This window comes from Alexandromys fortis, unplaced genomic scaffold, assembly GCF_014885135.2.
Source record: "Alexandromys fortis isolate MF-2015 unplaced genomic scaffold, M_Fortis_MF-2015_v1.1 scaffold_21, whole genome shotgun sequence".
NCBI classification, from domain to species: Eukaryota; Metazoa; Chordata; class Mammalia; order Rodentia; family Cricetidae; genus Alexandromys; species Alexandromys fortis.
The window spans coordinates 13,774,897-13,844,490 of NW_026067905.1; the positions used below are offsets into that span (position 1 = coordinate 13,774,897).

The 69,594-nt window shown below is 50.9% G+C and overlaps 3 protein-coding genes across 6 annotated transcripts in view; 1 reads left to right on the forward strand and 2 right to left on the reverse strand.

Annotated features, from left to right (window-relative positions):
• Positions 1-10,183: 10,183 nt before the first annotated feature.
• Positions 10,184-41,169, forward strand: Kiaa1614 (KIAA1614 ortholog). 4 transcript variants are annotated; one of them, XM_050135154.1, is made up of 11 exons: positions 10,190-10,507; positions 10,639-10,751; positions 12,431-13,365; positions 14,066-14,129; positions 22,286-22,429; positions 28,162-29,684; positions 30,843-31,008; positions 32,777-33,029; positions 35,663-35,790; positions 36,457-36,641; positions 39,975-41,169. In XM_050135154.1, the coding sequence occupies exons 3-11, from the start codon at positions 12,465-12,467 to the stop codon at positions 40,166-40,168; spliced, it is 3,558 nt and encodes a 1,185-aa protein (XP_049991111.1). In that variant the 5' UTR covers positions 10,190-10,507; positions 10,639-10,751; positions 12,431-12,464; the 3' UTR covers positions 40,169-41,169. The 4 variants fall into 4 exon arrangements, 3 of the variants coding, with proteins under 3 accessions (XP_049991112.1, XP_049991110.1, XP_049991111.1); XM_050135153.1 differs by lacking the exon at positions 10,639-10,751 and having other exon boundaries at positions 10,188-10,507; XR_007590548.1 differs by lacking the exons at positions 10,639-10,751; positions 36,457-36,641; positions 39,975-41,169 and adding an exon at positions 33,770-34,040 and having other exon boundaries at positions 10,184-10,507; positions 34,785-35,795.
• Positions 41,170-47,805: 6,636 nt separating this feature from the next.
• Positions 47,806-69,594, reverse strand: part of Stx6 (syntaxin 6) — a 45,079-nt gene continuing 23,290 nt past the window's right edge. Inside the window, exons 4-8 of the mRNA XM_050135161.1 lie at positions 68,906-68,968; positions 66,487-66,612; positions 64,904-65,010; positions 60,264-60,358; positions 47,806-53,681 (exon numbers count right to left, since the gene is read on the reverse strand). Of these exons, the coding sequence (XP_049991118.1) occupies positions 53,605-53,681; positions 60,264-60,358; positions 64,904-65,010; positions 66,487-66,612; positions 68,906-68,968 (468 nt within the window). The 3' untranslated portion in view covers positions 47,806-53,604. The remainder of the gene's footprint in view (positions 53,682-60,263; positions 60,359-64,903; positions 65,011-66,486; positions 66,613-68,905; positions 68,969-69,594) is intronic.
• LOC126497247 (60S ribosomal protein L36a-like) lies at positions 61,200-64,889 on the reverse strand. The gene has a single exon (XM_050135164.1). It carries the CDS (start codon positions 63,343-63,345, stop codon positions 62,947-62,949), a length of 399 nt encoding a protein of 132 aa, XP_049991121.1. The 5' UTR covers positions 63,346-64,889; the 3' UTR covers positions 61,200-62,946.

Genomic DNA, 69,594 nt, shown 5'->3' on the forward strand with positions numbered 1-69,594 from the left:
CCCAGGACTGCCCTTTGAACCAAACTGTTTACTGTCCTCAGGAGTTCAGCTGTGCCTGCTTTAACAAAGGACATCACAGATGGACTTGGTAATTGTTGGTGCTCCCCGATAGAAATAGGGGTTTGGACAGACTCACCTGACTACGCAGCCACTCCAAACCTGTTACAATTCTGCCTAATTGCACTTGACTTCAGAGGCAGCTAGTAGTCTATACGTGAACAGACCTAGCAAGGGAGGCTCCATTTGGGTGCAGACTTTCCAACATGGCTGCCTTAAGGCCACTCATCCTCTTGCCCGGAACCCCTCGCCCATTGTTCTGTATCTAATTATACTAACAGACTCATTGGTTCTGCAGCGTGCCCTTTGGTTGCACGTACCTTGGTTTGTCTTGGGAGCCTTAGGAAGAGAGGTAAACGCTGTTTATGTCTCCCCCAGGGAAGGAATTTTAGCAACAGTTATGAAATGAACATGTCAGGAATTTCTAAGTCACTCACTAATTAGAGGTTCATTAAGTGTCACAATTTGTTCAAAAATTAATCCCAAGTGTTCAGCATCAGAAATACTGAGAATTTATAAACAAATGGAAAACTCAAAACAGGGCAGTATTATTGGAGAAGTTTCACCAAACATAATTTGCGTTATTATGGTAAAATCATTTCTATGGCAGTTCTTCTGAAGTTTATGGAATCATAAAACAGCAGCCAGACATGGCGGGTGCATTCCTGTCATCCCAGCTCCTCCCGAAGCAGGAGGATGGCGAGTTCAAGTCTAGTCTGGGCAATTTAGCAAAACGCTGTCTTAAAGTAAGATTTTAAACTTTAAAAAGGGCTGAGGATGTAGCTCGGTGGTAGTGTTTGCCTGATATGCACAGTGCCCCGGCCTTGCTACCCAGCTCACGTAAGCCAGCAAAAGCTGTCTGTAAAACAGCACTGAAAAGATGAAAAAGACAGAGCACTCAAAAACCTTTTCAGATCTCCAAAGTCTTTCATTATCCTCCCTGTATTTCAGTTGATAGTTGACCCCTCCACCCAAAATTATGCACTTAGCTGTCAGGCGGGAGCTCAGCTGGTCAGCCGGTAGAGAGCCTGCCTCGTATGCACAGGGCCCTGGGTTCAGTCCCCAGCTCTGTGCGAAGCCAGGCATACTGCATGGTGGCACACACCTATAACCTGAGCGCTTGGATCAGGAGGTCAGTGTCTTCCTTCGCTAATTGAACAGGCTGAACAGCGACTCAGAGGGCAGCCTGGGATGGAGGAGACCCTGCCTTGTTAAAAGCATTTACCTGCTCTGTCCTGGATAACCTTGAGAGCGACCCTTTTCATCTGTAACCGGTTAGCCAAAGCTGGCAGGCAGGAGCATCAAAGGGGCAGATGGAAATACACCCAGGATCCTTGTTTTTCTGAAATCTTCACAGAAAGTCACTTTTCTTAAAAATACATATTAGCAATAGCAGAATTGACGAGAGGACACTGAAGAATCGGCCAAAGGCGACCTCACACACAGGTTTCCTTCCACTCACACTGCTGGACCTCAGCTGTGCTCAGGCCGGGTGAAGCACCTCCCCTGGTGGCTGCCCCCTTCTTTTCTCCTAGGAAGCAGTTGGTGACCTCATCCCCCTTGCCTCAGTACTCAGTGCTGTTGCATCCTCATCGCGCGAGAGCCTTAGCAGTCCGGCTTGGCTGAGTGCAGATGCAGATGAGACCAATGCCAACGTGGACAACAACATCACAAGATGTGGCGGCCTAGTGGTAGCTCCAAACAGATCAACTGCCGCCCAGGTAAGGACCTCTGCTCCCATGTACCAGGAGCTCCTAGCTTACCCTGACAAACCAATGGGGCAGCAAATGTAACAAGTCAATAATCAAACAATCAATAAACGCCTAAAAAAGAAAGATGGGGGGGGGTGGTCAGTAGAGAATTACCCACCCCAGGATTTGGTGGTTTACTTGCCTGTAATCCCAGAACTCAAGGTGAAGACACAGGAAAATCAGAGTTCAAAGCCAGCTTCTGCTAGCCTGAGCTACAAGCAACAGAGTCTCAAAAAATATAAACAAGATAAAAATAAAATTATAATAATTATCAATCAGGCTTTTTCACACCTGCTCTCCTGGGGACCAAAAAGTCATCCCTGCACTGTCCCCAAGGCTGCTTAAAATGGGGTTGAGCATTGGTCAAGAGTCAACTTGCTAGTGACTGTGGCAGGGACTGCGAACAGACAGAGAACATTGGCCACCTCTGAGCTTCTCCTGAAGACACCACTTCCATAGAGCGGACATGCCTGGCCTCACAGCTTCACAGCACAGCTGGTGACATCATGCTGAACCCAGTGCTAAGCAACAGGGCTGGAATGACAAGGGTTTAGATGTTTTTCACCCTGGGGCTCTGCAGTGTGAGGCTGGGCCAGATCCTGAGGAATGTCCCAGGGGCAGGCAGAGAAGGCAGGCGGGGGCATCCCTAAGCAAGGTGGAGAGAGAAAGCTTGTATGTATTCAGGGAAAACTGTGAAAAATACAGATACACAGATATGTCAAAACATAAAGTAATACCCCATTCACCTTTACAAAGTATCCCTTTGCAATTTGTGTGTGTGTGTGTGTGCGCGCGTGCGCGCGCACCACTGAAGATTAAAGAGGGAACCAACCCAGAGCGCTCTTCTGAGCTATCCCCAGCCGCACCTTTGCCTTTAGAACTCTCTAGTCCTGCCCAGCTGCCAGTCCCCTTCTCTTCCCATGCTGAGAATGACACTTTGATCCGTATTAATAATCGTCTCATTTTCCACAATAGTCGTACCCCATGCACATGTGTCTTTAAGGAGTGTATAGTTCAGTTTTGTGTGTGAGGAGTCTGCAAGTGCAGAGGCCGGAGGTTGTTTCTGAGCTCCTGAAAAGTTTCTGCACCTCAATAAACCTCCCTGCCAATGCAATAATCTAAATCAGACCAAATCAAACCGAATTAGAAAAGGCCCAGGTTTAATGGATACAAACACTCTCGATGGCTTTCCAGCCCCCCAGAAAGGAGAAAGGAAGACCAGAAAACCACGTGTTTGTTCTCGGGGGGGGGGGGGGGGGGGGGGCAAGTTTAAATACCTGTGGGAATGGCCTTGAGCATCTCTGGGGAGGGGTCATCGATTGGCGGGCTTTCTTGGGGGCGGAGTCTGGACTGAGACAACTCCTAGGGGAAGGGGTTTGTGGTGGAGCTTCCATCGGAACATTCCAGACGCTTTGGATATAAGGATGCCAGGGGCTGGGGTAAGGCCTTCACCCAAACACCTTCCTCAATCACCTTCCATGTTAATGTGTTATTTTGTTGTTGTTGTTATTTGTTTGTTTTTGAGACAGGCACGCTCTGAACTGGAGCTCCCCTATTGGCTACACTGATTGTCCATCAAGCTCCTGTATCCTTTTGTCTCCAGACTGGATTACAGGCTTGCAGTGCCTCTTCAGCTTCCTGTATGGGTTCTGGGGATCCAAACCCAGGCCCTCTTGCTTACACAGCAAGCACTTGAGCCGCTTCTTTAACGTTTTATTTTTTTTCAGCTGACTTTGTTCTACAAAGTGATAGCGAGACTCTCTGTCTGTTTGCACTGTGACCATCTCTTGTTCGTTTCCATTGCTGTACTGTACAATATTTCATTTAAACTTAGGACAAAATTATCCTTTCTGTCAGCAGTGGACACTTGAGTTGTTTTCAGCTATCTTGTACTATAGACACTGTCGCTATCAACTCTCTTACAAGTGGCTTCTGTTGTAAAGATTATTTCTAGATAAATTATTTTAGTTCATTTGCTTTTGAGGTAGGATCCCACTTATATAACCCAAGCTGGCCTTGAACTTGAGATCCCCCTGTCTCAGCCTCCAGACACTGGTGCTACAACTATGCACAAACAAATCTGTCTCTAAATGGATTAGTGGGTTGTGGTTTTTTTTTGCCTAAGATATTTTTTTCTTTCAATTTTGTATATTTGACTAGTGTTGGTATTTAAGGAAACTGCATTTTAACATTTATTTTGTGTCCATGTTGCTTCCGTTTTTCATGGGAAACAGTCATGTCAAGAAGGCAGGATATTTGGGAGGAGGTAGGGGACTAGCAAACGGGGGTGGTGAAAAACGGGGACGGATACGAAACCCAAAACTTCACAGCAGCTTTCAAAAGTAAAATATATGATCGTATCAACAACAACCTGTAAGTGTAATGATTTTGACTGCACCTTCTAAGTGATCCCGCATCTTAAAGGACCACAATAAACGACTATGGCCGTTCCAAGTGTCCTCACTCAGTCTCTACCCTTGATGGGGCCACCGTGGAAAGCACCATTTAGTAACATGTTGGCTGTTTCATGGAGGATTTGAGAAAGATATTTTTATCCTGTTTAGGCAGACTCTACTCAGCATAGTGTTGAATCCTGTCAAATACCTTTTTTTTTAGCTTTCCCTGAAATAGGCCTAGCTTCTTACTGAGCTGCTGGTGTGAGAAGGATGCCGGCACAGCTTTTCACGTCTCTGCTGTGCCTTAAGCCAATTAGCGAGAGCAGAGAGCAGTTTCTGTCTCTTCTCAAGGTCAAAGGTACTGCTTCCAAGCTTCCTCACCCTCCAAGGTTTTTCTTCTCCCAGAGTCCTTTGTTCAGAACCAAGAAAGTGTGAGGCCGCAAGACAGCGACTGTTGAGTGACAGGACCCTGTTCTTGTGCTAATGACAGCTCTCCCTGAGCAGGTGAGGAGGAGCGCTGGAGAGCTTGCCTGATCTCAGTCACCACCCTGTGATTAGGGCTCTGAAATCAAAAGCTGCATTCGGACTTCAACTCGGAAGCAGCTGCCTGGTAGAGTCAGCCCCCGTTCAGCCAGGGTGGGAGCTGCCAAACCAGTGAGATCTGAGTTGAAGTCCCTGCCAAAGGTCCCTGTCCCATTGAGCTCCTCACCTGCCAATCTTGGGGAGCAGGAGAGGCTGACTCTGGGCTAGCAAGAACCACACTCTGCTTTCCTTGCTGCGGACACTGTGGCATGGGAGAGCAGTGTGTATGTGTGCACATGTGTGAGTGTGTGTCCAGGGAGGTAGAGAAGAAACTACGGTGGCTGCTATCTGGGGGTACCCAATGGCCACATGGCTGACTACACCCCTCTCAACTTTCTCTTCTAGCTTGTCTTTGTACGTCTCTCTCATTATTGCCTCTTCTCCCTCTCCATTATCTTATCTGATATGTATTTTACCTCCAAATTACCAGGCTATCCCAGATTGGAGTGTAAGAAAACACCACTGTCTATGATCAGTGGCCTTCTGGGGAAGATGGGCTGTGTGAAAAGACCTAGGCGAGCATAAGGTCAGGAGCACGTCAGTTAGAAGCCTGAAGGCTGGTCCTGGCCTTGCCCCTGAACACCTTTCACAAAGAGTCTAGGGCATGATGGGCTGTTTGGAGTGGATGCTCAAAGCCCTTGAAAGGAACCTAAGTCTACTTGGCAAGCAGCAGTCCTTAGGCAGCCTTTTTCCTTAGCCATTGACTTTGTGTAGCCAGGGACACAGGGAGGAGCAGACACCATGCTGCAATAGGGATTTTTCTAATGGGAAAATGTTCAGTCAGTGTTTCGACAGAACCGGGCAGGACAGGACAAGGATAGGATGCTACGGATGAGTGTGGTGGAGCACACCTGTGGTGGAGCACACCTGTGGCGGAGCACACCTGTGGTGGAGCACACCTGTGGCGGAGCACACCTGTGGTGGAGCACACTTGTGGCCTGAGCACACCTGTGATGCTAGCAAGGTAGGCTGGGAGATTAGGAGCTCGAGGTCATCTTTAATATACAGATGAACTAAAGGCCAACCTGGACTACAAGAGACCCTTTCTCATAAAAACAGAAAAAGAAAGAGATACAGTAGATTGAGTGGCTTGGGGGACAGACACTTTTCTCCTAGTCCTGATGTCTGTGAGCGAGGCAGGCGGTCTGGGTGGGGTCTGGTGAGGACCCTGCTCCTGGTTTATTTCTATTCTCATTTGTCAGGAAAGGGGTTGGCAGAGAGAAAGAAAGTTCACCAGCATCTCTTCCTGTAAAGTCCCTCCTCCCATTGCGGGGACCCATCCTTGTGACTTAACTACCTCCCAAGCACCTCATCTTCCAACAGCCATAATAGGGATTAAGGCTTTAATACATGAATGGAGGTGTCCTCAGTGGCAGGATCCTCGGGTGACTGGACTGAAGCCTGGGCAAAGAGCAAGGAGACAGAATCAGCCTCCACAGCCGGGGACACATAAGCAGCTCAGCACTGTGGGCTGTGAGGGCAACTGCTGAGGTTTGCGAGAGCTGAGGCTGGAGGGACCTGTGGGCTTCAGATTGCCTGACAAGCCCATCAGGATGTAGATTCCGGGGTCCTCTCCATCCCGAAAGAATGAATGCCCATGGAGGAGACCACGGGAGTACTCTTTTGCCAGTGACCAGGGAGTCTGCACGTGCCTTGGTCCGTCTTGTCCCTAGGGTCCCAGGTACCAGAGGGGCACAGAGCACCGAGTATGGTCCCCACTGAAGAGATGTTCGAATGTCCTGCCTATAAGACCTGCTGCTGGGGCCAGCTGCCTCCTTCCTTCACCACATGCCTGCCCTATTACAAGACAGGAGAGCTGGGGAAAGACAGGTTTCCAGCTGGGCGAGCTCCCTTAGTCTGTGCAGCAGGGCACGGACAAATCTCCCTTACCTTGTTTCTGCTTGGCTGGACTCTAGCCTTGTGAGCTGGAAGGACATTCTTTCTCCTTTCTCTGTCCTAAGTGAAACCCAATTCACACCTGGGCTCCTCAGCCCTGCTCAGAGCACCGTGGAGAAGCTGGGGAGGAGGGGAGGCCAGCCTGTCCTTCACCGAAGGTGAATCAGAGGCTTTTAGGAGAGTGGTCCCTGTAGCTGCTCAAATGGATGAGGCGCTGTTTGTTTGGCCGGGCACTCTCACACCTCGTCTATGCTGTGTATATGCCCACCAGCTATCCTCTGCTTGTTCTGAGCCCCCATTCTCAGCTACACGACACCTCACCTCAGTCAGCTGTTCCTGAGAGCGGTCTACATCACCCTGCATTAGACCGACCTGAAACTAGAACACAAAAGTCGACATGCCTGCCCCTTCCTGCTTCAATTTTGCTGCAAACTCCTCAAGGTCATAATCTACGGTGCTTCCTTCTGTTCCCCAGTCCCTGACACACCACAGGAACTCAACAGATATCTGTGGAAACCAGCAGAACCTGGCCTAAGAGAAAGGCATCCTCTGAAATATGGATGGCATGATGAAGCCTTGCTGGTTTGTTTGGGACAGGTCTTGCTATGCAGCCCTAGTGGGACTGGTACTTCCATATAGCCCAGGCTAGTCTCAAATCTGTGGCATTCCCTTTGCTTCAGATTCCTGAGCAGTGGGATTATAACCTACCACACCCACGTGACAAGATGATTTAACATAGAATGTAAAGAATTTGCTCTTTGCTATATTTAGGATTGGAGGCTTCCCCTCTTCCCTAGACAGATTAATGTGTAAACCGAAGGTGACTGTTTACGTCCTAGAGGGCTGGAGGGAAGGCAGGGCTCCTTTAAACATTAAACCTTCCTTGAAACTTTCAGAAATCTGCCTTACAGATCATTAACTTCTGCCGCAGGAAGGGACCAGGAGCCCTGGGGAATTACCTGTGGGGGTCTGAGTTCAGAGGAGCAAGGCACACTGCCTTGGAGCCAGCTGTGTGGCCCAGAGCAAGTTACTGTCTGGACCTCAGATTTCCACATTGCCAAAGTGAAGGCACACTATATCATTCAAGTTTTGTAAAGCTTTAAGAGCCTATGAAGTCCCTTAGTTTTGTAGGTCCCAGTGGCAGGCAGCAACTGTACTGGATGCTGTCTGACAAACACATAAGAGGCTAACCTGTTTTACCTTGGACAGCAGGAATAAGGTATGGCAGGTAGAGGGCCACCCCCTCCTTGGCAGCACATTTTCTGTATTGAAAAATGTACCCCCCAGATTATTAGCATCATTATTATTCAGTTTTATGTGTATGGGCTCTGTGACGGCTATCCTTAGTTGTCAACTTGACTGTATCTGGAATGAACTACAATCCAGAAATGGGGGCCATACTTGTGGTCTGGATCTTGAGGCAGTAAGAACACCTTTAATCTGAGCCACAGCTTTTGCTGGAAGCTTGTGTAGGGACGAGGGAAAAAGGAAGGGGTTGCCCATTCTTCGCCTGCATGCCCTTGCCTTGGCAGCACATCCATTCCTTCGCCGGCGTTGGAGCCCACTTCCTCGGGATGCCAGCGTACACAGAAGACCAGCTGAGACACCCAGCCTCATGGGACAGAGCAACTACTGGATCCTTGGGCTTGTGGTCTTCCTACCTCTGTTTTCTTAAGTGTTAGGATTACAAGTGTGTACAACCCAGTTCATGTAGTGCCAGCATCAAACCCAAACCCAGGGCTTCCTGCTTGCTATTTCCCGGCTGAGCTACATCCCAACCTGATTCGAAGTGTTTGGTTTGTTTACTTTGTTGACAGGGTCTCACTGTGTAGCACTGGCTGGTCTGGAACTCACAGAGATCCACCTGCCTCTGCCTCCCGAGTGTGAGGTGTGTGCCACCACCGCCCAACTCTATTTGAGATTTTAAAGACTAAACATCTCATATGATGCTACAGACACGAACAACCGCACTGAACAGCGTGATGATCGAGGTCCTTAAGTCCTTGGAGACCTGCACTTTCTAGCTTGGTCCTGACTGTTCACTGTATCTGCACAAAGGGACAATAGTGCTGGACTCCTGAAGTCACAGAATGCCTGCCCAGGTAGACAGACCCCCCCCACACACACACACCATGATTTGAGTCAGCACCATATCGTGATGTGATCAGCATTTAAACCAAAGCAGAACTGCCTCGTTTAAGAAACTACTTATTCTGGAAACATGGCAGGAAGGTGCCTCTGACTCTGCTCACCAGAGCTGCATGAGTTGGACTCGCTCACTTATACCACTTATACGGGGTTTGCCCTGGATAACATCTCTGGTTCCTAAATTGGTCCTGCTGTCAGTTCCTGATGGTCTGCTCCGATCAGGACCCATTACCTGCCCAGAGTCTCCCTCCCACAGACCAGGGAAGGCAGACATCCTTTTGGTTTCTGAGTACCCAGACTGAACCCAGGACCTTTGTCACACTAGGCAAATTCTCTACCCCTGCACTACATCCTCAGCCCATTTCTTCACTTTGCATTTCGAGAAAGGGTCTCACTAGATTGACTAGGTTGGCTTTGAACTAGCAGATCCTCCTGCTTCAGTCTCGGGATCAGCTGCGATTACAGACCCACAGCAGCGCACGGGGCAGAACTGGCTTTTCGCTTATGTGCCCTGCTCAGACCTTTAGTTTTGCGCAGTAGCTGCACTGCCTTCTAGCCGCTGACCCGCACAAAAGATTAAATACTCTAGTTGAGGTAAAACGTGCTGGCGAAAGGGACGATGAATGAGCGTGTTCTCTTTTCAGAGGTTTTTGATATATCCTGGTTCCTCTTATTGTGCCCCCCCCTCAAAAAAATGGGTTTGGACATTAGAGAGACGTGGTCACCTCCCTCTTGTTCCATGAAGAACACTCCATGGATCTGGGGTACAGTTGCCAGCCCTCTGCCGCTCCTTCAGCAGGGGCCTGAACCCAGCTCTGTTTGAGAATCTTCAGTGCCCGGAGAACCGGTCCCTTCCCAATGCGGCTGGCAAGGCAGACCCCACTTCTGGCTGCCAGGGTGAGCAGTCCACTCCGGCTTGCTCTGGCATCTCCGCAGAGAGGCCGCCAATAACTTTGACCTCGGAGGGCGCCCAAGGGCGCTGGGGTCGGTTCTTCGGGGACGTCCGCCGACTCCACCCGAAACGTTCTCAACCGCCAGCGTTCCTCAGCTTCCCTTCCAGCGGAGCTGGTGTAGTGGGTTGAAGCGTGGCACCTCCGGCGCCCTGGCTGCGCCCCACCATTACCTCGGCTCCTCTCCGCTTTCGCGCCCGCGTGCCCAGGGAGGGTTTGCTCGGCGCCCGGGACACGGCCCGGTGGCAGCCGGTGCGCCCCACACTCGGGGCGCATCCTCCTCCGTCTGTGAGGGGAGCCGAGCCGCGGCTGCTCCGGGATCCCAGCGTGCGCCCCGTAGGAGCGGCCACAACCCCGGGAGGAGAGGGAGGCTGGGGGTGGGAACAGGCCGAGGTCGCGGCTCCTCCAGCCCCTTCCGCCGCCCCTCCTCTAGCCTTCCTCGCCCTCTCTTCCCGGTCCGGCCCCTCAGGCCGCCCGCCCGCTGGGCCTTTCACCTTCTGGCGAAGCCAGGGAGTAGCGGTCGCGGCGAGGTCTGGGGCGCAGCGCGCTCCCGCCAGCCCGGCCTCGCCTGGCAGGCCCCGGGGCCGGACTCCCCGCCTGCCCGGATTTAGGGCGAGTCCTTCCCGGGACTCTGCAGCGGCCCGGGACGGGGAGCGCGGGCTGGGGCCTCGCCTCTCCGAGGGATGCAGGGGATGGAGGCGGCAGTGAAGCCTGCGCGCCGAGCTCAGTGAGTACGGAGAGGAGCCGGGCGGGGTGGCGGGGCGCAGAGGGGACCTGGGCCGCCGAGACCCGACCTCACACCGCCGTAGAGCCGGAAGGGTTGAGGAGGCCCGCTCTTCACGTCCATTTTCGTTCCAGTTTTCCTGACTTAGAGCGTCGGTGCTGCGTCAGTGCTAGGAGCGGAGGGCTCCATGACCGTCTTCCGGAAAGACCGTCCAGAGGCCTTCACCGGGAGCGTCTTGTTCTTTAAGGTCTGCAGACAATAATTTCTGGAGTGCAGTTCTAGAGTTTACCGGCCCTGAAGATCTTTGGGTTTTACTAAAAGGGCTCATGTTACAATCCCAACCCTGGCCTCTGGATTGGACCTCAGAGAATAGGTAGCTGGGCTGCAAAGATAAACCTAGTGTAGTCTAGATCTCTGGTTCTCAACCTTCCTAATGTTAACACCCTTTAATACAGTTCCTCATGTTGTGCTGACCCCCAACCATAAAATTATTTTCGTTGCTACTTCACAACTGTAGTTTTGCAACTGTTGTGAATCGTAATGTAAATATCTGTGTTTTCCAATGATTTAGGTGACCCTGTGGAAGGGTCTTTCAACCCCCAAAGGGGTCTAGACCCACAGATTGACCCGCTGCTGTAGATGATCCGGTAGAGGAGATGACTTCTGTCCTAAAGACAGTCCTTAAACTTCACAGATTTACCTCCGTGAAACTTGATTTATATCCCCGAAAAGCATATAAGCTGATTTATAACAAATGACTGTAGAGGAAGTTAACCCTTTAAGAACTTCTTATGGTGGATCTGTACTGTGTGAAGGGAGTGATTAGCTCCTCATCTGCTATAATGCATGGATTCTTATCCACGGACTTTCCTTCATATGGGACACATCTAGACGGTAGGATGATCCCTCAGAGCGGCCTGACAGAGTAACCATTAAGACCCAGGAGCTTGGACAGTGAGTAAGACAGTTGCTTCTTTCCTTTTGGAAGGCTGTTGGAATCAGCCCAGCCACCTCCGGGCTGTGTCACACTGGTGAGGCTTGTGACCTCTGCGGACTCAGATCTTACCTAAGAACAAGGGGCTGCCGTTAAATGCTAACTGTCCTGGCAGAGCCCTGGGCTTGGAGTGAAAAGCTTTTGGATACAAGTTGGACTTCCCCCATGGCATCCATGGGGTGTAATTTCTCCATACTTCAGTTTCCCCACCTGTGAAAAAAAGAAGATACCAATAGCATTCTAACACAGACATGTCGGAATTATTTTAGAGAATGTTGAAATGTTTGAAAAGTCTTAGTTTGTGACTGTCCCTGTCTCCTCTTGAGTACGGCTTGACCCTAGTCAATGACTTTTGCATTGGGGTTGGCATGAGGCTGGCAGGCACCCCTTCTACTGGAGGCCCAGGTCCTTCACCCAGAAGGAGGAGCATGTTGGCCATTAGCCAGCATTCTCCGAGGCCATCCTTTAGCCCAGGGTTGGGAAATCACACTGCTTTTTCACAGTACTCTACATTTGTCATAGGATTTGTTGTTTGAAGCCTTGCTTTGCTTGCCTGTAAAATGGGGTTAGAAAAGCTAGGAACACAGCACACATAAGGCCCCAGACCCTCGGAGGGACTGTTGACAGTTAGTGGTTGCTAGGGAAACTGTCATTTTCTTCAATAGTGTAAATACTGGTAAGTTGTCCATGCTCCAGGAAACACCCCCGTTCCCCTCCTCACCCATGAAAGAACATTACTCATAAGTTCAGCAGTCATGTGTTCGTACTGTTCTTTGACTTGTCCTTTCCGGTGTGTGTCCACGTTATGTAGTGAACACCCCTCTACTCTGTCTTGATATCTAAGCAGGGGTCCATATCAGAGCACTCTGGGGGACCAAGCAGGTTCCTGGGCCATCCAGGTACAGGGTTTCAGCTTCTCCTTTATCCTGCAGAGCATTCAAGTCAGGGAGCAGAACAACCAAAACCATGCAAGTGACTCCAGCTGTGGCCAGAAATGGTCCAGAGCCGCTGGACAGAGAACCTTTCCCAGGACCCACGTTCTGCCTCCAGGGAGACCGGACGCCTAGCCTGGTAGCTCCCAAGCCTCCCAGGACATGGAAGCTGCAGCTCCAAGGTCCTTCTGTGCTCGAGTCCAAGGTGAAGGCCTTGAAGGAGAAAATGACAGCAAGGAAACAGAGGGCAAATCCCTGCCCCACTTCCTATGAGCGTCCATCGCCCCCCAAATCCAAGTGCTGCCAAGTCAAGCCCGAAGCTGTTTGGAGCCTACTTGAGGGCTCTCCTCTACCAGATACCCTGGTGGTTCCCCATGCTCAGAACCAGACTGATGGGCAGCTAGACAGCAGTGTTAATGAGAAGAAGCCTGCCAGGAATGGTGGATCCAGGCCATCTACCCCTGGCCTCGGGAGCTGCAATGGACAAAGCCTGTGGTCTCCAGAAGCAGCGTGGCTGCTGGCTGATCATGGGGATGGCCCAGCACCAGGATCTGGCTCTTTACAAGAGAGCCCCAACAACCAGGTTTCTGTGGGTCAGCCAGAGGGGCCTGGTCCCTGTAAAACCACCCACCTGAGCAGCCTGAAGAAGAGAAGACCCTACCTACTTGGAGACGGTGTGGTGACAGAGGGAGATCTAGACAACAGAACCCTAACAACCTCCAAGGAGGACTTAGTCCCCAGAACAGACCTGCCAGACATGTTCGGGAGAGCTGGTGGCCTGGAGGCGCTGGGCACCGGGACAAACGCTTTGTCCCTGTCTGAACAGGTGGAAAGGAACCGCCTCCTGCTACAGGAGATGCTGAAAGTTTCCAGACAGGGTTCTTCCTCGGTGGGAAGCCCAGACCGGACTCCATCCTGGGACAGGGCTGCATCAGGTGAGTCTCATTTTGCTGGCCTGGTTTGGAACAAGTGGGAACTTGTAGGGAAACTGGGAAGATGGGAGAACACGATAATGTCACCCATATAACCGGTGTCCAGCTGGAACATAAGGTCCTGTTATAGCTCACAGGCAGCCTTAACTGCCTCACACCCTGTGGCCCTCCAGATCAGTGGGAGGCCATCCTTTGTGCTTGGGGACAGAGGCTATGTGACTCTTCCCTGTGCCTTGTAGCTCTTTGCAGAGTGGCCTTTTGCTCTCCCTCTGATGTTGTCCTGTGTCACCCCCGTTGTGCTTTATGTCCTCGGGTGGGCTAGCAGGCAGGAGCACTTCCCTGCAGAGGTTGGACAGAGTGCCACAGGAGCACTGTTGCGGGGGTGTGCTCACACTCCAAAAGACATCCTTGAGCTTTTTCATTGCCTTACCTGAGGGCATGTGTGGGGTCCTCTCCAGCCACTCTGGGTTCACTCAGTCTTTGTGACCGCCTGTGCCTCCACTTCTCAGACCAGAACCTGGGTCCCAGTTCCCCACTTTCTAATCCCATCATCCTGGAGATTAGACTTCAGTGTGTGAATTTTGGGGAACATAGGCCTACAGCCCACACAGGGAGCAGAGCATCTCTCCCGTGTTCACCGAGTAGCAGCTGACAGCCCAGTTGGTGGCTCTGTCCTGATCTCTGCTTCTGCTCTGGGCCCTAGAGAGACCAGCGGGAGACGTGGACTGGGACTCGGGCACCCCTCTGCAGGACTCAGGTCAGAGAAGGTAAGGGCTCCTCCTTACCTCCATTCCTCTTTTACTCTGCCCTAGAACATCAGGGAACCTTGCAAAGGCCCGAGGATAAAAAAGCAAACCTTCACCAGTGGATAGTGGCCACGGCCAACCATCGTCCTTGAGACTCTGTGGACGGTACCGCTGGGTGCAGAGATCTGCAGAGCCTTCCCATTACCTGCTCTGTGTCCTGGAGGCTGTTTCCCCCTGTCCAGGCTTCTGTTTCTTTTGAGCAGGAGGAGTTGAGACGTCATAGCTATCTGATTAGTTCACAGGGTTATTGCAAAGCTGAAGGGCATGGATGTGAAAATTCTTAGGGAAAGTACAGGAACCCAAAACTCTAACCCCTCCTATTCTTTCCTTAATCAGAGGAATGTGCTGGGCTCAGGATTAAGGGTTTCCCCTCCAGCCACTCACTGGGGCCCAAAGATTGTTTTCTAGCCCCTCCATCACTGTTTCAGGGAAGCTGTGTCCAGAGTATGGTGGGTGGATTGAGGCGCTGTCCTGTGCCTCGAAGAGTGGAAAGAGAGGTGTGGTGGGGGCTACGTGGAGGTCTGAACAAATGCCCACTCGGAGGTTGGCCCCAGCCTTAGCCTTTGCTGGGATGTTGGCCCATGAGGCTGAGCTGGGCCCTGGGACTGGGAGTGGCTTGCATTTCCACAGCTGCACATGACATCAGTCTCTGCAGAGTCCCATGATGTCTGCCCACAGCTGTCAGCTGTGTTCTTATTGGTGGGGCTGCTCCCCATGTAGCCTATTGTCCTCCTCAGAACCCGGGTAAGACCTCTGCCTTCCTTAGCCCATGCCGGCTGCTGTAACAAAACGCAGCAGGTGACTTAGAAACCTCGGGCATGTCATGCGTGCAGTTCAAGGGTGGTGACCAGTCCCCATTTCCTGATCCCATCACACTGGGGGTGAGATTCCAACATGTAAATCTGGGAAACATAGCCCCATCTCTGCTTCTGCTCTAGCAAGCTGAGGGTGCCCAGAGTCAGGTAATCAGGGTTGCGCTCAGCTGGCGGTGGGAGAAGGGTGTGGAAAGAGGAATGTCTGGCCCTTTAGCCCTCTGTATTTATGTCTGGTCTCTTTTGCCTTCCTGGCTGCTGTCCTCAGCCTCTCATCACATCCTTATCTGCCCCTGCCCCTGTGGTCTTCAGCATCCTCTGTCCCTGTGTCCTCTCTGTAGCTGCATCCCTGTGGAGCCCTCCCCCTGCAGTGCTGCGCTCTCCCACTCACCCAGTCCCCAGTCTCCCCTGGCCACCCTAGCTCCCTCACACGGGGAGGACTGAGCCAGGAGAGGGAAGGACTTTCACACATGCCTGTGAGGATGTTTAGAGCTCCCAGGACTAGACTCCTAGTTTAGTTTAACCTGGCAGGCCTTCTCTACCCATGGGCTATGTGGCAGGGTCACGCATGAGAGTCAGGTGTGATGGCGCATGGCTGGCATCTCGCCCCTTGGCAGGCTGAGGCAATGGCCGCAAGTCCCGTGCCTGCCTGGGTTACATAGTGAAACCTTGTCTCAAAAAGAGACAGACAGACAAAGAGATCTCAGGTATGGCTTGTATGTATATGTACTATATGATTCCCGTGTGTGTGTGTGTGTGTGTGTGTGTGTGTGTGTGTGTGTGTGATATGCTGAATCAGTGTATTTGTCTGAGGGGAGATACACACACAGAGAGAAAAACAGACAAACTTGTTTTAGGACCCTGTTCAAAGACTAACAAAATGTCTCCTTTGAGTGCCTGGCATATAGAGCCACAGGCATGAAGGTCAACTCCCTGCTAGGTAGAAACTGGCTGAAGGGTCAGGGAGCATAGATTCAAGGAAGAGAAAGTGCCAACCCCACTGCGATACCCCAAGACATTGCAGGGCTCCCATCTGAGTGAGATGGTCTTAATGATGCTATAACAACGGAACTACATTGCCCAGAGACTTGGCTTCTCTTGGCTCTGTGCCCCAGGAGTGCCACAGAGCATTTGTGTCCTGGGCTCAGGGTCTGTGCTAGGAGTGTAGGACCCTGGGCAGAGCAGTGCTCTGAGGTGGCAGCTGACCATTTCAATGTGCCGTGGCACAGTGGCCACCCACCAGCGCATGCCGTGGCACAGTGGCCACCCACCAGCGCGTGGCGTGGCACAGTGGCCACCCACCAGCGCGTGGCGTGGCACACTGGTCACCCACCAGTGCGTGGCGTGGCACACTGGTCACCCACCAGTGCGTGGCGTGGCACAGTGGTCACCCACCAGTGCGTGCCGTGGCACGATGGCCACCCATCAATGTGTGCCGTGGCGCTTCACTCTTAAAGCATTGCAGACCTTCTCAGGGCTTGAAAAGCAAATGGGTCTGCTTCCCATTCAGTCAAGTTTAGAATCTGGATAATTCATGTTATAATCAAAGAACCGTGACAGCCAGGTTAGCCCAACATGCTCCTAATTGTTACTGTTCTGCAAGGTAAGACGGCTAGCTCACGGAATGGTACTGATTGCAGAGTCCAGTGTTGGAGTCTGGGGTATCTAGACCAGCTTGCTGCAAGGCCTGAAGGAGTCAGCCATGGAGGTGAGCCACCTAAAGACTCAGGGCCTCAGATCCTGCAGGAGACCTCCATCCCCTGTGCGCAGGGTTGTTCTCTATTAAGGGTCAGGCTTTTGCTCAGCCCTCTGGGGCTAAAATATACTAGTGGCCAGATGACAGAGCAGGCCAGCCGCTGCCATTTTCACCCTCTGGCTCTGCGCCAGGTGCTGTGTAAGTGCTGTTTCTGCATCCCACTTTGCGCACACATCTTAGTCATTGTTCCGGCTTTACTGCAGAGAGCCTCTAGAGGAGGCCAGGTGACGTGGAGTCAGGACTTGTTTTTTTTTTTTTTTTTTTTTTTATTTTTTAAAGATTTTCTGTCTCTTCCCCACCGCCGCCTCCCCTTTCCCTCCCCCCCCCAATCAAGTCCCCCTCCCTCGTCAGCCCAAAGAGCAGTCAGGGTTTCCTGCCCTGTGGGAAGTCCAAGGACCACCCAGCTCCATCCAGGTCTAGTAAGGTGAGCATCCAAACTGCCTAGGCTCCCACGAAACCAATAGGTACAGTAGGATCAAAAACCCATTGCCATTGTTCTTGAGGTCTCAGTAGTCCTCATTGTCCACTATGTTCAGCGAGACCGGTTTTAACCCGGGCTTTTTCAGACCCAGGCCAGTTGGCCTTGGTGAGTTCCCGATAGAACATCCCCATTGTCTCAGTGTGCGGGTGCACCCCTCGCGGTCCTGAGTTCCTTGCTCGTGCTCGCTCTCCTTCTGCTCCTGATTTGGACCTTGAGATTTCAGTCCGGTGCTCCATGGAGTCAGGACTTGTACTCAGGCCCCCAGGCCTCTGCTCTGACTGCCTATGGGGCACTGCCTTGAGCTGTCCTTTCCATGTCTCTATAGGCCAGCCCTTGGGTAAGCAACCCTTGGGCCGGGATCTAGGGCCTTGTGTCTCCCTCCAGCCTGGCCTGCTCTCTGCTGTGGGAGGTGGAACCCCCCCCTACTGTCACCACTCTGCCCGCTGGCACTGCCCGCCCCTACTGCCAGCAGTGCCTTTGCTGGTGCCTTTCTCCTTGAATCCCTGGAGGCAGAAACAGGTGCTCATAAAATGTCCGACAGAGGCAGGCAGGAGAGAACTGATGGAGGGCTCCCCGACAGCTAGAGCCTGTGCGGGCTTGCAAGGGTCTGGGCGGAAGCCGAAGGAGCATTCCAGATGGAAGAGGCTGAAGAGACACTCAGGAGCATCTGAGGTGGAATGTGTGGTGAGCTGTGGAGGGGAGAGCTGGAATGAGAGCTCATCTGAGTGCAGAGGCGTCCAGCGGACTCCCTCCTGCCCCCACGGCCTCCTCCTGCACAGAAGGAGGACCTTAGCTCCTGGAAACACAGTGGATGTGAGCCCTGTGGGACCTGGGAAGAGGGTTTGGAAGCCATCTTGAGTCACTGGCTAGTTTTTTTTAATCTTCTGGGCCCAGAGTGTCAGAGAGTTATGAGCCCTGTAGCAAGACTAGGGGACAAGACACTCAGCTCCAGCATTCTAGGGAGCCTAGAGGTTGTTGAGGAACGCCCAGGGCAAGAAGTCACTGAAAGTGGCTGAACCCCATGTGGCTTGCTTACCCTTATCCTGCACCAGCCATGTAGATGTACCGACACAAAGAAAGCTCTGCGCTTGCAGTCCCAAGAGACTCAAAGGAAAAAGAAAACACAGCAGAACAGTACGCCAAGCCGTTAGTGCTTAACCAGTTCCCCAGTGCCCAGTGTTCTGTCCCCTGTGTTGATCCCATGGAAAGCCATTGCTGGAACCTTCAGGTGTACTGTCCCGTGCCACACTTGATTCCACATGCAAAATTCTCATTGTGGCTCCATCCTGAGCAGGGAGGAGCTCACAGAAGTAGACAGCTTCAAGGTGGGACTAAGCTGACTTTGCCAAAGGCCTTTCTGGGAATGTCTCAGACATCTGCCACTCTGGCTGCCCGTGTGCCCATGAACTCAGACAGTGCTGACCTGGCCAGTGTCAGGCCTTGTTCTGGGCTTCATTGGGGGATTTGTCATTGTTCTTTGGGGATGTAACACAGACCTGTTCTGACCTGCCAGAGACCTTTCTTCCTCTCTGCGGAAAGAAGAGCATGGGCCTTCCTCTGCTCCCTGCCAGCCTCCTCCTGTCCCGTGTGGAAGTAACCTTTCCAACAGAGCCCATCAGAAGCTTTTGACACTCTAGAGCAAACCCAGCAAGCCCTCTCAAATTGCCCGCTGATTGTCACTTCTAAACATGCCTTTTCCTTGCCAGCAGCAGGGTAGTCTCACTGGCAGGTGACCTTAGTTCATGCTCCAGGGTCCCCACACCTTGAGTGAAGGGGTAGAAGTGACACCGTGCTAATAATAGAAGCAACAGTAGTAAATGCTAACCATGTGTGGAGAGACCATTTCTCCCAGGTTAGCAGGTGAGGAAACAGACTCGCCCCCGAATGCACTCAGCAGTCGACACCACTAGGAAGAGATGGCCCAGGGCGGAGGATGTGGGCAGGTCACCCTGACACACTGTAAACCTCCTCCTTAGGTTCATCCTGTGGCTGTCCTGAAGGCTGAAGAAGGGTACACCTCAACAAACCCGTGTGTTCCAGCCAGTTCAGACCCATTCCTTGTTCCCCCAGAAGCAACAGTAAAGACCTCTGTTCTTGGCCAGCAAGGCTTTGATATACACGAGTGGAACGTAACTAAGAAAGGCCTTAGATGTTCTCTGTGTGCTCCGGGCTCTCCCATCACTGTTTGCATCCTGGAGTCTAGTCCTGATTCACATTCCTGAGGTGAAGGGGTTAACCCCAGACTTGCTGGAGCTTATCAGTGTAATCCTGGCTTATGCTGGCTGCATAGAAATGTCTCTGTTCCCTTGACTTTTCTGACTGTGAGAGCTACGGTTCTCCTGATCTGCCCAGCTCTTGGGTGCTAAAGTCACTGCTTAACTTGTCCCCGCTCTAAGAACCTGGCCTGGAGCAGAGGGCCAGAGTCACAGGCTCCCTTTGTCGTCAGGATGCAGCTAGCAGAGGGGTGGAGGCAAGGGCTCGGACACGTTGGTGGCCTCGAGCTTCCCCCAGTAAGTAGTTCTTTGGGTGACCATTGCACAAGAGCCAGTCCTGCGGTCCAAATGCCCCCTAAGTGGGGACCTCAGACCCAGACTCAGGGTAGCGGTGTGAGCCTTGCTCTTTTATAAAAGCTCATGCTCACTGATGGGAATCTGAGACCCTGGAGGAAAAGCACTCGGCACCTTATTCCTGTGCCCTGCCCACAGAGGTAATGGACCACAGAAACTCAGCTTCAAGATGGTGATAAATACTGTTTGTTTGTGGGTAGTATTGCCTGTGCCTGGCTGCACACTGCCTGACTTGGCCAGGAAATTTCCAAAGGAATTGAAAGAGCTGGGATTGTGGGTTTTAATTCATGATAGGAAGGATTGGCTCTGGGGCTCCGTGCCTCCCTCTGTCCAGGATCAAATGAGAATAGAGTCTTCCTCAGTTGGAAGTTTAAACCCCAGCTTTGGGGAATGGAGGGCCATTTGTGGTGAGGAGATACCTGCTTGGTGTGTTTGATACCTGCTTGCTCCTACCCTCAGGAGAGAGAGGCCTCCCACTCTTCCCCAGCTGGCAGAGCCCCCATCTCCTGGGTGCACAAAGGCATCCTTGCTTTGCTGACCTTGGCTGCGGTCTGTGAAGGTGGCTGCCACTCTCCTCCCCGCTTGCTGGGTTGCTGCTTAGATGCCTCCAGGCGGCCAGAAAGCCTGCCTTTCTAATCAGTGGAGAAACCAGCTTTGTCTGCCAGACTGAGGCAGGGCAGTAGATGGAGGGGGTGGGGGGTGGACAGCTGTTCCAAAAAGGAAACAGCAAAGCTGGAAATGGCTTAGAAACCCGGGGGCAAGGCTGATCGCAGCAGCATCCGGCCAGCTGCCGAGGGGCTCTCCTGCCTGCCCACCAGGCCTGAGACAAATGCCCGCCGACAGTCGCAGAAGCACAGCTGTCACCGGAAGGCTGCGAGCATGCAGGCTGGCAGCCAGAGGCCCGCGGCTGCAGGAGAACCTCTGCCTGGCATCCTCATTATCTCTGCTGTTGGAACCGGAGCCCCGGGAGCACAGCTGCTCTCAGCTGCGGTTTGGGGAGCTCTGGAAGCCATGTCAGGGGAGCCTCTCCTGCCAATGGAGGCCTCGCGGGGGCAGCAAGCCTGGAGAAGTACTTTTTTTTGTTTTTGCATCACTCTGCTGAAGCCCTCCTTCCGAGCCTGGCCTCGCCCTGCCAGAGCTTGTGACACAGATGGTCCTTTATGCTTGCAGCCTTCCCCCTCTGGCCCAAAGCGGTGTTCAGAACACATGACAAGAAGAAAACAAAACCCGTCATCTGCTCAGAGCCAGTTCAAGGGTGTCCCAAGGAGCCCCTGTCCTGAAGGCCTTTGTCCACTCCTGTCATGAGAGTCCCCCATACGTCCCGAGGTCAGGGTGGAGCATATGGAGGTACCCCAGGTGTGAGAGCTAAGCCCTGCTGAACCTTTGGCTGAGTTCTCTTTCTGGGGACTCTCCCTGTGAGCAGAGCCAGGCATGTGTGACAGCGTGGATGCTGGAGTCACATCAAAGCCTGTCTGACCTCAGCCGCAGACATCCCTGCTCTCCCTGGCGCCCTCGGAGGAAGGGGACAGGATGTGAAAGAAGCTAGAGACTGGGGCTGGCTGTCCTCTGCATCACTCTGCTCAGTTTTCAATTGATGTCCGACCTTGAGCGATGTGTCAATATTCCCCTCCAGTCCATCCGCCTAATCTGTCAAGTTCAGGAACACCTGCCCTCGTCCAGCCCGGCTGTGAAAAGCGAACTGTGCAGAGAAAGCCATCTTGTCACGGGGAATGTGGGTTGTTCTTACTTCCATAACCCAGAGCAGGTGGTGTGTCACTGTCTGGAAGACAGCTCTGGACTGACCGGGGAGGCAGCACATCTGGTGGGCGGGGTTCACTGCCACATGACCCTTATCAGGAAACCCGAGCTATGTGCTGGCTTGTTTGAATCCAGCCTAGTTTCTCCTGCCCTGAGTCTGTGAGCCCTGAGCTGACTCCCGGCAGGTCTGGATTGAGGCTAAGAGGGAAACACCAGGACTTAGAAAACGATGTCTGCTGAAGGCCCGAGACTGACAGGCAGTGCCTTGGCCCTGTGTCTTTCGTAGGAGCTGGGGACAGTTCTGTGTGGGCTCCCGTGGGTGTGTGTGGACTCTGAGAGACAGAAGGAGACAGGGAGACCATGCATGGAAAGACCATCTGTCTGGGCACAGGCCCAGATCCATAACCCAAGGACCTTCCTTTTCCTCTTCCCAAAAGCTCCTGCTTATGCCCCGGAGGAACAATAGGACAGCCAGACTCCCCTGCCCCTTTTCCAGCCCCTCCCAGCAGATAGCCAAGGTCAGGTTGGCTCCCCAGCTCCTGTCTGAGCTCAGGGTGTTTCCCAGGCCTCAGGGGGTGGCATGGGGTGGGGAGGAGGGAGCCCTATGTGTGAGTTAGAAGGGGAAGACTGTGTATACAAGGCTTTTCCTGGCAGAGCTGTGCTTGGTTCCGTTAAAGCCTCCTAAGCCGTGTTATTTTCTTTTAATCCCTGTGCTGTCCATCCCGGCCTGTGCCACCCTGCAGGATCTGCGTTCCCAAGCTGGAGCCTGTTCTGAGTGCCAGGGATGAGGGAACCAAGCATCTGACTCAGCATGCTCGCATGAAGGCCAGGACCCAACCACTCCGAGCCAGCCATGATATTGTGCCCACCATTGCTCAGGGCAGCCGGTGAGTGGAGCCTAAGCCAGGCTGGCCTGGGAGGGCTTGTGGCAGGGAAGGATCACTAGCACAAATAGTTCCAATATAGCCAAATGCCTTTGTTCTCTTCTCTTCTCTCCCCTCTCCCTCCCCCCCTCCCCTCCTCTCTCTCTCTCTCTCTCTCTCTCTCTCTCTCTCTCTCTCTCTCTCTCTGTGCGTGTGTGTGCATATGTTTTCTGTGTCAGGCACTTGCCATGATCATTTAGTCAGTCAACACACCATCACCCATAAGATGAGCTATAAAGACAAATGAACTATGTGACCTGAGCTCTCTGGAGGCGTAGAGATCACAGTCTCCAGGGAGAGATACAGGGAGAGTTCTGGGGGTTCTAGTGGAAGAGGGGAAAGCATGTGTGCAGAGCTGGCAGCATTTGCTCCACCTGGAAGGGACAGGTGAGGCTCTCAGAAGGATGTGACTTCCAAGATGGGGGTTATAGGAGCTGTGGATCCTCCCTGGGCAGGGAGGAAGGGGCACCATTCTAAGGGAGCTTCTTAGAGGCCGGCCATGGGGGAGCTCCAGGCCTGCTGAACATCAGAGCATAAGTCCTTGTACTGGTGTGGGGCCGCAGAGATGGGTAGACAGGTCGGTTAAACAGGGCTGGGGTTGATTAGAGTTAGGGTTATACTAGCATGCTCACAGGCCCCTAGCCAGAGGGTGATGCCTGGGTTCAAGTCAGGCTTTAGAGAGGAGGACTCCTAGGGCAGCACTGAGATGCCCGTTGAACAGCTGGTGAACAGCTGGATGCAGGACCATTGGCCGTGAGGCCAGAAACGGAGGTGTGGGTACTGTGGTGACTTCATCATGCTGGAGCTGCGAGAGAGCACATCCAGGGTAAGGGAACGGAAAAGGGGAGGATCGGGCACTCTTGGACTAGCTGTCATTACGTGACTGCCCAAACCACACGCCCGTCCCCGGCATTGGGCTTGTTCTTTGCATGGCGTATCTTAAAGCACTCCTTGCACACAGAATTCTCCAGCACACAGATGCAGCCCTAGCCGTGCTCTTCTGCCGCGTCAGGCCGTCCAGATCGTGGCAGGCCCAGCAGCCCCACCATGTAAATGACAAGGCCTGTGGCTTCACAGGTATGGTGGGCACACTGGCTTTGCCTGTCTTCTTTATCAGTGTGGTACTAGGGCAATGAGGATGCTTAGGAAATCTGAACTCTGTGCTCTGTGATGGGGCTGCTGGGCTGCTCACTAAAGGCTCGGGACATTCACAGAGCCCTGCCGTGACTCCACAGCAAACAGAAGCCTCTTCGTTCAATGTCATTGTGACCCGTAGGAGGAGGGCACAAGAGGACCCCCTATGCTAGTAAAATCTGCCCATCGGGTTGCTCTTTAGTTTCCACATGAATGCCATGTTCCCTGTCCACTACAGAGGACTCACTGAAATGACATGGCTTCTTTGAGGTGTCCTGGTTGTTTTCCACACGTGCAGAGAGATGCCTTTCACAGCACTCCTGCCCTGTTCTATAGGAATGTGTGGTGAGGCACACATAGACAAGCCGGCGACACCGACTTCAGTGTGCTTTGTCCTCTTGGGCGCCTCCTTCTCTAGTTTATTGCCCCTAGTCCTAACATCCAGTAGCTATTGTGAAGTGGGTTTCCTCTTCGTTGGCTATAAAAATGCAAGGTGACCTACTTCAGCAGCTGCCGTGTCCAGAGAAGAATTACTATGACTTGGCAGCGCTGGTGAATCCTCAGAGGGTAGAGCTGAAAAATCCACACCAGATGGCTCGATGCAGCTGCTCGGAAAGGTTACACTCCATCAGATCACTCTGGAGGGCAGGCAGAGTTAACACGGTGATGCCACGCAGGCCCCAGGCCTCAGCTAGAAGCAGGAGGTCCTGCCCCAGCCCGACTTATCACTCCTTTCAAAAAACAGCCTGGCAAAAGGTAAGGGAGGAATGAGGGCAGGAGAGCAATCTGTAGAAGGCCCTCTTTAGCCTAGGTCTACCTAGAGGCAGCCAGGTGAGCCTGGATCTGCAGGCCTTTCCCAGGAGGGGGAGGGGGAGACGTGTTGTCTGGAAGCCCGTCCACATAGAAATGGAGCAGCTCCCGGAAGGGGAAAAGCTGTTGCCACTTGGAGAATAGGCAGACTCGGGTTGATATCAATATTCTTCATCACAAAACACAGTACATGTCACTTGATCGCAGGAACATAGGACGTGTCAGCAGGCTGCACCCTGGGAAGGATTGTCCTATGTGGTGAGGCCGCAGAGCTCGCAAACATTACATCAGTTGTGTGCCTAGGATAGCATTGTCGTAGAAAGTGAGGCAGTGGACAGGGACTGGCCTCCTCAAAGGCCATGCCACTTCAGGGCAACAGCAGAGGCTCTGAGCTTGACTGGAATCCTGTCCTTGGGTGGGATGCCAGCAGCTCTGGGGTTTGCTTTTGCCTTAGCTGCCTCTTGTGCACGGCTGCAGGCCTCCCCCTGCTTTCCTGTGCTGTTGTCTGTGCGGCTGCCTGGGGCCTTGTCTAAATGACTGCATTGACGACTCCTACATGGTTAGCTCTTATTTTATTCTACTGATGACAGTGAATTTGGGTTTGTGGGATTTTGTTTTGTTTTGTTTTTGAGACAAGGTCTCACTGTGTGGTCCTAGTTGGCCTAGAACTCACTTTGTGGACTAGGATGGTCTTGAATTCACAGACATATATGTCTCTGCCCCCTTCCCCCGCAAGTGCTGGAATTAAAGGTGTACACCGCCATATCCACCATATCGTTTTTGAGATGGGATCTCGCTCTGTAGTCTAGATTCCCTTGAACTCAGAATCCTCCTCTGCCTCAGCCTCCTGAGTGCTAGAATTGGGGATATGTATCACCACACCCAGTTTTACTTTGCTTTGCTTTTTTGTTTGTTTGTTTTCCAGACAGGGTTTCTCTGTGTAGCCCTGGCTATCCTGAAACTCGCTTTGTAGACCAGGCTGGCCTCTAACTCACAGAGATCCCCCTGCCTCTGCCTCCCGAGTGCTGGGATTAAAGACATGTGCCACTGCTGCCTGGTTTCTTTTGTTTATTTGCTTTTGTTTTTCTTTTAAAATAAAAATAGTATTTCTGTCTTCGGAGTGAATTCTAAGATGGTTCAGTCTACCACTTACTGTCCTGGAGACAGGTTCATTTCTTCCTTGCCAAGACTTAGAGCCCACTTCCGCCCAGCAGAGCAGGGTGCTGGTTCTGGAGCCCAGCAAGTGGAATGGGTTCTAAGCCAAATACCAAGTCTTCAGTGAGCCATGCTGTGCAGTATAGACCTGGCTGCCCGCCTGTCCCGCTCTGTGCCTGGTGAGGTGGTACTTGTTTGCTGTTGCTCGCTGACTCCTTCCCACCTAACCCTCTGCAACAGTAAATGTGGTCAGTGTTCAGGGCAGGACACATCGCCGCCGAAGGGAACTTATTCTCTCCGACCTCTCTAAAGAAGCACAGCAATAGGATCCGCTGTGTATGAAGAGGGTTACCTTAAGGAGTTGGCTCACAAACTGGTAGAAATTTGATAAATCCTGAACCTTCAGGATAGATAAGCCTTGGTTTCCCTCAGGCCTTTAACTGATCGGATGAAGCCCACCACATGATGGTAATCTATTTTGTTCAAAATCTGCCAGTTTAAATGTTAATTTTGTCTTAAGAAAAAGAAAGGCTTTGTGCTGTTAACATCCAGAATAATGTTTGACCGAGTATTTAGGTTCTGGGTCCTACCACACTGACATTAGATTAAGCACCATGTTTCCAGCCATGGGAAATAGTATCCTCTGCAATCTGAGGACTCCTCAGAGATCTCTGCTCTGGTACAGCCAAGCTCTTGACTTACTCTATAGAAAAGCATTTCAGGATGAGGCTGTGTGAGGCCCAGCTGGAGCGTATTAAACAAAGGAGGTGCGAGCTCAGAGAGACAATGGGAGTGGCATCGAGAAGGACGCATATTTAAACACCCCAGCAGTACTTATGTGTGTGGTTTTGTGGCCTTTGAAGGTACAGGGTTCAATGGGTGGGAGTCAGAGCTGGGGAGGGAAGAGGTGGCAGCCCTGTATGCTTACCCCAAAGGCTATCGCTGTGCCCTTTGCTGGGTAACGTGACGTGATGCCAGCTGTGTGAGGAACCAAGTCTGGAGGTGCGAAGGAAGCAGGCTGACTGCTCTGTGAGAGAAAGTAAAGAGAGTGGGAGAAATTTGGTCAGCCCCAAAGACAAAGGCTCCAGAGGGAAAAGGAAGAAGTGTGGGCCTTGGACCAGGTCCATTTACATAACTCTGTAAGGTGGCTACTGGGGTCCTGAGATGAGGCTTGTGGAGATCCGAGCAGGATCTGGCCTCCAGCCAGTGTTTGCCAGAGCCAAAGCTAGTAAAAGATATGAAGATCTCCAGGGTGCACTTCTGAAGACAGATGTGTGTCTGTGAGGTGGGATGGGGATCAGAGGCTCTGGGGCTATCTAAGAGAGGCACCAGGGACTGCTGATCTGCAGTCCATCCCAGCAAGGCCTGAGGAATGTCGGGTCAAGAGCGCGCCAAGTCCCAGACTTCCAGCCTCACAGAATACCCACAGAAACTTCTTCCCATGAAGGCTTTATAGCACTTAAAACTGCTCTTCCGTGTTCACAGGGGGCTGGTTCTAATCTCCCCCTTTGATGCCCAAACCCATGAAAGGACAGGCATTTTCCTGTACACATTGGACCACCCCTTTAGGGCAATGGAAGTGTTTTACAGTGTTGCCATATTGTCATGTTTAGGGGTGACAAGGAGAATGAGGTTCCTCCATGTTCAGTACAGATAAGGGTTTTGTTTTCAAATATTTTTATGATGAGATTGGACCCCTAGATGTGGAACCAACTCACACAGAACTGACTGTACATGTTTCTGCAACTCATCACTGCCAAGTCAGACCACTTCCTCACCCTGAACACACACATGTGCACACACACGGAGTGCACATATAAGCTCTGCCATCTTCCTCTGTACCATCCTTAACTTTTCTTGTTAACACATACTGAGCCCAGCAACAGAAAACAAGTTAAAAGTAAAGGAAGTTGTATCAGTTTTGTTGAGCAGTGTGTACTAGGATGGACGTGTGCTGTGGGATAAAGCTCTTGTACACTGTAAAGGTTTGTTACTTGTATTGGTTTAATAAAACGCTGATTGGCCAGTAGTCAGGCAGGAAGTAGAGGCGGGGTGACCAGACTAAGAGAATTCTGGAAAGAGGAAAGTCAGAGACACAGTCTCAAGCCACATGTGGAGGAAGCAAGATGAGAATGCATTGGGGACCTTAGGAGAGGGTTGAAGGGGAGGGGAGAGGCAGGGAAGGGAGCAGAGAAAAAAATGTAGAGATCAATAAAAATCAATAATTAAAAAAAAGAGGAGAATGCTTTACTGAGAAAAGGTACCGAGCCACGTGGCTAAATACAGATAAGAATTATAGGTTAATTGAAGTTGTAAGACCTAGTTAGTAATAAGCCTGAGCTAATAGGCCAAACAGTTCATAATTAATATAAGCCTCTGTGTTTCTTTGTTACTGAACAGCTATAGACTGGGTGGGACAGAAACTTCCATCTACAGGCTTGGGATGTGTATATCCTGCAGTATGGGCTTGGGTTTGCCGTATGACTTCCCAGGAGCCTGACTGGGGGTAACCTTGTAGGTGAGGCCTGGGGCAGAGCACATCTCTTCCCTTCCTCGTTACCCTCTTGCATGTGACCTCTCTCCTGTCTCCTCACTAGCAATGGCCAAAGCAGTCCAGCCCTGGATGTCAGGAGCACCTCTGCCTCCAGAGAGTTCATAATTAATGGGAACCTGAGTGACTCCTCCAGTGTGGAGTCTGGCAATGGGCAGTGGCCCAGGCAGGGAATGCCACCGTCTCACGTCCGATTTGAAGATGAGTCTGCTCACGAGGCTGAGTTCCGGTACCTGGAACGGCGCCAGCAGCGCCAGCGTCAGGTGTTAAGCACAGTGCTACCAGCTGTGGGCCAAGGACCTCTGCGCTCCAAGCCTGATTTAACCAACTACATTAACCATAACATGGGGAACGGTGCATTCCACAGGCCTGTGGACTCCCTGGACCACAGTGATTTCCCTGCACCACCATCGACATGGAACAGTGAGAGGACATGCCCAGCCTGTGGCAGCTATCTTGAGGAACGTTGCCCTGCTGAGGGGAGAGCAGCGCCTGACCTGAGGGTCCTCCAGGGTCTCCAGGCAACCTGTGAGCAGGCATTGCTGCTGAGACCCTGTAATTCCCATGACTTGAGCTCCCCATTCCCAGGGTTCCATGCAGAATGGATCCGGGAAACACACATCACAGACACTGTTGCCACGCACCCTGAGGAGGGGGACTCTGCCCTCAACAGCGCCATCAATTTAGATAGTCGGACTGACATTAAGGATGCCAGGACCTCTCAGCCCAGTGGGGCAGGTGGGCAGATCCAAGGCAGCAGCCCCCTGCAGTGGCAGTGTGACTCTAGGCCTCAGGAAGGCCCCAGGTGGCCCAGAACTGAGGTGGAGCTGCCCTGGGACCTTCAGGCCTGGCCTCACCTACACGAGGTTGGTAATGTGGTTGTAGGAGGGGAGATGAAAGGAGCCACAGGACACATACCCCAGGGGCCTTTGCTTATAAAGGAAGACGCTGAGCCCAGACCTGCCTCAGAACCCAAGAGGTCTTGGTCCCAGGGGCATCTTGGGCTACAGTTAGGAAATCACGGGGCCCACCCCGAGGATTCCTGGACTACATGCAGGACAGCTTATGCTGTGTCGTCTTCTGAGAAGCTTGGGTCCTCAGGGTCAGGTCAGCCAGACCAAGTGACTGAAAGCCAGGAGTCTCTGGAAACTGCCTGCACTCCTCTCCAAGGAAGCCCTGAGGAGCCCTCTGCACCTCGCCCAGCCCTGCAGCCAACTTTGCCCTTCTCCCTCGAAGGCTGGGCACCAACCCTTCCCTCTTCAAAGAAGTCCTGCCCGATGCCTCTGAGGAAGTCACCCTGTACTGGGCATCACAGGCAGGAACACCAGGTTGAGCATGTGGACATCCCCCTGCCTCTGTCCCCTCCAAGAATCTCAGTTCACACCTTGCCCCAGACCCAACCCAACAGGCCCCGTGTCAAGCATCCGCTGCTGGACCTGTCCGCCAGCACCAACGGCAGTGTCCCTCTGCGGCTGCAGGAGCCCCGTGGAGCAGCTGTCCCCAAGAGTAGAGCTGACAGGGAGTACTGCTGCCAGGAGCCTGGACTGCCCCTGGAGAGTGACAGAGATGGTAAGGATTGCTGTCCTTCATGTCCAGCCCAGGCCAGGTCTGGGCCACTCCTTTGCTCTCCATCTTGATCACGGGATAGCCGCACACCATGCCCAGCATCCCTGTGGGTCCCACACGTCAGCAGCAGGTGGCGGGGAGGTAGCAGAGTATGGGCTGGGTGCAGGATTCAGCATTAGCACGGAGCAGGTTAGCCAGATCTTTGTGCTTGGGGAATGGGGACCGCAGGCAAGGGGATGGTGCCCTCTTCTTGCTGGGAAGTCTGAGGTGTATAAGGAAATCCAGTCCACAGCTGCTGGAGGCCAGGCCTTGTGGGAATTCGACTCCTGTAGAGTCTGACGAGCAAGCCAGCAGCTCCGGAATCCACCATTGCTCAGAATGCTGATTCTCCTATAGTCACCTTGCCACTTCCGCCACCTTTCTCTGGTGCCTTGCACCATTTCGTTCACTGCTGACCAGGCACCTGGTACACACTTGGACTTGTCCTGGCACTGTGGGGAACGCATAAGAAAATTACCTAGGCAGGATCCCTACCTTTAAGGCTCACTGTGACCACACGGGCCTGAGGCTGGCTTGCACCTAGCCACTTCCTACTGGACTTCAGAGACCTAGTGACCTTTCTGGAAAACCTGAGTCTGCACCTCCTTGAAAGCATGATGCAGATTCTCTTGTTAGTGACAGGGGCCGAGAGATGGATTCCTCTCTCCATGCTCATGGTTTCTTATTCAGAAAGTGAGGGCTAAAACACAGCCGGTGTCATGACCGCGAGGTCAAGTCTATGAAGGGCTCAGTATCACCGAGTGCATGCAGTGCTCCCAAGGTGGACGCTGTTGTAAAAGTTCTGACCCTTTTAGATTTGTTTCCCCTGCTTTTGACTCTGTCGCTTGACAGAGAAGGGGCATGACATACCACAAATGGCTTTTCACTTAACAGATACTAGTCTCCCACCGTGTACCAGGGGCTCTCCATGAGGCCCCACCCTTGTCCTCATTCCAGTTTAGAGGATGCCCAAGGATGGCCCTGGCCACCTTCCCTGACTGCCTCCTGCGGCTTCCACTGCCCCTGCTCCTGGGACTCCCACCTCTCCCCAGTGTCTCCTGTCCCTAAGACGAGGAATGGGCCTTTCCCCACTGTGACTTGTGGGGATGGTCTGTGTTGCAGGGGGATGCGGTGCTGTTACAGGAACACTCCAGGACTCTCCCCAGTCAGCAGATGTCGCCACTGTCAGTTCTACAGTCGTCACCCTTTCCCTCACCCCAGAGGAGCCTGAGTGCCGCCTGGAGCCGCACAGGACAGAATCCAGCTCTGGAGACCACATGCCCACTGGGTGAGTGGCAAGAACGAAGCCTGACTACAGTGGGCGTGTTGGATGGGGAAAGAAGCTGTAGCAGTAACATCTCTAACCCCGTCCTCCCAAATCCTGGAGGGTTCCTAAACCATGTCCTGGCACCCTAACTCACCCTTTCCAATCCCCTCCCATCTCCCCCCCTCTCTCTTTGTGCTTTTTGTGTGTGTTGTACATATGTGTTCTTGTGAGTGTGTGCACGTGTGTCTGGGGACACATGGTGTGAGCATGTGTACAGACCAGATGTTGACACTGAGTGTCTTACTTAGTTGCTCTGCACCTGGTTTTTGAGCCCCAGGGATTCACTTGTCTCTGCCTCCCCAGACCTGGGATTAGTAAGATTCTCTGCCGTGCGCCTGCCTGGCTTTTAAACTGGAGCTGGGATCTAACTCGGGTCCTCGAGCTTGCATGCTGAGCACTGTTTCTACTCCCAGCCCTTACCTTTTCCAGGTCTTTTTATCTGATGCATATCTGCCCACCCCTGAACCCCAGCTTCTAATGCTACAGCTGAGAGCCACAGGCCTCAGGGAGCTCCTAGATACAAATTGTTTTCCATCTTTGCTTCGGCTGGGGTTAGACATGTGAGGTCTTGCCTTGGGGCCTCCTTAGGCCGAGTGCAAAGCCCTGGTGAACCTGGTACTTCCCTGCTCCCACTGTATCTGTGACCACACGGCCACACACAGCCGCCTTAGGACCCAGCCAGGCCTGGGCATTTGCCAGGATGCGAGGTCTGTCTTCAGTTTCTCCTGGACACCTCTCCTGGGTATCTAGCTGTCCCCTCAACAGAAACAGAACCGTTGCTTTCCCAGCCCCCTTCCCAGCAGCCACGCTGCTATCCACACAGTGCTCAAACCCTCCTGCTTCCCCCACCTCCACCCTCTGGCAACCCTCTCTAGCCCCAGCCCCTCTCTCTGCCATCTGCTCTGAGCTGCCTCACTTCTTAGCTGCACGAGGGAATATTTTTAAAAAACCCAATTAAATGGAATCATTGTCCTACTTAAAGTCCCATGGCAGTCTCTCTTCCCCTTCCCTCCCCGAGGTTGACAGAGCTTGGCAGCGCGCTGGGCCTGCCTGCCTGACCTCCTACCACACCTCTTCCTGCCTTTCTCATTACCTGGCTGCTGCCATTGGACACGTCAGACTTGGTTCTGCTCTGGCAGCGGCCCCAGCTGCTCAGTGAGCCTGCGGCTCTCACTTCTAGGGTTAATGGCCTGACTCCGGCCTGTCACTGGCCCTTGGTGTAAAGGTTATCTGCTTCCCAAAGAGACCTTCCCTGGAAACTACTGAAAACAAGCGCCTGGTCACACTCTGCTTCACACACCACTGTGAATGGTTTTCCTCCCTCATGTGTTGCTCTGCTGTTGAGAAGCTTCTGTACACCCTTAGCTGAGACATCCTGAAGGAGTGGATGGATGATGAACCCATAGCTGTGTGCTGTGGTGGGGCTATCCTGAGCTCATGACTGTGTGCTGTGGTGGGGCTATCCTGGGCTCATGACTGTGTGCTGTGGTGGGGCTATCCTGGGCTCATGACTGTATGATGTGGTGGGGCTATCCTGGACTGTTCTCCCCAGAAGCTGCTTTCACTCAGCACCTGGCGGTCTGCATGGCTCCCCTCGCTGCAGCCTGATGGTTCCTCATCGGCACTGGTCCATCTGGGGCCTATGGGACCTTAGGAAGCCGGATGCAGCCAGCTCTTGCCAGCCTATCAAGCCATCTCCAGCCACATTCTGCCCCCCCTTGTGTTTCAGAGCATCACCTGAGACCAGTGCAGGGCATGTGCCACCCTCCGCCACCCATTCTGATGGGAGTAAGAAAAGGAGGAGTAGTGTCTCCTCCACCCTGGGGCTCAAAAAACTCTTCTCAGCCCTGGGTCACACCCCCCGAGCCAGACTGGGCACATCCCGGAGCTACAGTGTGGAACAGCTGCAGCCCTCAGCACTAGCTCCCCAGACCAGTACCTCCAAAATGAAGAGAGCCCCGTCATTGCAAATCCTGCATCTGGTAAGTCCCCAGGGCCCTGGACGATAGGGTGCGGCCCCAGGACAGGAGCGGCAGTGTTGAGGGTCCTTGCCTGGAGCCTAGTCACGAAAGTGGGGACCTGCTGGTGTCCTCAAAGCTGACTCGTAGGGCTTGTGCTCACTGTGTGCAGTACCCCTTAATCCTGTTTTCCCCACCACCTACTCTCTTCTTTCTCCTGCTCCCTCAAATTTGTTGCTTCTACTTCCTGGAGAGTTCACGGCCTGGTTTCTTTAACCTTTCTCTTGGCCCCAGTGACTCTTTTAATCCACACACAATTTCTTCTTGCTTTCTTTTTTTAAAAAAAAAATTGTTTTCTCTCTCTCTCTCTCTCTCTCTCTCTCTCTCTCTCTCTCTCTCTCTCTCTCTCTCTCTGTAGCCTGTATGTATGCCTGTGCACCATGTGTATGTGGTACCCACAGAAGCCAGAAGAGGGCATCGGATCCTCTAGGACTGGGTTCTAAACAGTTGCGTGCTGCCATGTGAGCGCTAGAGATTGATCCTGGGTCCTCTGGAAGCGCAGCCAATGCTCTTAACCATTGAGGCATCCTTTCTCCATTTCCCAAACACAATTCATTTCAGTCAGTATTGCTACAGCAGACTTTGGCCCATCCGTTCTGGTCTTTCTTCATGTGACTTCCTTAGTATATCTGAGGTTGCATAAATCTGGCCATACCAACTGCCCTTGCCAGGAATGCATCCATTTCGTCATTTATCACATTCAGGATACAGTGCTGTGAGAGGATCTGTCGCCTGTCTGCTTTGATGTCTCATCACTTCCAGAACGCTCTTGGCCTCTGCTGGATAGACCCTTCCAACCGTCATGGTCTGAAGGGATCCTTCCCTGAATGTGTCTCCCCCGCTGACTCCTGCTATTTCCTCAGTGCTCCAGGCGTGTTTTTAGAAGACATCACTGTCCTCAGACCGAGGGGCCTTCTGCTCTGTTTGTCCTCTCACCAGGGCTCACTCCTCCATGTCTCCGCTCACTGGAGTACGGTATCTGCACTCCCAATACCCATCTTAGTCATTAGTCTAGTGTACCCAGTTCACGCTGAGTGAGCACCAGGCGCTGGCTAAACGTCTCCCTCTCCGTGTGCTTAGCAAATCACCCCAGCACACGAGCCTCGACCAGGAATCCTGCTCTGTACTAGGAGCATGTTGGTATTCTGTGGATTCTGTCCTCTGCCTCCTCTGTGCAGAGAAGGTGGTGGTCTACAGAGCAAGTTCCAGGAAATCCTGTCTTGAAAAATACAAACAAACAAAACTAAACAAAAAAACAAATAAGGGGGGCTGGAGAGATGGCTCAGAGGTTAAGAGCATTGCTTGCTCTTCCAAAGGTCCTGAGTTCAATTCCCAGCAACCACATGGTGGCTCACAACCATCTGTAATGGGGTCTGGTGCCCTCTTCGGCCTGCAGGCACACACACACAGACAGAATGTTGTATACATAATAAATAAATAAATTAAAAAAAAACAAATAAGGTAGAGAGCACTGGAGCCTTTCCTTGCAGAGGCCTCGGAAGGAGGAGAATGCAGGGCAAGTGACTACTGTCATGGGCTCAGCACAGTATCTAGGGGAGAAGATCCACGTGCAGCATCTGCTATCTGCATGAGTAGAGATGGGGAGGAGAAGCAGAGGGTGAGCTGGGAAGGAAGACACCATCTCAAGTTAAACATCTCTGGCGTTGAACTGTGAGCCGTGGCACTTGGGTTTATTGCCATTGGAGTTTCTGTCTCCAGAAACCCTCAAGGAAAATGACAGTGGACTAGTGTCTCAAAGGTCTCGCTGCGGTGTAAGCTGAGTGACTGAAAGCAGAGAGCCACCTGGCTAAGGATGGGGCATGCAGGAAGGAAGGTACAGAATTCCAGAACTGAACAAAAAGCAGCATTCCGGTCTCCCCCAGGAGAGCAGATGCCTGAGTATCCGTCCTCCCCTCCGCGACCAAACACACCAGCACATACTGTGCCCTCTCTCATATCCCGTACCCTCTCTCATGTCCCTGTGCCCTCTCTCATGTCCCTGTGCCCTCTCTCATGTCCCTGTGCCCTCTCTCATGTTCCCATGCCTTCTCTCATGCTATCTTTTTTGGGGGTGGATCTTGGGCACCTGTGCCCCTCTTTTTAGCTGGAGAGCTCTTGTCACAGCCTCACTCAAGTGCCAGCTCCTCGTCTGTACCCATACCTTCTGAACCAAAACATCTCTGCTTAAGGAACTTGTTATAAGCTCCTGGAGCTATCAGTTAACTAGACTCATCCTCACTCCCAACTGGAAGCGTTCTGCTCTAAGGTGTGTCATGTCGAGTACACCACCAGTGAGCCACACCCCAGCCCCTCCCCTAAGGAAGTGTCCCTAAGGGACTTAGGATCCTGTTCCTCCTGCCACAGCCTCTGAGTACTGGGGAGATTTCCACAGTGAGCTAAGTGCTGAGTTGTTACTGCTTTGATGTGTAGCTCCATCTCTCGGAGCAGGTTCTACTGACTTTTGCTAGGTGTCTGGACGTGCAGACCAAGGCTTGTATCTTTGTGTGCCGTCAGGTTCATGGTTCCGGCAAATCCTATGTTGCGGACCCCTTTCCAGGCTGCTTTTCTCACCTGCAATATTGGGCCTTTCCCACTAGGTGTCACCCTCTCATCAGCATCGGAAAGCAGTTTCCTTCCAGAACCTCCATTCTCTGCTAGGGGGCAAGGGAGATCGGTCCAGCCTCTACCGGGTAGAGGGGTCAGGGGACCCCAGTACACCGAGCAGGTAAGTGTGGCACCAGAACCTAAAGGATAAACTCAGAGTCGCCAATGGAGCTAGCCACTCAGTCCTTTCTTCCCTCAGCACCACAGGCGTGAGCCAGTCTTTCCCTTTAAGAGGAGGTGAGGCAGAGTGGTGCCTTGTGCAAGTGAACACTGAGAGGTAGGCTTGCTGGAAGGTGGTGCTGGAAAGCTCAGAAGCCTCTCTCTCGGCTGTCCCAGGACATCCTAAAATCAGCGTATAGAGTTTCTTTATCACAGCCAAAGATCCTTCTAAACACCCAGAAACAGGAATCCCCAGAGGCCCTTGGTTCCTGACCTCTCTGCCCAGGCCCTCTTACCTATCTGCTTTTACCCAGGGCTTCATGGGAAGACTTTGGGCTGGGGAGTAGAGGTAGGGCAGGGAGCTCTTGAGAACACTATATAAAATTTATATGTAATTCTCTCTAATTCTCAGAGGTCTCTTCCTAAAAATGTTGGAAACCGCAGTCCTTGCTTCAAGGCACTTAGCCCTGAGGAGCTGCCCTCAAATGCGGTAGCTGTCTATCTCTAGCCTAGGGAACCCCAGTCTTTAGTGCCAGGCTCCGAAGTCAGAGGTGCAGGTCACCTTAGGGCCAACAAGGAGCTGGCCCTGGTTCCTGGCCCTATCTTATTGTCTTTGGTCTCTTTGTAGGCCAGCCAAAGCCTTTCCCCATCGTGCCCTCAGCGTGGAAGATGTGGGTGCCCCTAGTCTGGCTCGCACTGTGGGCCGGGTGGTAGAGGTGTTCCCCGATGGCACGAGTCAGCTGCAGCTGCAACGACCTCCAGAGGGCACTTTTGGTTTCCGTGTGGCCTACGGCAATGGACGTCGAGACTCAGGTATGCCCTTGGTAGCCTCAGCAGAGTACCCGGGGTGTGGTCAGGTTCCTTCTGGGCTTGGCTGAGCAATGGAGAAAGGCTCTCCTGGTCCCCCCAGAAGCTCCTGCTGCTGTGAGGGCTGAACTGGCAGATTTGATTGCACTGTCCCTCTGCTGTCCTGTGACATCTTGAAATCAGAGTCCTCGAGGCTTTTCAAAGAAGCAGAGGAAAACTGTCTGTGCTTGCCAGTTCTCGGCTCTTCCTTTGATGTGGTTGATGTATTTCAACGGCTCCCGGCCTCCAGCTGCTGGTGTGTCTGGGCATGTGGAGTGGGCCTGCCTGTCTGCAATCCTGTCCACAGCCCTCCCTCACCAGCTCCTTGGGGCTTTGTTCAGATGGATGCTGGCTCCGGGCGCCTTGCCGGATTGCCTGCTGTGTGTCCTAATTCAGTCCCACTGTCACTGAGTTCTTGGTCCCTCTATATCCGTGAGTCCTTCATGGTGACCTGACTTGCCTAGGCCAAAGCTTGTAGTCCAGAGTGCATTTGAGTACAAGGGACCTTGAAAGCTATCCACAGGCTGTGCTAAGTGGGGAAGGTTGGGAGGTGTGCTGAGGGAGGGCGGGCAGAGGAAGAAGAGAGGGAGGGAAGGCAAGCCCAGGGCTGTGCTCCTGGGCCCTACAGAGGAGGCTCTCCTGCTCTTGAGTCTCCTAGGTCCAGGCTGTTTAACTGAGAAAGCCCTCCTGCTGCTGGGCTTGTAGCACAGCCTGTGTTCTCGCATCTGTCCCGTTGCTCACCACCCAGCAGCTTCCAGGAAATATGTGCATCAGGTGCCTTCCTTGTGCACTGTGGCTACGGGGGTTACAGCACCAGGAAATATATCTATCAGGTGCCTTCTCATACGCGCTGTGGCTTGGGGGGGTCACAGCACCGCAGGGAGTGCACAGACCCCTGACCTGACGGGCAAGCACTCCAGCGAGGGTGCTGGGCCAGTTCTAAAAGTTTGCTTCATCTATTTCGTACTGTGACTATGACCTAGTGAAAAGCGACAGGAAGCAAACGTAAACACAGCAGGCATGGCAGGCGCCCTGGAGACCACGTGAGACATGAGTGGAGATGGGACACGAGAAGGGTGGAGCTGTCCAGGGCTGGGAGATGAGATTCAGGATCAGAGGTCCTAAAGGCCATGGCATTGTCTGCTGAGAGGCTTCAGGCTGTGCTGTCCGGAGGGACTTGGGGTTCCTCGCTGAGTAGGGCAGGGACCGTCTACTGAAGGAGATTTTAGAGCAGAGGGTTGAGAAGACACAGTGGGACAAGGACTGGCACTAAACCGATTTCCACAGTGCAGGAGGCAGACAAAATAGCAGATGGCACAGCGTGGCCGTGGAGATGGTGAGCAGGGACTTTAATCTGGCTGGTTTGCAGTTAATGTGACCTGAACTTCTTGGTGAGAGAGAGATTGGGAACAGGAATGGGGTGGGCCTCCCCCAATCTGGACCTGGGGAGGGTCAGATGTGAAGAACCAGACAGTGTCATCCAGGCTGTCTCCATGTCCCTTACTTGGAATGTCCTGTCCAGGTGGTGTCCCACTCTTGCGACTGTATTTGGCCACCAGATATCACACGGGGATCTCAGTGTGGTGGCTGCTGCTGTTCCCACCACAGGCCCTCCCCAGCTGCTTAGGGCCACTTCCCCTGAACCTCGGAGGAGCCACGGCCCCGGGCTGCTCTGGCTCCTTGCTAAGCATCAGTCAGGATGCCAGCATGTGTCCCATCTGACACCACACCCAGGAAAACAGCAGGCCCTGCCTTCTGGTTCTAACCGACTACAACATAGGCATCCAATATCCTTACCAAAGGCTGCTCCAGCAGACCATAAATGCCAGAGTTGCCTTGCAGTCACGATTTCAGCTGGGAAGCCTACCCAATCTCCCCAAAATGGCTGGACTGACGTCATTGTCTGGTCTGGCTTGGCTACATTCTTCTGGGTTTTGTCATTCCTCCCCACCTGCCTCTCCTCCTGCACACCAAACACTTCTGTGGGAGGAGGGGGTGGCTCCCTCTCTCCATGCCAACAGTGTGTAGACCCAGCAGGTAAGCTGTTCAGGCATCAGAGAAAGGAGATCAAGGATAGGGCAGGGCCCCAGTGGAAGAGCCACCTGCCAAAGGATGTCTGCCAAATGACACTTGGTCATTTAGCGGCTGAGCCTCACTGGGAAGGCTCGTCTTGGCCGAGAAGCACAGAAAAGGACATCCAGACTCCGGACAGGAGAGGAAGTGTGTATGCAGCTCAGATCAGCCAAATGGCCGCAAACTTTTAGGTTACTTGAAGGAATTGTAGTCCGTATTCAGAGCCTGGCTTCTCTGGGACCCAGAAGCTGCAATAAAGGGCTCCCCCCTGGTCTGTGGGCCAAGGTACCCCTTTCCACAGTCCACGATGCTCCAGACCAGAGTTGGAGGCACCAGAACAGACACCTGACTAGGAAGGGCCTTGGGGCAGTTGCTGTGTTTCTCAGGCAGCTGGCGAAGGGGTCAGGGCCGTGCTCAGCTGTCCCCAAATCCTATTGTATTGTCAGTTCAGCAAAGTCACCCACAAAGGCTGTCCCCTGCTGTCCCCCAGCAGGCTGGCTATGCTCACACAGCAGAACATGGTAGTGGACTCCAGCCTTCTCCAGAGGAACCTGCCTGTGTACCCTGTCAGATGGGGGCAGCGGACAGAACTTGAGAGATGCCTGGCCCTCAGCTGGGCACTCCAGTGCTATGGCAGCAGCGGCTGGAGGCCTGCCTTCTCAGCCCGAGTCCGCATAACCTCTCCCACAAATGGATTTCCTGAGAGTAAGCCATAAATGTGGGCAGAAGGTTCACTTTGGCTGGACTCTGGCCCAGATGCCCCCACTCCCAAGTGAGAAACTGTGAGTGGTGGCTGAGGACAGGGCAAGCCCTGGACATACTGTGAAGCAGATTTGGTCTCAGCCACGTCTGCTACTCTGGTGGCACTGTCCCCACCGTGGCCTCTGGACTGACCCTGGGTCCTTGATCCATCAACTACATCTGTTTATGAGTCCTGGGCAACAAATGCAAGACACACAGGTCTTCATTTTAAAAATGACTTCCTTATCCTAAAAGCTGCCATCAGAAAAGGGTAAGATCAGTTTATTACTCCTGAACTGCAGATGAATGTCTTCAAGCATCATTTGCATGGGTTTTCTTGTTTTGAAAGAGGCTGCAGAGAATGAGGTTATGCATGGGGAGGCGGGGAAGGGGAACATGTGAGATGCTTCTATGTTTCAGTTGTGAGGCGTGTGTGTCTCTGTGCCCTGTAGGATTTCTCACCCCCTCTCCTCTTCTCCTCTGCAGGACTCTACGTGCAGGCCATGGCTGACCAGGAGACTGCCAAGCTGTACTCAGGGCTGCTCGGGGTGGGGGATGAGATCCTGGAGGTCAACGGGGCCAAGGTTGCTGGGCTGGGCTTGGCTCACATCAAGGAGCTACTGGCTCGTGTGGAGAGCTTGTCAATCCGTGTCTTGAGACAGAGGCCTGTTTCCCAGTGACCCCCTGACCCCCACACAGTGAGGGACTGGAAATACACTACTCAGAGATAATTTGTGGCTGGAAAATGCGGTTCACAGATCAGGGTGGCATCTAGTTGTCTGGGCTGTGGGAGAGCTGCTCTGATCCACCACCTGCAGAAAGAGACGAAGAGACTGTTTGTATGTTCCAGTTAAGGTCACTAATTTATGCAGATCTGGGGAAAGAAAATAATGGTCTTTTTCCATGACTGAAGTGGTAGCAACAGGATGTGTCCCTTTGTTGGAGGGAGAGGAGAGCGAAGGACTGTCTCCTTGGGTTGATCCCTGAGAGCTGGCCTCACACCCTGGTCACACTCACTGAAAAGCCTCCTCAGCCCCCAGCACAGCAGAGACAAGTGGCCACATCGGCCTTGTGCAGTCTCTTTCAGCTGTGGCTTGCCTGGTCCCCGTGACTGCACCTTTGCTCCTGATCCAGAAGGGGCTCAGTGTCCTGGCACAGCACAGCAGCCAAGAGTGCAGGGTCCAGACCAAGTGCTGGGAAGTACGACTGTCAAGCGTTCTGAGCCAGAATGTTAAGAAGTTCTAGGAAATTTTTATGATCAACACCAAGCTGAAAAAATGAAACTATTGCCATTTTTAGTAAGTGTGGCCATGGTACTAAGGGTGCAGGGGTGGAGGTCAACCCCGCCAGCCCAGCCAGCCCTTTGCCTCCACCCCTGCCTAGACCGTGGCTGTTGCAGCCTGGCCTGGGCGGGCCTTGGTCTTTGTTCTCTTGTCCAGCTTGGAGACAGGGCTGCAGCTGGTGTCTGGCTGTCCCCCAGCTGCAGGATTCCTGTCCAGACCTCCCTGGCGGCAGCTGTGGGTGGGCAGCAGGCAGGGAGGCTGTGTGCTGGGGGTGACCATCCCACCTAGGCACAGCCTGCCCAGCTTAGAGCCTGCCCAAGGGTTCAGGACTCCATAGATGCGTGGACAGGTGTCAGCCTTAAATTATTAAATAAAAAGCCGAAGCTGCTTCCATTGGAGTTCCTGAATTCTGTGTTCTCTTGACCTTCATCGGCCCTAAGAGATCTGGGGCAGGAGCAGAGGGGCACAGGTATGGCCAGAGGGCATTCAGAGGGGGAAGTGGGGGGGCTGCAGGGGTAGGGTGTCACAGCCAGGGCAGATGCAGAGTCTGTAGCCCTTGCAGAGAGGAACCTGGCAAGGCCGGGGATGGGAAAGAACATGGATAAGAATGTTGGCTAGGTGCGTCAAGGGGTGGAGTGGGCAGCTCATTGCTAGTTTGGAACTTGCCATGGTGCAAGCTAAGGTTAAAAAAAAAAAAAAACGGGCTGGCGAGATGGCTCAGTAGCTAAGAGCACTGGCTGCTCTTCCAGAGAACCTGGGTTCAATTTCCAGCAAGCACATGGCAGCTCAGAACTGCCTGTAACTCCAGTCTCAGGGGTTCAACACCTGCACACAGACATACATGTGGGCAAAACATGAATGCACAGGAAATAAAGATGAAAAATTATATTTAAAAAAGCAGCATTCATCTAGATTGGGCTGACATGAGTGTGGTGGGCAGCTTCCATGGGACAAAGAAGACATTGAGGGAGGCATGGGCCTGTGGAGAGGGGACAGTGTGGCTTCAGCCTGGGAGGCAAGGAGATGGGACCGGCTCAGCAGAAACAAAAAAACCTGCTGCTGCTACCCCAGAAGCTGAGGAGAGAGGGGGAGGGAGAGACATGGGGGAGTGTTTTAGAACCCCAAGAATGCAGGGCAGGTTGGCCAAGGCTACCCCAGGGTATAAAGAGGGTACTGAGGCACCCCAGAGATAAATCTGCCCCCCAATCCCTCCTCCACAGAAACAACACCCCCTAGCAGGAGCCTACAGCCATGGGGGGGGGGACCCTGGCAACCCCTAGAGCTATTTCCTAGCCTGGAGCTACAGCTGGAGAAACATCACCCTGGAAAAGGCATCAATAGCAAAGTCACCTGTGTTCTGTATGGCAAGGTCACTTGTCTTCTGGACAAAGGCAGTGAGGGCCTGAGGCTGGGAGAGGAGGAAGAAGCTATGCCCAGGGTGGGGGTGGGAGGTAGGGGTTGCAGTCCTGCCGGGGATGGCCAGGCCCTTGTGCCTCCTCTGTCCTCCGAGGAACATCCTGCTTCCTGTCCTTTCAGAGGTGGGAAACCCAGCTCAATGCCACCTGCCCTGCCTGCCTGACACTCTTGTCACTTGTTACTCTCAAGTCTTCCCCTATTTTTCCTCCCCCAGTGCCAGAAAAGGAGAACGGGGATGCGAGAGAGAATGTGCAGGACAGGAGGCTCTCCACTCTGACCTGGGATCCGAGGCACCCACTGCAGCCTCTGCTCTTGCCTGGAATAAAGCGACACTGAGGCCCCTGACCTATGTGCATGGCGGGAAGGGGCTGCTTTCTCCAGCATCTTGTCTGATATCCAACATCTGCTTTACCTAGAGAGCTGCTGACCTAGGCCTGGTCCAGCCCTTCTTTAAATACTACGCTATCAGAACCTTCTAGAACTAAGTTAATTGCCATAAGCCAGGTCTGGTGCAGGCCAAAGGGGCTGGGGAAAATGAGGAAGACTCCATCAACACAGTACGAGGAGGGGCAAGCGCAGCACACCACCTGGGCAGCGCCCCTGAGAGCCAGACATGGTACAGCCGGGTGCAGAGCCAGAGAACTGGTGATGGGAAGGGGAACGGTGACCCAAGCAGGGGTCTGTGCATGAGAGCATGCAGTGAGAGTGAGGATACTCAGGCATTAAAAATATACACCCTGGGCAAAAGACGTGGGTTTCCCCTGAATAACCTGTGTCCCCTAAGCTCAAGAATGGCAGCTGAGTTGGGGACCACAGAACAAATACCAATTTTGGCCTCAGACGAGCCAATCTCCTGAGGGGTTGCAGGGCAGGGATGGGTGGAGGTGGGAGAGGACCTCAAAAGGCACTATTGTTAATCAAGCCTTGCTTCTGCTTCCAGGAAGAGGACACAGGGTGACCCCTAAGGTGTGCCTTTAAGGTTGCCCAGGATCTGGCAGGAGCTGAGAGCAGGATTCCTACCACGAGGCACTGTGGGTGCTGGTTCACCTTGGAGTGTAGCAACGTGTGCTGTCGGCCCTGTGGCTAGGAGGGAACTGTCATCCCGCCAGCCAGCCAGAAGCAGCCTCGCTGCTTTCTAAGACAAAACAGTAGCGTGAAGTGCAAGTTCAGCACATCCGGGTGTCCCTGAGAGTCTGGGCAGGCCACAGGCAAGTCGTCAGCTGCACCTTCAAGGCCACCGGCTGCTGAGGAAGGTGCCCAGAGGGCCTGCTCCTGCCAGGCCAAGGATACCACAACCTCGTGTGCAGTGACCTGGATGACGATCTCAGTCTGCTAGGGGATAACACAGCGGAGGATGAGGGAGGGGCTCCTTGAGGAAAGGTTCTGAAGGAGGCACCAGGCCAGTGGGGGTGAGGGGTGGGTGCTGACCAAAGCTGACTCACAGCTGGGCCCAAGTGTGTGTGCAGGAATGAGCACTGGGTATATGATCCCCAGACCTTAGGTTAGGGAACCACAGGATGCATGGCTCAGATTTCTAAGTTAGCTAGGGGGTACAGGAGCAGGCAGAGTGCCACCCTGATTTACTGACCTTTACAGGGTAGGGGTGCAGTACTTCACTTTCAGCTTTGAGGTCCTTTGGGAGAAATGAGGTCCAACTTCCCACCACCTGCAGGAGAGACAGTGTTCCTTCCCTGGCAGTGTTTCCGATCCTAGAAAGCGGGTGTGTTGGGAGGAAGGGCTGGGAAACAAAGAGACCCTCCCACAGAACAATGACAGGTTCTCTAGTGTCACCTTGGGCCCAGTTGGTGGAACTGATGAAACCAGGCATGGACTTTGGAGGAGGACATCTCTGGTTCTGGACCCGAGTCACCAAGAAGCCAGAGACCTAGAAGCAGATATGCGGATACATCTGGACTTGCAGGCCCTTCAGAGAGGCTCAGGGAAGGGGGCTAACCATTGGGCGTTCGTTCGCCCTTTCCCTGGGATCCAGCTCCACACATTCATTTATCCTCTCAGTCCGTGTATCTGTGGCCTTGCTGGGCTGCCATTCCACCTAGCCACTGCCTGGCAGCCTTTACAAGGCCTGGAGAAGTCCTCTCCCAGGCACAAACCACGACGCTGCATGCTGCCTGGCATAGTTTCCCCTTTAATTCGCACACAATCGTGCAGTCGGGGACTTTAGACTGTGACTTTCTTCCGTGGAATTATCCTTTAGACTTACCTGGCAACAGCTGCTCTGGCCTGCTGCACCCGCACCTGTCCAGGCCAGCCATTTCTTCTGTCCTCGGGCTCACTCTGAGGCTATTCAAAAGGCTGCCGTCCCCGAATCCCTTCCCACCATGCTCTGGGAAGTCTCTTTCCTAGGGAGCCAGGGCACCTGCTCAGAAATGGCAACAGCCCTTCCTTGGCAAGCTCTGCCCAGCTTGCAAAGGCTGTGGGTTTGGCCAGGTCGCTGTGCTGGGCCCGAGGAAGGGAGCTGCTGGGACTGGCTCAGATACCGTGCCCCTGGAGCCAGGACTCAACAGCTGCCCTGCCAGTCCTGGAGGGTATCCGGGGCTGTTCTGCCGATGCCCAGCCACCTGCCAGGTCCGCCTTTGTCTCGTCCTTCTGCAATCTGGGCTCAGGCCTCTATTGCAGCATGGGGCTGCCCTTGAGGTTCTGGCCAGGTGCCAGGCACTAAGGCCAGGCCTGCTCTGCCCTTTGGGATGCCAACACCTCCAGAACGGAGTCAGCCACAGCTGTGAGATAAGGCAAATCAACATGCCATGGGCTACAAGAGATGCCAAGGCAGGGGCCCATCCAACCTGGGGCCACAAAGGCTTCCAGGGAGGGCCAGCCTCAACACTGTGATTCCCCAAATTCACCAGCCTCCACCCAGCTCTGCAGTCCGATTGGGAGGAAGAAATGGGTGTGGTGGGAGCTCATGCTACTGTTGGCCTCCGGGACACATCAGTCTCCAGGTTTTTCTGGGTCACTGTAAGCAGTTGGGTTCACTGTTGTTATAGACAAAAATCCAAATAGCATCGTAGTTAGGGTTTCTATTGCTGCATTGAAGGCACCATGACCAAAAGGCAAGCTGGGGAAGAAAGAGTGTTTTTGGCTCACACTTTATGTTACTGTTCATCTTTGAAGGAAGTCAGGGCAGGAACTCAAAACAGGGCAGGGATCTGGAGTCAGGAGCTGATGCAGAGGCCGTGGAGGGTGCTGCCTACTGACTTCTAATTCGGCTTTCTAAGCCAACTTTCTTATAGAACCCGAGACCACCAGCCCAGGGACAGAAACACCACAATGGGCTGGGCCCTCCACCATTGATCACTAATTAAGAAAATGCCCTACAGCTGGATCTTAGGAAGGCATTCTCTCAGTTGGGTTTCCCTCCTTTTCAGATAACTCTAGTTTGTCAAGTTGACACGGACTAGCCAGCACAACCACTGAGGCTGACTTCCTGAACTCATGCACCAGAATTATTATTTTGGGTATCCCAGGCTGGCCTTGAACTCACCGAGATCCTTGGTCTCCTGAGTGGCTGGGATTACAGCCTATGCACCATGCCCCGGTCTGGAGCCGTTTTCCTGACTTAACAGTCGACTTTAATGAAGGTTCTGAGACACAGAAGACCAAGGCACGAGACATCCACACCTTACCTCAGGCACTGAGGAGTTCAGTGTTGTAGGAGCTGGGAGGTGGCTGAGTAAGTGAGTGGCGTGTCAAGTGTGAGGACTAGTCTCCAAACCCGCAGTTTTTAAAGAGCCAGCCATGGTAATGGATGCTTGCAGTCCCAGGGCTGGGAAGGCAGAGGTGGAAGGAGCTCTGGAGTTTGCTGGCAAACCAAGCCCCAGCTTGGAAAACTTGTTTCAAAACCAAGGTGGCAGGCTCCTGAGGACCAGTATCCATGTCAGGTTAGGAGACAGCTTAGTGAACACCGGTTTGCCATCCCTGAGCTCAGACTGGCAGTTTTCCCCGGAAGAAAAGCCTGTGGTCCACTCAGACTTGGTGCCAGCTGTATCCTTGAGGGAACTTCCATCAGTACAGGAGGTTGAACTTGGTCTCACACATAGTAGGCAGGCATCTACCTCCCAATTGTTACGCCCCTAGCCTCTTTTTCTTCCTTCCTTTTTTTTTTTCCTCTGAGACAGGGTTTCACTTTCGGCTGTCCTAGAACTGGCTCTGTAGATCAGGCTGGCCTCAAATTCAGAGATCAGCCTTCCTGGTGCTGGGATTAAAGGCATGCACCATCACTAGATATCCCTAGCCTTTTTTCCTACATTAATAAAAAGTTTTATGTTTATTTATGTAGTTTGTATGTGTGTAGGTGCGCGTGTGTCATGGCGCCCATGTGAAGCTCAGTACCTGGGCTCCCAGGATTGGAGTAGGGTCATCAGGCTTCATGGCAAGCACCTTATCACTCTACCACTTCAGATTTCTTCCCTTTGGTGGGGGAGCGGGGAGAGATAAGTCTCATTAGAGTGACTCAGGCTGGTCTTGACCTTGAAATCCTCTTGCCTCGGCCTTCACAATAGCTAGGAATTATAGGCCTTTGACACTAGACTGAGGGTTAGTTTCTTTTTTAAGATGTATTTTGTGTGTTGGGAGATGGTGATAATATACCTTTAATCTCAGTATTTGGGGAGGAAGCAGAGGCACGTGAATCTCTGTGAATTCAAGGCCACCCTGGTCTACAAAGTGAGTGAGAGCCAGGGCTACACAGAGAAACCCCATCAAGAAAAAAGAAAAAAAAAGATTTTTTTAAAAATATATATATGTGAGTGCATACATGTATGTATGAATGCACACCTGCACATGCTTGGTGCCCAGGAGGTCAGATCCCCTGAAAATGGAGTTATAGGCAGTTGTGAGCTACCACGTGGGTGCTGGGAAGACAGCACAGGTCTCTGCAAGAGCAGCTGCTCCCGCTGCTGCGCCCTCGCTCCAGCCCCACGCTGCTGCATTTCTAGTAGCTTCATGCAGTCTGCAGGCAGAGGCCTGTAACCCCAGATACTTAGGAACCTGAGGCAGGAGGGCTGAAATTCTGGCCCTCCTTCTCCATCTTCCTATGTGCTGGGATTACAGGCAGACACCATACCTGGACTGCAGGCAGGCACCACATCTGGTCTCACGTGGTACCTAGGATTGAGCCCTAGACACTGGGCATTCTAGGCAAGCACTCTACCAACTCTGCTGCATCTTTAGCTCCCACAGCTCCTAATTCTGCTCTTCTTGCTGGATTTTCAGCTAGGTTGGCCAGCAAGTCCCAGTAATCCTCGTCTCCATCCAACCGCAATACTGAGGCTACAGACATGAGCGGTCGATCTATAGACATGAGCAGTCGATCTACAGACATGAGCTGCCATACCCAGCTTTGATCTGAACTCGGGTCCCCATCCCACGCGGTTAATGCTCTTCTCCACTGGGCTGTCTCCCCAGCCTCCATATGTTCTACCAATTATTGCAGATGGGGAGGAGTGATAACCTGTACTTCAGTGTGAAAAGACTGAAAACAAGAACAAGAGGGCTGGGGATGTGGTAGAGCACCAGCCTAGCACGGGTGGGGTCCTAAGCTCCATCCTCCATTAAAAAAATCAAAGAAAGTAGGAAGAAAGAAGCATCCAGGACAAAGGTCTGGTGTCTTCATCTCGCTTTAATACAGAATCCTTTTACATGGCCGCAACACAACTCAAGAGCAGGAGTAAGAAACGTGAGCAACAGACCTCAAGAACTAAGAACACCACTGCTGCGGACGGCTGGTAACTTTACACAGGTATGTGTTAGCAGTTCCCAAGTGTGTAGTGTCGTCAAATTTTAGGATTCCCAGAGGATTATCAAAGCAGGGATGACTGGGAATGTTCCCTGCAGATGGAGGTCTCCGGTGCAGTGGCAATGGCCCTCAGTGCCGTGCGCTGGAACCTGGGATCGGGGTGCTGGCCTCATCTCCAGACTTAATGATTCCACAGAAAACGCAACTCTCCTAAGTTTTTTATTTTTCGAGACAGGGTTTCTCTGTGTAGTCCTGCCTGTCCTGGAACTTGCTCTGTAGACCAGGCTGGCCTCTAACTCACAGAGATTCACCTGCTTCTGCCTCCCAAGTGCTGGGATTAAAGACATGTGCCACCACTGCCTGACTCTAACAAGCTTCTTAGCCGGGGAAAGCCACCATATAAATCTCCCTGGGGCAGAGGTGACAAAACTCTAGTCCCAGGGATCTGGCTCACTCTTACCATGCAGTGGGGAAGAACGACCTAGAAGCCACCAGGTAAAGTTCTGATCCTGACCCCATACATCCTATTTCAAAGTAAAATTCAGTAAAGCTATTTATCCTTGGAAAAATACATAAGGGTTTATTCCCTACGATTTTTGTCACTTACAAATTCTAGTTCTGAATTATACCAATCTCTGATTAAAATGAGCCGGGGAAGCTACTTCCACTTATAAAACTCAAATCTACCTCATCTACAGCGCGGTTCCTTTGTCCTTTTCCTAGATGGCCCTCATACGTGCTAGCATGGTTCAATTAGAAAAAGGTCAGAGGGAGCTGAAAACACTTGCCAAAGCTAGGGTGTGACTCAGTGGTACTCAGTGTGCTGCATCTGTGAGGTCCCGGGTTCAATCTCGAGCCATGCCAACAGCAAAAACGGAAAAAAGCAGAACAAAAAATTTAAAAAAAGCAACTCCAAAGGCTCATCAGTGGGTGGCTGGCGGCCCTCACCCCAGACAGCCAGGGTACAGACACTCTGCTCTCCCCAGAATAAAGACACCTGCTTCTCCCGGGACAGACCTCGGCTTCAGGGTCACACTTGCTGTTCGCAGATCGATTCCAGCTGAACTGCGTTCCACTGAGCTGGAATGAAAAGCCTGATCTTGGTCCCACCCAGGGCTCATGGAAGCTCAGATGGAGCAGGGATTGGCTTCCGTCAAGGCAGGGGGGCAGGGCCCGGATATCTGGTCAGCAAACAATGAAGCTGGGTGGTCTATTTCTAACAGCCCCTCAGGACTAAGTGGCCTTTCCGTAGATAATTCATAACCATAGAAAACAAACTGTAAAATGCACTTTCTCATAAAGCTCTGGCTGCAGTTAGCCAACCAGGTCCATGAAATGTTCGCGCGAAAGCCCAGCAGTGGGGCAGGCGCTGCCTGAGCAGCTAGAACGCACAGCTAGGAGAGAGCATTTCTGGATTAAGGTCAGAAGAAAAATAGCACCAACATGTTAGCTGACAGCAGGGACTCGGGAGCTACATGCGCGCGCGCGCGCGCGCGCGCACACACACACGCACACACGCACAAGCTCTTTTCCTCCTTTCTCACCCTGCCCTGACAGCTGACATGACAGAGGCTGTAGCATATGGCAAACCTTCAAATGCAGCCAGTCAGCAGCCACCTGAACGAAAGGGCACCATGCAGTTCCCAGAGCTTCCGTGTTTGTCCCAAGGCAAAACACAGCAGGGTGAGGAGTTAGCGAAGCCTGAGTCCCGCTACCACGGCCAGCGTCGAGTGCGTGACTTGCACTAAGAGTAGCCCACAGTGCTACTTTTCCGATGGCCCTTGCCCCTCGTCTCAGTGGCAGTGACGACAATGACGGCAAAGGTGGCTCTTTCGCGGCTTCATCCCCGTCCTGTCACAGCCCTGCTGCCCAGGTCCCAGGAGCTGTTTCACTCCAAACTCATGCTTTTCTGGATTCAAAACCAGACAGCAAAGCAGCCCAGTGAGCTTTAATAAGAAACGGGTGGCAGTGGCATCCATGCTTATATACAACAGGCCAATGTCGTCCTTTTTTTTCCTTTAAAAAAATGTACATCTATATATTTGTGCATGTGTGCATGCACACACCCACGATACAGCATGAATGCAGAGGTCAGAGGACAACCTGTGGGAGTGAGGTCTCGTCTTCCGCCAGGTGGGTTCTGGGGAGCACAGGCAGGTCACCTGGCTTGGCAGGAGGTGCCTTTCCCAGTTCACCAGGCCACCTGCGGCACTCTCAAGAGTGAGATGGTTTTCAGGGAAGATCCTCTGGCTGGGTCTCCAGTGGCCTGGTAAGTTCTCTTGTTGGGGAGTCTTCCCTTCAGGGGTGGGCAGTGATGGAGAGCTAATACACTTGGGAATTCTTTTTTACTTTTATTTACTTGTTTGTTTTTAGAGATAGGGTTTCTGCATAGCTTTGGAGTCTGTCCTGGAACTTGCTCTGTAGACCAGGCTGGCCTCGAACTCACAGACATCAGCCTGCCTCTATCTCTCGAGTGCTGGGACTAAGCATGCTCCATCACCGCCGGGCACACTTGGGAATTCTGATGCTGCCTTCTCTCTACTTTTAATGGACAAAGTGCACTTTTAAAAATAAACAAAAATCCATCGTTCCTGCAAATCTGGGAGGGGAGGCTGTGCAGTGAGAGAGAGGGGGAGGAAATGGCAGGTGCTGCACCCCATTTTATAACCTGCTTTCCAGATCCTCCATTTCTGCTTTGTTCACAAATTCACTTTGCACACAAGGCAAAGCCAACCTGCACCAAGTCCACAGAGGTGAACTCATTCCTCCCGTGAGCTTTGGGTCTGCAGGCGCTAAGAATGCCCCTCTGGTCTCACTCTGTGGGCAGAGAAATTACCAGAAGAAAAACCTTGGCTGCAGCACCTTTCCTTACAGAAGGTAAAACCCTCGACAGAGACAGACGCCCGCTGGAGTCGGACTGGGTTTCTCTTCCCAGCCCTTACTCGCACGAGGTGAGAAGGCAGGGGAGTTGCCAAGTTGTTGGCTACCAGACCCACCAGTCTGTTTAACTCTGGCTAAAAGCAGGGAATAATGGGCAAGTTACCAAACTTCCTGCTTCAGCTCTAGTGTGAATTCGGAACTGAAGGAAAATACAGCCTGCGTGCTCAGGCATACGTGACAGTTCCCTGTGCTCGCAGCCCAGGGCATGCCCAGCACTGTGACTTCCCAGCCCAAACAAAGACAAGACCCCAAGTGTGTGGGCAGACTCTGGCAGATGCTCTCCATGGACCATCCTCCACCTCACTCCAATCAGCTAAGTGAAGTGCTCTTCCAGTAAACACGCTGAGATCTCTCTGCTACCCAGCGTCTTCTGCCAGTTCCTTAACCATGATGGATGTGAGACCAAGTGCAGAAGGCTGGGATGAGGGGCATCTGCAGAAGACACTCCTGGGCAGTGTGGGGTACCCTGCTGCCCACCCCTTCCCTGTTCTAGGATGCACGGTGGAAGAACCCCTTCAGCTCTCCGGAGCACTAAAGAAGAAAGCTATGTCCTTTTTCTCTTTGCCACAATTTTAAAGGAGCCCTGGCTCTGAAGTGACAACAGGATGGTCTTGGACTAGGCCAGCTGCTGTGGGAGTATGTGGCCAAGAAGGAACCCCTGCGTATGAAGTTGGCTTTCTCTCTGCATACTCCTCACTCAGCTTCAAGTCTACAACACTGTGCAGCAGATAAATCAATGAGGTCCACATACCAATTCAAAACAGATCCAATAAAACTAAGCCCAGAGTAACAAAACCTCATCCCTGAACTGATGGGAGAATCCTACTAAAGCAGCAGGCATTTCTGAATGGGTCTGAAGGACATTCTTCTAGTAGCAGAAGAACATGGCTTTAAACAGGGAAATTTTAATACTCTGACTGCTCACGGCTTTGTAATGTGGAGTGTGGGTTACAGCACTCAGACAAGGCCCACATTGACTTTTAACAAAAGGCTTCTATATTTTAATGCAAATCTAAGGACTATCCATGGTCTAAGTTCACAGAAGACTATTCAAACCTTAAGATTCCATGAAACATAAATAACACAGAACCCTACATTGGAGCCCTTTGTAATATTCACATTTCCCCAATCTGACAAGAAATAACATCTCTGTATCCAGCACCAGAGCTGGATGTAAACGTGGTGCGGACAATCCTTTTGGTTTTACAAATCTTCTTTAGCTTCCACCAACAGGTAGATTTCCTTACCTATCATGATCCTAAACCAGATAAAATATCCTTCTTTTAAAAACTGTTACAAATATTTATTTAAAAGTGCAATTTAAAAGTTAGCTGGGCAAGCACATCATTGGGAATAACAAAACAAAAAAGGGATCCAAAAATCAAAAATCCCAAGGAATATGAACGACCCAGGATTTTTTTTTTAAAGTTGGCGTGCTAAGGAATGCACAGAAAGGCAAAGCAAGGGAGGTCAAAGGTCAAACTGTCCAGATGCCGCTCTTTCCAGCACAGAAGATGACTGAGGGGCAGCCTCCTTGTGAAGGGTAGGCTCAGGGTCTGACAGCGACTTTAATACCAGGTTAATGCATCAGGGACGGTATGAAAATCCTCCATATATGTGCACATTGGAGCATCAAAACAGTCGCCCGAAGCCTGAAGTTTAGTGTCAGCAGCTCTCACAACTTCAACCCAATAAACGGTCTGTCACAATGGAGTCAAAGTGTCACTCAGAGAACAAAGTATCAGGTTCCCTCACCCACCCAAGCTATTACAGAGTAAGGGGCATCTGACCCACAACCAGCCTTTCAGTGTCAGGACAGTTTCTGCATAAATGTAATAAATGCCTGACCCCTCCCCCTCACTCTGAGTGCCTTGCTATCAGAATAAAGGCACCTGGGCAGAAGGCGAGTCTCACCCACCCAGTGCCGCTATGCTGTTCAAGGCTGTGCGCAGGGGTGCTCTAACGTGCAGCTGCATCTCTGGGACCGGCGGCGGGTCTGGCCGGCCTCTGGAGCTACTGCCAGCCCTTCATAAAGCTGGACCAACACAGGGGCTGCTGCTCTCAGCTGCTCCTGTCCATTAAAGCCATTTGTCCTCAGCACCTCCAAACCCCCAGGGACTTCACTATTTCCTGTGCTCAGCCCTGCCACAAACACACCTGGAAAAGCAATTTAACCTCAGCCCTCACCCAGCAAAGTGAAACACTGCAGTTCTGTCATGAACGGTTTCTGAGCCTCTGTCCTCACCAACAGCCAGCTCTCAGGGGCTAATCCAACAGCTGTGGGAAACGTCATCCCCAAATGCCCCATTCTTGCCAGGTTTCTTTTGAAGGGACGGCGGCACCCATCTAAGCAGGGCAAGGGTCTGAGCAGAGGGAAGGGGCTGCCAGAGACCAGAAAAATAAGCAATAAATGGGGCTGTTACTTCTTTTGATGATTCTGAGTCTTCCTCGAGGAGCGAGGTCCAGTAAGGCAAAGCAGTGGCTAGTTGTCCTCAGAAAGAATGGGCAGCTGGGGCTTCTGCTATCCAGCCGGGAGTGTGGTCACCTCTTTCCTCTTCCAGCCTTGCCCTTCCAGTGCTGGGAGAGAGGGCTGTCTCAGTGGTGGAGTCACAGAGGAAGCAGGGCAGAGGCCAGTCTCTGGGAGAGGAATGTAAGTGGCGGAGTGCTTGCTTCTCCTCTCCCCTAGGTCCAGTGCAGGAGGGCCTGAGGAGGGCCGATGACATCACAGCACCAGGAAGAGGACCAGCACGACCAACAGGACTGCGAAGAGGATGGCTATGGCACACCACTGGCGCCGATCTGGAAGGCAGGACACAGAGGTGACCTCCCGGGATTAGGCACTCCCTCCCTGAGACACAGGTACCCAAACATCTCGGGAGCAGAGGAGGAACAGAGAAGATCCTGCCCCCGCCCAGGCACCAGCACCCCCATGCTGTTCTGCCTGCAGGCACATCTACAACCCTGCCAGTGCAGGCTGAGTCCCTGCCGTTAGCTGGAGGCCGTCATACACCAGTGAAAAGGTGGCCGGCACTTGGTGACAGCCTGCTTTAATCTCCCACCGAAGGACTATAATTCAGCAGTGCACAGGCTCGTCTCTTAGTGAGTACCGTGAGAGAATGGAAAGAGATGAAAGTCACTGCTGGTCATCCAGGAAACGGACAGCCAGGAAAGCACTCCCGTGACAGAGAGTGATTAATTCCATATCACACCTGTAGTCAGGTAAGATCACTTATACAGTGTATCTGTGACTGGAAGCCAATGTCTTCCGAGAGGCTAGACTTCCTCTGTGTGGATGAGAGCATGAAGCCCTCTCCAGACAGAACAGATAGGCCCAGGGACGCTTGCTGCAGCCCACAATCCTGGCAGTCTATATGACAGCTGCCCACAGGGGGTGTGAGGGTTAAATAACAGTGGAGGCACGCGCTTGCTGGGGCTATCATTTTCAGGTGTGTTACCTTTGTTTATGCTGCTTTTGTTTAACTCTGTGAAGCTGTGATTCTTTGCCTGTCTAAACACCTGATGGTCGAATAAAGAGCTGAGTGGCCAATAGCAAGGATAGGCGGGGCTGGCAGGAAGAGAGAATAAATAGGAGAAAATTGGGAGAAGGGGTTCTGGAGAAGTAGCTAGAGAAGGAAGAAGACATCAGGGTCCAGCTATCCAGCTACACAGCAATCCAGAGTAAGAGTAAAATTTACAGAAGAGAATGGGAAAAACACAGAGCCCAAAGGGTAGGTGGGGTAATATAAATTAAGAAAAGTGAGCAAGAAATAAGCCAAGCTAAGGCCGGATATCATAAATAAAAATAAAACTCCGTGTGTGATTCATTTGGGAGCTGGGTGGCGGGCCCCCCAAGAGTCCAAAGAGCATAACATCATATTACAACAGACGCTGTGCTGGGCCCAAGCTTGAGACACCGAGACACCATCATCATTAGGACACGTAAGTAACTTATAGAGGTGTAGACCAAGAAAGTGGCATTTCCACTGGCAAGTCCTAGTGTCCTCCACAAAGGACCGGGAAGACACAAAAGAATGTCACTAAGGAGCTAGGCATGCTGGGTATGTCTGTTAAGTCAGCAACAGGAAGGCAGGTGAACTGGCAGTCAGTACGGGCTGCACAAGTACTAAATCAGCCAGAGCTGTACAAATTCTGTTAACAAACAAAGGGCAAAGAACAATGGCGGGGGTGGGGGGGGTGGGGGTGATGATGTATGAGGGTCTTCTGTTTTGTGTTGATTTCATTGGTTAAATAAAGAAACTGCCTTGGCTCTTTGATAGGACAGAAAATTAGGTAGGCGGAGTAGACAGAACAGGATGCTGGGTAGAAGGCAGTGTGGCAGACGCCATGGCTCTCCAACCCGAGATGGACATAGGTTAGAATCTTCCTGGTAAGCCACAACATTATGGTAAACACAGATTAATAGAAATGGGTTAATCAAGATGTGAGAGTTAGCCAGTAAGAGGCTAGAACTAATGGGCCTGGCAGTGTTTAAATGAATACAATTTGTGTGTTGTTATTTTGGGGTATAAGCTAGCTAGCCAGGCAGCTGGGAGCTGGGCTGCAGGAAGCAGCCTGCCACTCCTTTTACTACAGGGTGACTGAGCATGTGAATGTCTACGGGACTGGCATGAGGGCCTGAGTGCCAACACCCTGAACCCAGATAAAAATAAAAAATAAAGCAGGCATCATGCATCTGAAGCCCAGGGTTGGTGGGTAGCAGAGGCAGGTGGGTCCCTGGGACTATGCTGGCCAGTAGAGCAGAAATTACAAGTGTTAGGCCTCAAAAAGTAAAAACAATAAAGGAAAGGGATAGAGGAAGTCATCCAAGGTTAACCGGTAACCTCCACATACACAATGTCACAGTCTATGCAATGCAGCTAAGCCATAGGACTAACAACTCCATTGAAACAGAAGTACGGCCAAGTGGTGGTGGCGCATACCTTTAACCCCAGTACTCAGGAGGTAGAGGCAGGAGAATCTCTCTGAGTTTAAGGCTAGCCTTGTCTGCAGAGCAAGTTCTATGACAGCCAAAGCTACACAGAGAAATCCAGTCTCAAAAAAACAAAAAAACAAACAAACAAAAAAAAAACAAAGAAAAAGTATAAAGATGATAAAGATGTAGAGGTTATTAAAGTCTACTGAAGAGTCTATATATTTCAGTACACAACTTTGGTGATCATATTGTAGGAATGCCCTGAATTCAGAGAAAAATAGATAGCAAAACGTGCATGAATATCAACATCTTAGAACTCTTCAGTGGTCAAAAGATGTGAATGCCAACAAGCATAGCAAATCCCTTTTCCTGGACCAACACCCTTGTCTACCCCAGACCTACCAGAAACTCACTGAGCAACTAAGATCTCAAGTCTGTCTGCTCTGAAGAGAGAACTGAAGCAGACTGAGAGGCGCGAGAGGCAAAGCCGGCCTATCAAAGGAGCCAGGGTGTGGAAAGCGCTCTCCAGCTTACTCTTGTCTCTTTAAAGACACTGGACTCTAGTTTCCAGTCCAGCGTGGAGGATCGTTCCTTATCGCTCCTTCTAACAAGAACAGGGTGACCACAGTGACAAAAACAGCTCTTCTTCTTAGATCTTCCAGGAGTAAAGTCACAGGGTGGGCTGCTGCCCCTAACAGAAAATCTAGAAATGGTTGGACTCACATAGCAGAGCGGAGACCCTCCCCCACCTTAATCCCAACAGTGACCAACCAGAACCAGTGTGGAGCTGGGAACTATGAGCTGTAACTGACCAGCTGCAGGGAAGTCCATGTGGTCACGTCTAAGATTTCGCCAGTTAAAGGGAGACCCAACACTGGTGAGCTTTACTTCCAGAAGTTCAACCAAACTGTCATCGAGTGTGAGAGAAATGGGAACATGGAAGGTGCTGGATATGCCATTTTCCTCACCTGATCACTACTGAACATATACACAGATCAAAACTCCACTCTGCAGCTCATAAAGACATGCAAACATTATGTACTAGTTCCAAAAATTAAATTTTGGAATTTTTAGAGAAACAAGGCTCTTCTGTATGACAAGATGACAGATACATATATTTTTGTCTAAACTCATACAATGGGTCTGATGTGGTGGCGCACACCTTTAATCCCAACACTGGGAGGCAGAGACAGGCAGATCTCTGTGAACTGGAGGCCAACCTGGTCTACAGAATGAGTTCCAAGCCAGTCAGGGTTGCACAGTGACACCTTGCCTCAAAACAAACAGAAGGAGAAGGAGGAAGCAGCATCAGGCCAAGTGTGATGGCACTTGGAAGGCAGAGGCAGGTGGATCTCTGTAAGTTCCAGGACAGCCAGGGCTATGTAGAGAGACCCCTGACTCAAAAAGCAAACAAAAAGAAGAGGATGAGGAAGAAGAAAGCTTATTACTATAAGAATGCAATAATAAGTCACTTTTATTAAAAACAACTGACACTTTCCAGGGCAAGCCAGAGAAGATAACTGCTTCCTCCTTCCTCTCCCACAACCTCACACATACTTCCTGCCCCTCCCCCTCCAGCATCCCACCACTCTAAGAACCAGATTTCCTAAACCCACTCGGCCTTTGGCAGTCCAAATTCTGTATTCCCCAACAGCTTTCTCTTGAGCATCTTGGTAAGAGCACAGGGATGCTAAGCAAGCAGACACACAGCCCTGGCCTGCACTCTCAAGGCCACTTTCCTCTGAAGTGGCAAGTTGTTCCTATGAGGCACGAGCTAGGCAACCCTAGGGAGCTATTACCCTAGCAGACTGAGCTCTTCCTGTGTGGCTTCAAGCACACCAGGAATGTCCTAACTGCGGTACCAGGCTTGTAACTCAGGCTAAGCCCGAGCTCCACCTACAGCACAGAGTGCTTCAGCTGAGCAGAAAGAACAAAGGCAACTCCAATGGTAGTTTCTTTCTCAAAATATTTCCTGTCTTCAAGAGAAAAGAATCACAGACTGTTGATGGGGGAGGGGATCTTGGCTTTATTCAAAAGAGTATTTCTCTGGGTAAGAGAAAGGCAAATTAGTGTCTCTCTTGGGTCATTTACAAAAGCAAGTGTGGAGTCTCCCGTGAAGCAGTCAGCCAAGAATGGATGGGAGGGCCTGGCTCTAAGGAGCTGCTCATGTGTGCTCAGGCCTGCTCCACCAAACTCTGGTGTTTTCAGACTGTCCTGACACACAGGTTTGAGAAAACAATGAACACAAACACACTGAAGCAGACATCCTAACAGTATTTCTTGGGGAGCAAAAATTAAGACGAAGGGTCTTCCACGCTAACTGCTCTGTTACCTGGCTCTTTTCTGTATACAATTATAACCAAATATCTCATGTTGTTTCCCAAACCTTCCTTTCTGAAAAAAGTAGAATAAAGCATAAGAAAGTCTTGGTGTTACAAACACATTGCCAGGACTTTTCTAAACTACTCACACCCAGAATGCTAGAAAACAAGACACAGGTCACCTTTGCTCACCCACTCTTCCCTGACAGAGGCGATGCTGAAGTACCTACTTGACAGGAGAGCTACCACACAGACCAGCAAGAGGCCTGGTGTTTAAACTGGTTATGTAATACTTCCTCAAGACAACTCTTTTTTTTTTTTTTTTTTAAATACAAGGGTACTGAGTAGCTGACAGTGGGTAAAGTGTCTGCTGGGTAAGCATGGCAGTTTGAGTTTGGATCCCCACAGCCATGTAAAACCCCATACAGCGGCATGTGCCTATAACCCCAGTGTTGGGGGAGGGAAGGGCAAGGGGCAGACACAGGTGTATCAGGGGCTCACACTGATCAGCCAGCCTAGCCAAAATGGTGAGGTTCAGGTTAATGAGTAAGGCTGAGAGGCTGGCAAGAGGGCTGAGTAGGGAAAGGTGCTTGCTCCCAAGACCGACAGCCTGAGTTAGATCTCTAGAACTACATGGTGGGAGGAAGCGACTTCCTCAAGCTGTCTTTTGACCTACACATGCATGTGCAAACACAGTAAATAAACAGTAAAATTAAAATGACCTCCTGTCTCCACACATGCACACAGCTGCAGAAACACGTGTACACACATGTAAGCCACATGCACAAACATAAAATTTAAAAACAAATACATAAATAAAGTAGAGGACTATATAGGTAGAAGAGAGAAAGAGGGAACCAGAAAATAAATTTCAGACCCTTCTCTAATCATGGGGAAGAGACATTGAGCTGGTGCCTGCTTCCTGTATGTGCACAACTTCAAGCAAAGAACCTGCTTGAAGCAGAAAGACATTTAGCCTAGACAGAAAGGAGAAAACTCTAGATATGAGCTTCTTTTTTGTTTGGATTTGATGGTTCCTTGTCCTTTAGGGTCTTTTCTACCATCGTGTAAAGCATTTACGGAGCATGGATACCTTGTTAAATAACTGCTTTATTGCTTGTTCAATGCTCACCTTTCTGTGGTGCTCAGCATAGAACATGGGTCTCCCCCATGCCTGGTCACGCACTCAGTTGAGCTATACCTACAACACACTGAGCTATACCCACAAGCTCCAGACACTATTGTCTAAGTAGGTAGGATGCAAACTGCTGAAGTGTACACAGTGTACATTTGTATTTTAATTTTCCATGTCACATGTACCTGACAGTAGAAAATCAACAGAGGAATGAGGTGTCAGGAATGGGGGAAGAGTCTTTTAATGAAGGAGGCATCCTATGGCCCCCAAAGTATTCAAATTACCTGAAGAAATATCCCAGTTTTTCCTTTCATCAAGCAACCCCCTCCAGATAAAGAGGAGATACTGGGTATTGGTTTAAAATATATCCTGTCTGACAAGGAAGGCAATTTGTAGGAACCAAAAATAAAGGGAAAAAAAAGTAGTTATTAGAAAGCATCTTCAGACATAGAAACTGACCTGAAAGTTACTTCTCCATCCCCCGATCCCAGCACACATTTGCTAGGACATCACTTTCTAAGGCTAGCATAGCCTGAAGTAGTAGGTATTTTTCTAACAATGAGAGGAAGATAGTTCACAGAAGGGAGTAAGTGGTATATCAGTACTTCAAGTAAGTTCCCTAGGGTTAAATAAATGCCTGCTGTCATGCCTGACACACGCATGTGCTGTGGCAAGTATGCACACACACATATACATGCTAAAATAAAGACACCAAAAGAAAAAAATTGTTAAGTTCTCTAAAGTAACAAGAGAAATAAAAAGTAAAAAAAAAAAAAAAAAAGGATTTTATAATTGCAATGAAGTTTCTCCACGGGGAGAATAGTCAACAAGTGTTGGGCACAAGAGCCTTCTCCAAAGTCTGATCACGGGCAGAAGTTCTGGTCTCTGCACAGTAGCTTTCTCCTGTCTGATCCTAAAGTAGCACAGACAAATAGGCTGCAGCAGGAGAATGGCAGAGTTAGCAGGAATTCCCAAGAGTCACACATACATACCACTGGTCATGTGCGACACCTTTGCAAGTTTCTTCATCACATTGTCCAGTCGAGACTGAGTGTTCTCCAACTCATGAGAGAAGTCGTCCAGCATGCTGGAGAGGAGGAGGAGGGAGGAGGCGGTCAGCAGACCTTGTATTTGCTGTGGATTAAGTGAGGCCTGGGCCTCTGTCTCAATAAAGATAAAAAGGGGCCTCTGGGCCTAAGGACTGCATTGTATTACCCCAATCCTTGGGGCAACTTACATTTTTATAAATTTGGGAAATCTATGGTTTTTTTTTTTTGTTTTGTTTTTTGTTTTTAAGTTAAGTTACATATGCTATAGATTAGTCAAGACCCCTTAGTAGGGTCTGGCATAGTTCCCATAATCAAGCATGCTTGTATTTCTGCAGAAGCATGAGGAATCACAGCTACAGTCAATTCAGCTGAGGTTCCTCCATCACGAGTCTGCTTGAACACTTGGATTTGTAATTTCAGATTCGCAGATGAGGCAGTAGGGCACTGACTGTACACCACTGCCGGCTCAGGCACAGCGCCAGCAGAGAGGCAGCCTTTGTTTCCTGCTACCTTGAGCAAGGCACCCCATACAACTCTTTGAGACTCTTTAGTCATCTGTTAAATAGGACGATTCTACCAACCCAAATCCTGTTGAGGGGTGCCTGTGAGAATCTCATAACACACAAAAGCACTTTGTGTCAGTGAGTTAAGGAATGTACTTTAAATCAGTCGGATTCTTCTTTAGAGCACTCTGCCTTATTATAATATGTCAGGATACCTGACATCCCTGATGGTGGATGGGGTAGGGTGTGGATGGTGAGTGTGTGTGTGTGTGTGTGTGTGTGTGTGAGAGAGAGAGAGAGAGAGAGAGAGAGAGAGAGAGAGAGAGAGAGAGAGAGAGAGAGAGAGAGANGAGAGAGAGAGAGAGAGAGAGAGAGAGAGAGAGAGAGAGAGAGAGAGAGAGAGAAAGAGAGAGAGAGAGAGAGAGACCCCATCTCTTCACAAGTGGTGTTTCTCCAGGAACTGGAGACCAGCTCAGGAGGCCTCCACTATGGTGCCTCAGCACGCTGCTGGCAAACACAGCACTGAATACTGTACTTGTATTCTAGCAACCCTTATTTCATAAATTACTACACATTCCAGACTTTAACTTCTAACTAGAACATGATTAGTTTGCGGCTAAAATTAACACACCAATTAGTAGCAGGGCCTTCCTACAAAGACCTTATTTATTCTGACCATGCCACTGGCAGCTATAATCCACTGGTCTGGGTGCAGGCCCACAAAGGAGCATGACAGTCCCTCAGGACCTAGAGCCACCAAACCCTCATTAAGTTAACTATCAAACTCCACACTGACAACTAAGTAAATAAGTCTTTGTTCTATACCTGAGTTTTCAAATTAAAACATGTTTAGCTCATCTCAGAACCTGGCAGCACTGGACCTGGCTTGCTGGCATCTCCAGGCCAAGCACTGAAAAACAAGGGCTACTTGTGTGTGCTGGGTGTCACTTTTCTTACTAAAGCTGAAACAGGCATGTCACTCAGTCTTCAGCCAAGGACAGTCACAGCCCAAGTTCTGCCCGACAGAAAGACCACCCAGGTCACAAATGCTACTTTGCATTGTGGCAGCTGTGCTTTTAAAAAGGTTTTAAAAATTGAGCCAGGATCTCTCATGTGGTCCGGGCTGGCCTTAAACTTTCAAGGATGATCCTGAACTTGTGATTTCCCCGCTTCTACCCCCCCAAATGTATGACCTCCACGCTTGGCTAATGCACTGCTGGGGACTGCGTGCAGGGCCTCGTGCACGCTAGTCTAGCACTACACCAACTGAGCTACAGCCCCAGCCTCTGAAATTCATGTTTAACACTGCTTATCTAGACACTATATCCAAAACACCATTTTCACATGTAACATAAAGATTACTAATAAACTGCTCCGCCCCGTTACTTAAACTGTAGCATTCACTCTGCGCTCACAGCACATCTTAGCTCAGTCTGGCCACATTCCACACGCTCAGTAGCTGCAGGAGGCTGGTGGCTCGTCTCCCACACAGCATATAAATCAGCTCGAAACCCGTATTTCTTCCCTTTTACTGTTACCAGATACATGAACACCCAGTTTAAATAGGAAAACAATCCGACAGGGATTTTATGTTAAACTATAGCTCTCCTGTTTCCCACATGTTCGCATCACTTTGCTTCTTCAGGTACTTTCTCCACTTCTGAGGAGCATGCTTGTATGTTCTGCGGAGTTTTGTGCTCAGGCTTCATTTGATGGTGCAGCGCTATTAGATTAGGATTTGGCCCTCTGAATTCTCACCTCGGAATCCTTCCCACTTCTCCGATACAGCTGTATACAATTGGATTAGATTAATATTCAACATGAACCTGAAGTCAGCTGAGTGCAGGCTAGTCACAGCTGAGTGGTTTGTGGTGGGAATCACACTGCTTCTTGCTCACTCCCCACTGGCTCAGGGGTCAGCGTTCTTTGGCCTACTGAATCTACAGCCAGCCGCCTGCCTGCTGTCCGTCATCTAAACTGGTATAACTGCTGTTTCCTGTTCTATGATCTCCAGAGGTTTTTTTTTTATTATTATTATTTTTAGGTACCAATAATAATAACTTTATTTTCTAACAGGTAATTTTCCTACTGTTTCAGCATTTTCCTCTCAGGAAACACAAGTTTTAGAACTGGATCACTTGGCCCTTTCTCTTCTTGTCTCCTCCCAATTCAAAATGCTTGCATCTCTTAATGGCCAGCATCCTCTTGGACCTGCAGTTGGGCTCCACACACTCAAGCCTGAGCATGATCTTCTTTGTGGTTTTGGCCTTATTTCGGAAAACTGGCTTTGTCTGCCCGCCGTAACCGCTCTGCTTCCAATCGTAGCGCCGCTCCCCTTGGGCGTACAGGGAATCCTTGTGCTTCTTATACTGGGTCACTTTATGAAGCTGATGCTTGCCACATTTCTTACAGAAAGTCCTTCGGGTTTTGGGTATGTTGACCATCTTTGCAGTAGACTGTCTACCCGATGGAAACGAGAGACCTTTCGTCCGAGACAGATGCCTCCACTGCGCGAGCCGCATGGGAAAGGGTCTCCAGAGGTTTTAGATCTTTGCGAAAACATTTGTGTCTGCTGTGGCGACTTTGAAGGGAATGGAGCTACAGACTGTCACTTCTGCATCTTCAGAACTAGCAGTGGCTCAGCTTGTCTCTATGCTCAAGCTGCCGCACCAAGTGGCTCAAGCCCCTTTTGGTTTGAAGTAGAAACTCAACCTGTGCGTTTGGGTTCCTGTTACTCCGCTGTTCCCATCTGGCATACCCACCTGGCTCCACTCTGGTATATCACCCGAATCCCAACCCCCGCTCACGCCATCACTCCACACTCTGCCTCCCGGCCCTCCCAGCCTACTGAAAAGGCAAAGCCCTGCCTTCTTATCACACTGACAAGGCCCTCCCTGCTGTCCTGACGCCCCATCAGGACTTCTGCTCCCTCTTTCCCCATGCTAGACACTCACTGTACACACCTGTACCCACACACCTGCTGGCATCCCTGCAGAGTCACTGGCTCTCACTCCACTGCCAACTTCCTAGACACCCCACACTTTCAGCTGACCCTCTTTCTCGGAGAAGACAGGGTTCTCCAGGCAGCTGCACGAGCCTATCCCAGGAACAGTGGCTCTCTCCCCACCACACGGGACTACTTCCTTCATTTGTACAGGATGTGCTGTACCTGAGAAGCAGCAAAGATTCTGGATGGCAGGCAGAGTCTCGTTGCTCACTCCTATACCCACAGAGCCTCCCAGAAGCCTGGTGCAGAACAAGGGCCCAGGAGGAACCGATAATGAGCATGTGCAGAGTTTCTGGAACATCTTAGTAGACACCGCACCCACCCAGGGTGTGGGGAACAGAATGGTATTATATAGCAGTATTCAAGAAAGCTGGCTTTGCTCATCATACTTTTAGAGTGTAAAAGACAAGGTTCTTAAGCAAAAGCGACTTTTAAGAGTTATGTTTTGTTTTTCCTTTGTTTTGAAAGGGAAGATTGTTTTTGCTAATTAAAATCAAACTTAAACGTTCTTTCATAAGAGTGTAATTTCTCTTTAGTGTAGTAGCGTCCTGGGGTGATGGCTCAGAGTTCTAATGCCACCTTCACCCGTCTCCCTGCATGCTGCCATCCTCTCCACAGTGCTGTCTCCAGAGTCTGCAGCCCTATCTGGACGTCTCAAGATCTACTCAGAGAGCCAGGCAGTGGTGGCATATACCTTTAATCTCAGCACTCAGAAGGCAGAGGCAGGAGACTCTTGGTGAGTTCAAGGCCAGTCTGGTACAGAGTAAGTTCCAAGACAGCCATGACTGTTGTACAGAGAAACCCTGTCTTGGGGGAGGGGGATTTGCTCAAAGAAATTTGTGTATATTTTAAACCATTTTTAAGTACCAGCTTTGCCTAAACCACCATTGTGAATTTTATCTGGTAGATTTGCCTCTTTGGTGGAGCTAACCTGTGGAACAAAGTAAAAACTGTAACTATAAATGAAGTTAATTTTTCTTTCTACCAGCCATGTAATTCACTGCTGGGCTTTCAGGGTCTCATGGGATGGCTCCCCCTTACTTCACTGCAGATAAGGGCATCTCACTACTCACACTGCCTGTTCCTCCAGCTCCCCTCCAATGCGCTGGGACATGTTCTTCAGCACCCCGATGCTGCCGGAGACCAGCTCCAACTGCTCATCCTGCTGCTCCACAATCAACTGTGCCAGAGAAACGGAAATACGCAATTAAAACCCATCTTACCTGGTTCCAAGCCCAGCACTCCAGCAGCTGCTAGTTTCTTTGCCAGCTTGGGACAATTCACATTCAAAAGCAAAGCCCAGAATCAAAGAACCAGACCATTGGCTCTGAGAACACACTGCTCCAAAGACTGGATTGTCGAGCTACCCACACCGCCTGCTGATCCAACTTGTGAACAGTCAGCAGGGCTTGAAACCACCAAGAGAGATTTACTCTGCTTGGCTGAGGTCCAGTAAGGGAACAGACATGGTCGAAAGCACATGAGCATATGACCACCACATCGGGGATTGGTTAGGAAGAGGAAGCTCACTGCCAAGATCAAGGTTTCAGTGCGCACCACATTGCCACAGCATTAGCGAAGGAGAGCCTAGCAAACAGCTGACGTTGGAGGACTGCAGCAAGTCCTTTTCCTCTACTTCAAGGACAATAATTTGCCTCGGTGACAACTGTTGGCTGGCAAAGACATACTTTCAACTGTGCTGTGGTCCCCTTACTCTCTATTAAAATCTTTGCTTCATTATAACATTTTGAGAACAAACAACTAGTTAGGCCAACATGATAATGTAAAGAAAGCAAAACAACATAGGCTACAAATATACATAAAACACAGTATTTATGAACCCAAGTTTCAATGGACAGATGATTCTCATATCCTGATACATAATGTAATTGTTACCTTCCTTTTATTAGCATTGCTGTCCATAAAAGCAAGAACACAAGCTGGCATGGTGGGCCAGGCCTAACATCTCAACACACATGAAGCTGAGGCAGAACAACCAAGGCCAGCCTGGACTACACAGCATCATTCTGCCTCAATAAGACAATAACAATAAATACACACATATAAAATGTAATAACATGGAGACAAGTTCATTTTCCTTCTATATCTCAATCTCCATCAAAGCAGGTGGTTTTTATATATAATGGAACAAGCTGACAACTTTCAATAGAAAAAACAAGAACTCAATGTTTCTGAAAGTATCCTTGTTAAAATAAAAACCTGAATGTAAAAAGGGGAAGAGGGATTGCTTTCTTTTTTTAAAATCCTTGGCCTTATTTGGGGGTAGCATACATTTTTAAGCTCTGCACTGAGGGCAGAAGGAGGCACATCTCCACGATGAAAGCCAGCCTGCCAACCAAAGCTATGCAGTGAGAACTCATCTCAAAACAGCAACAAAAACAAAACCTGCACAGTTCGGGCCTCCTCAGTTTTGATGTCAGCTCTGCGTTTCCTGAGGTCAAGTCTAGTTCCTTGGGACACCATGCTCTCAAGATTTTAAACAGTGTATACAATCATTACACACTCGACAACCAAGCATAGGACATGCTCAGGTCTAACCTGCTTGTCATTTAGTAATAAGGCTGTGGCTAGCAGAAGAGTCAGGCGAGACACCCTGCCTGCTACCTCCTGTCCTCCACAGACTGTTCTCAGGTACCTGCTGCTGCGCCTGCTGCTCCTCAATGAAATGGGAGTTGGCTAGCTGCAGCTCTCGATCAAGGCGCCCGTATCGATCCGTCACTCCTGTGCTCCAGTTCTGGCTGCTGCTGTCTCCAAGTAGCGCCTGTGTGAGCAGGGACAACCAATCAGGAGAAACACTCAGAAGCTATTGCTGAACAACTTAAACGGTCCTCAAGCCTGGAGCAGACTTTGATGTGGCAGTGCAGGGTGGTACCTGGCGGAATGGTTAGAGCAACATCAGGAAGTGCTCACCCTGTCTTTAAGACCTCCAAATGGGCCTCGTGGATGGACTCTGTCCCTAAGGAGAGCAGCTAGGGGAAGATGAGAAGGAGCAGTGGCAAGCAGCTTAGTGTCTGCCAGAGGCCCATGAGGTAAAGGCCACCTTGACCACTCACGAGCTTCTTTGAAGGGTTAAAGTAGGGTAGATGGGACAAGCTGACCAATAGTTTTTCCTCTACTTCCCAAAAAGAACACAAGAGGGAGAGGTAGATAAGAACAATAAAACCACCAGGCAGGGGTGGTGCACGCCTTTAAGTCTAGCACTTGGGAGGCAGAGGCAGGTAGAGCTCTGTGAGTTTGAGACCAGTCTGATCTACAAAGCAAGTTCTAGGACAGTCAGAACTGTTACACAGAAAAACCTTGTCTCAAAAAACAACACAAACAAAAACAAAACAAAAAAAATGAAAACAAACAAAAAGTACAATATAAACAACCCAAGCAGACATGAAAAACAGACTTGAAGGGGTATTTTACCTCACCAAAAGAAACTCAGATCAGAACCTGAATTCGAGTTTAAGTTCTAGGTGATAGCTGTAAATTCTTTAAGGATCATATTTTATCAATTAGAAAGGAGTTTCTTCTCTATTTTTATTATTTCTAATTCTGTGTGAGTGTGTGTGTCCACATGTGGGATGTGCATGTGGATGAAGGCACTGGATCTCCAGGCAAGGGTTACAGGTAGCTGTGAGTCACCTAGTATGGGTGCTGAAAGCAGCATGTGAGGCTCAGGCCTCTGGAAGAACAGCGATCACAGAGCCATCTCTCCAGCCCCCAGGGGAGTTTCCTTCCTACAAAAGTGTGCCATTCAGTAAAATACTTGCAACAACCCGGCATGGCGGCTCGAGTCTGTAATCCCAGCACTCAGAAAGCTAGGGCAGGAAGATTGTTTTTAAGTTCTGGGACAACCTGGGTCAGCTATAGCTACATGCACAGAAAACCCTGTCCCAGAGCAAACAAAACACCCCCCCCCCCAATCAATAATCAACATTTTTAAATGAAGAGATTTAATTTGAAGCATGCTGCCAGGCACGGTAGCCCATGCCTTAAATCCCTGCACGTAGGAGACTGAAACAGGTGGATCTCTGTGAATTCAGGCTATGTAGAGAAACCCTGTCTCAAAAAAACAAAAATAATTTTGAAACATTTTAAGGATTACTCAGATGTCTACATCAATTCATTTATTTTTGAGACAAAATTTCACTATATATCCCAGACCGGTGCTAAGCTCACACTATGTGGACCTGACTGGCCTTGAACTTGTAGCTAAACTAGGGGCACAGCAACTTCCTGGCTACACCAAAATTGAAACATAACCATGCCATTATCAAGGAGCTTGGAGTCCCATAAAAAGACACTAAGTTATCAAGAGTCTTTAGCAGATGCTGGCTCACAGGAGGTAGGAAGAGCAGAAGATGCTGTGGGCCCATCAGCAGGAGCAAGTGAACTCGGGGGAGGGGCAGTGTTGAGGAAAGCTGTCTAGAAGGAAATATTTGTCTAAATGTCTGCTGAAGGCCAGGTGGGAAAGTCTTGGGCCCTGGCTTGTGGCACTCCTGTGAGGTAATGGGATCTTCTGAAGTGCAGCTAATAACCATAAAATCAGTGCATCAGAGGAGCTTCTTGTAGTAGATGGGAATTAGAACAGAGACCCACAACTGGACAACTTCGGCTGCGTCCATGACAACCCTCCCCTCAAGGCCAGGGAGCTACACAGCCCAGCTTGGTTTTGTCTTGTTTTAGAAAAAGAAAGAATATGAAATGGAATGGGTAAGGAGGGGAAAATCGGGGAAGAGTTAGGGGGTGGAAAACAATATGAACAAAATATAGTATAGGAAAGGAAAAATTTTTAAAGAAGTGGAATTAATGTATTTTGTGATCTCCTGTCATGATGCCTTGGCACATGCCCAAAAGCATGTGATCGGCTCCAAGTTTGTTACAGTGGCAAGTTACAAGAATAGGACTAACAAACAAGAGATGATCACACCTACCCCACCACCCAGGGACAGTGGACACAGGGCTTGATCTTGATCCCATGAGCCAGGGTGGTCAGCAATTTCAAATCTGAAGTATCTAAACACATATTTTCTTTAATGGACACTCATATTTGGGTGTTTTCTCACCTGTCTGTTTTTCCTTTCAGTCAATGCCTGCACGGATGAAGATGACATCTGATCCTTCATGTCCTATGAGAACAAAAGGGCAGAAAACAAAGGAAAAATACCCTTAAAGAAAAACATGGCTAGTATTTCCCATATTAGCAAAATACATACTTGATTGTCTACTCTTAAGCAAAAAGACAGCATTCTTTGGCTTTTGTTTTCAATTTCAAACATAAAGGAAATTGAAATCAAAAAGAGCTAATACAGACACTAAATTTAACTAGAAAGAAAAGTGAAATATCAGACAGAATCAGGGCTCTCCCGAACTTTCCTGGGGGTCGAATGAGTTGATGTGATTTCCGTTTTCAGGCTGAGGGGCCCTAGGTGCAGAAAGACTGACATCTTCTCAAAGTCATAGAGCCAATAAAGGACACGTGAAGGTAAAAACCTAAAGCCTGTGCTCAGGGACTAGCATCCTCTAAAACACATGTAAACCTGTTCTTCTTAAAATGCATTTACCATTACTAACAAGAAACGCTTGCACGTGACTCATGAATGAGCTGCATTCATTCACAGAATAGACTATTACTAACAGCTGAGTGAATTTCGAAAGTATTAACAGAAATCAGGGGATATGTTATTTAACCTTAAGCAAAACTTTATTAAATATGAACCATTTTAATTCTTACATTTAACTATAATGGAAAACA

Bases quoted from the DNA above. Each gene is read 5' to 3' on its own strand.
- Kiaa1614 (XM_050135153.1), top strand. From the start codon at position 10,464: ATGCAGGGGATGGAGGCGGCAGTGAAGCCTGCGCGCCGAGCTCA. The intron at 29,685-30,842 runs GTAAGGATTGCT...TCTGTGTTGCAG, and splicing joins CCTGGAGAGTGACAGAGATG to GGGGATGCGGTGCTGTTACA. The intron at 35,791-36,456 runs GTAAGTGTGGCA...GTCTCTTTGTAG, and splicing joins GACCCCAGTACACCGAGCAG to GCCAGCCAAAGCCTTTCCCC.
- LOC126497247 (XM_050135164.1), bottom strand. From the start codon at position 63,345: ATGCGGCTCGCGCAGTGGAGGCATCTGTCTCGGACGAAAGGTCTCTCG.